This window comes from Hippoglossus stenolepis, chromosome 23, assembly GCF_022539355.2.
Source record: "Hippoglossus stenolepis isolate QCI-W04-F060 chromosome 23, HSTE1.2, whole genome shotgun sequence".
Taxonomy (NCBI): domain Eukaryota; kingdom Metazoa; phylum Chordata; class Actinopteri; order Pleuronectiformes; family Pleuronectidae; genus Hippoglossus; species Hippoglossus stenolepis.
This window is the reverse complement of record NC_061505.1, coordinates 9,002,733-9,070,819: the sequence shown is the minus strand read 5'-3', so window position 1 is coordinate 9,070,819 and position 68,087 is coordinate 9,002,733. Positions and strand designations below refer to the sequence as shown.

The window sequence follows — 68,087 nt, the reverse complement described above, 5'->3', positions numbered from 1 at the left end:
ACTTTCCAGACCCTTTCAAATTATCTACAATGCCATCTCTGAGTTTTCCTCAGAAGTGTGTGTCACTCATCCAGGTGCTTTTCTGCCCCCTTTTCACTGGAATTGAAACTGATTCTGGTGCAAACAGCTGTGAGTTAAGTCACATTATTATTCACATCATTGTATCGTACACGTCCCGTTTCAGTGGGTTGAAAACTAACGTCATTCAAAAAAAGGTGTTTTAACCAGGATTACTTTCTATTGACCAGCGTGACGACGATTGAAATCCTATTTTCCATCAAAAATCTGCATCCGATTTTCTTTTCTTTCTGGAAACGACATGTAAGGAGGAGCTTTTCACCAAGTTTTGCTCAGCATGGCAGTAAGTCATTTAGTTAATTTTTAAGTTTCAATAAATGATTGTAATTATGATTAACACTTCAGAGTTACGACCGATTTTCAACAACAAGAAAATTCAAAGTGCTTTACATAAAATATGAAAGGCATCATGACAAATTGTAAATGCAGCTTAAGACAACAGCTTATTTCTATTAGTTGAAATTTCCAATGAACAGCTACAAACTGTTACATTTCGTGAAATATTAGTTTTTTAAATCCTTACTCTCTATGTTTCCAAACTTGTATTAATTATCTTATTTATTCTTTAAACATTTGTGTTTTGGTGAACATTATCAATTTTTGTGGGGTTTCCGCGGACCTTAGTTCAAGGATGTGGAAAGTGTTACGGAAGAACCAATAACATTTTGGTGCGGATTGGGATCAGAGAACAGATTCAGGATTCTTTTTATTCTACATTGTGAGATGGATTTCTGTTAGACACACTTCCATTAATTTCCCAGGGAACAATTCATGGATCTTGATGAGAACGAATCCCGTACATTTAGGGAATCAATATTGATGAGTGTGTTAAATTTGGTGCAGCTTGATTTAATTTAAAAGGGACTAATGGGCCTTGAGCCTTGGGCCAAATTTGATTATTCAACCCTGTGTCATGTTAAAATATCTATTGTGAAAGAAGCAAGTTTCCTCATTGGGGTGTAATGAGGATTTTTTATGAATGCTTTCATTTTCATGCAGATCTCAATTGGTTATTTTCACTTTTGAAAGCTAGTTTCACTACGAATGGTTTGCACCACACCTGTAGTTGGTTCAGGTGAATTTCAAATATACAAAGTTTGTCATTACACTATGCAGTCTGAATGCATACACTGATAATCATAGCATATTCTGAACAGACTCATGTGAAGTTGAATCAACTCTAGTAGTCAAGAGGCTTCATTTATACTGATTCACCAAGATCTTTTTAAAATTTGTGAGTCAGTGTCAGTGTTGTCAGAGTCCGTGGGGATTTTCCCTCCACCAGCTCGCTTTTTACAACACTTTCTAACTCATGTGCCAGCACTTAATAAACTCCACATGGAGCACCGAGGGCGTCTCTCTCTCAGCCAGTCAGCTTTACTATCGGCCAGACTTTGCCCGGTGACTTCATCTGCTCGCTGTCACAGGGTGTGTGCTCGAGTTTGAATCAGCAAAAAACATCTCAGAGGAGGCCCCAAAAAAATCCTGCACAGTCACTCACTCGGCCCTGGTGTGTGGGGTTGTAGAAAAGGGCTCGTCTTAGGCTGCAGAGTGAGAGAACCGTTTCAAAATATCTCAGACGCAGGCGAGTCGTGGCAAAAACTGCCGTGTTTGGTTGTTTTTTGGTAGGGTGGAGGGAGGTGGGACCTGAGACCGTAGATGACTCACAGGAGGGTCAGTGTGGATGTGGAGAGTGAGTGCTGCACATGTGGCCGTGTGATTCAGCCTGGGAAGCGTCTGAGAGAGGAAATCAGCACAATAATCGTTGACTAGCCCTGATATGTCATTACGACCGTTTATATTACTGAATAGTCAGACACTGTGAAGCAACAGCAATTGGTCTCAACTTTTCTGAACAGCTATTTTAATACAAATAAGTAATTCAGTGTAAAAACAGCCGTCGTTACTTTTAAGTGATAGTGAATCAAAATGTCATGGCATTGAATTAAAAGTCTCCAGCAATAAAACACACCTTTGTTCAATACAGCAAACTTTATATGAATATATCTGCACTGACTTTGATTCCTCGCTGCTTCTATTCGTGCTGGACAATATCTTATCACCTGATATCCGTATTGCTCCTTAACAGAAGTAATAGCTTCTAAAAAGGTCAGTAAAGACAAAGCTTTGTCCCATTTTCATATAGAGAACAACTGTTGTTGTGTTTACAAGTGTCTTTTCCACTTTCCTTTGCCATCACCTAAAGGCAAATGGCCCCTTGTGTTGTGTTTACAGTAGTGTTAGATGAGTTGCTTGTATTTTGTCAATTCACTCACTTTATTGTTGTTATTTTAGACATGTAAGTATATTTTTTCAAAAGTTTCAAATGCATATTCAGTGTTACAATAACATTTCCGAAAAATGAAACTGTGTATCGTATAGGATTACTACACACAACTCCCAGGAGAACAAATTCAATAACGTTGACAGATTCAATTGGTGTTTTTGTTATAACTGCACTGTCATGAATATGTCATGTAACTGCACTTTCAATCTTCGTCCAAGCTGCTTTCTAGTTACATCTTCTTAGAAAGGCGTGTCTTCACCTATGTGGGCCTACCTGTTTGAATGAAAACTGGGCCAAACTCCGTCACATCGATTATAACCCCTTGTTTTCTGTTTACAAAGCGGTTACCATGATAAACAAATGCTTACTGTACGTAATGGAAATGCTCACCCTGTCAGGTCCTGTTATTGTCTTTTTACTTCAGCGTGTTTGCTCTGAGGGAGTTAACAGGTGTGGCCTCTGTCGACACCTTAGGAAGTGAGTCATCAATGCCGAATGTGCCTAAATCAAGTTTGGGATTGTCAAATTGTTTTAAGAGAAAAAGAAATATGCCTTGTTCATCAGCTTAGATTTATACTATTGATATCTGGGTCGGCTGAAAACAGTCTGATCAGTGAACGTTTCCCTAGAAACTGAAAGGAACTACAAAAACCACCAGTAATGCAGTTGATTTTTATATAAATACTGTGCAGGAAAGAATATGTTTAGTTTACATTTAAAAATAGAAGGACAAATAAAGGTGGATAGTGTGAGGGCAGCCTGTTGCATTCAGGTCCTGCAAGTAAAAGTACCCACACAACAATGTAGAAACACTAAATGACCTTCATTACAGAAGTTTTAGCAGCAAAAGTAAAGTAAAAGTATTCATTCTGTGTGAAAAAGACCATTATGAGTGATCTATTATTACATATGGCATTATAACACATGTTAGTAGCATTTTACTGTTGGATTTCATTCAAATGAAACAATATGAGTAGTTTAAACACGATCACAAGCCAAGATGAATATTTATTAATGAATTTCTTTTATCAAAACTGTAAATTTGAAAAGTAGCTGCCCACTAAAAAATAAATGGAGTACAAAGTGTAATATTTCTCCCTGAAATGTGATGAAATGAAAGTATAAATTTGTGTAAAAATGGAAACATTCAAGTGCAGCCGAAGTACCTCAAAACTTCTGACTGAGTAGTTGCTCACTGTGGTGGAAGGACACGTGTTGTTTCTTTGGGCCGGTGACTCTTCACCATCATGAATCAGTGCAGCAGCTGTAATTCAGTGATGGTATCTATACCAGGCAGAAAGTGGCAGCCTGGTGGATCTGGTCGTGGTTAAGGGTCATAAAGAATCCTCTCATTCAGAGATGTTTCCGCAGCCCAGCACTTTCTGGTCTAGACGACATTTTGAATCATTCTGTGTGATTCATAAATGAACCGGATCCTGTAGTCATGGTTTATTCTGCGTGTGGATCAGCAAGTCAGATTTCTAATACACTGGCACTTTACATTTGACATGTTTTTGTGGACATCACTGACTAAGTTTGGACAAAAGTGTTTTTTCGGCATTTGAAGCAATAAAAACATACAAAAAAACAACTAGGAAAATGGCTGATTTCCTGGACTTGACGATACTTAAAAAACATATTTCTGTGGGTAAATAGACAATTCCTTTATATATAATTTAATTCTTGTGGTTTTTCTATAATATTTATAGGATATTATTTTCACTTTTATTTAAAATTATGTATAAATAACTATATTAAATGTGTACAATTACACTATATACAATATATATAATATAGTTTAATATTTATATTAAACTATATATTATATTATTATATATTATACTATATTATATTAACATGTTTGTGCGTAATATCATAATATAGATATATATTGACATTGTTATTTGCATGCGTATACAATTATAATAAATGGAGAATTTTTAATAAAATAATACTTTTATTTTGTAACCATTTCAAAAGTTGTATATAAATAATATCGTTCAATTATGCATTGTACATTTTAACATAAAAATTATGAAATAAAAATTCTAAATAATCATTTATGAGTTCTGTTTAATTGTTACGTAATAGTAGGATATAGGGGATGTGCCTCTTCCTCCTCCTGTTGAATTTACGTCAATATTCCTCGTCAGCGCCCAAAGGTGCAGGAAGCCGCGGCCCGGCTGCTGCCCAGCTGCTGCCCAGCCGAACCCCAGGACACACCTACTGCACATGCAATGTGTGACACCGGCCGAGCAGAAGTGGGCGGTGGAAGGGGAAACTTATCTCCTCCACACTCGGTCAGCCTGCTTTCATTTGTGCTGACGCCCGACGCCAGGACGCACGGAGCCAGGACGCACGGAGCCAGGACGCACGGACCCAGGACAGGACGTGAGAGAGGGAGAGAGCTGGATGTGTCACACACCTCAACAGGTAACGTGATGATAAAGCTACAGGGTGACGGCAGACAGCAGGCAGTTACAGTTGTCTCTTTTATAAACGCTCACTACATTTATTTAGTGTATTTTGTAAACTGCAGCCATTTTTGTTGGAACATATTAGCGTTTTTTTCTCTCTACTTTGCCAAATTGATGATGTGTTTACCAGACAACTACCCATTATTTATTATCATTTACTATTTTAAAATGTGATGATGCCGAGTTACACACAGAGCAGCTGAATTAACGCTTCCTCTCCACGTGATTTCAGCATGAAGAGCCATTTGGTGATCGTGAACCCTCCTGGATGAAGGTCCTCTCTGCCAAAATACATTTAGTGGGTCATGAAATCCATCTAAACAGTATTTGAACATGGGTCTAGGAAGGAAGGCAAGATGTTGGCATAGCTGATGAGTTGAAATCCCTGCTATGCCATCAAATTGTCATCTTTCTCTCCCCGTTGCTGCAAAAAAAGGATAATTTTCTCAAGTGCTGAATGGAAAACAGGCCTTACTTGTTTACACTGAGAAACACTGCAAACAGTTCATTGTTCATTGTGCTGCTTTGTGTTTCATATCATTTTATCTTACATATTATCTCCTATTCTGTCAATATAAACTTAAAGAGTACAGGGACAGGGTTTATGCCTGCATTAAAAACAATGAGCTGCAGTCCACAGGGTTACAATGAGACTGATTACTGAATTAATATCTTTTATTGCATTTTAGAGGAAGAATATTATAAAGATATATTACTTCTATCTAATGATTCCTATTCTAGAAAATTGTATAATTTAACAACATATGTTGCTATAGTTTTTTTTCAGATGTGTCACCTTTTTTATTCCTGATGCAATGCAAAACACTCAATGTAAATGTTGAATGCGATCACAGCAGTACTGCTATTTACAATCTTCTTATTAACTTCAGCTAAAGCAATCTTATTTCAATGCATGAATACCAAATGTTTTTATTTGCATAATGATAACAAAACAGGTCAAAATGACAAATCATATTTTTTCGCTTTTCGCGGAAGGATAGAAACATGTTTAAAATACTCTATGGAGAACCCTTTATATCAGTGGTGGAAAGTAAGGAGCCTAAAATATTACTCAAGTACTAAACTTCGGGACAATTTTGAGGCACTGTGTTTCCACTTTGTGCCACTTTATACTCCACTACATGTCAGAGAAAATTTTACTACACTACATCAATCTGTTATCAGGAGTTACTAGTTTTTTTTATTTAACACAAAAACGTTTCAAACTCTAACTCTGAGAGCAGCTTTTCGCATAATGCTTTGACTTTCAAGGTAAGTATTTTGGTGTTAGTATGTACTTTCAGTTAAGTACTTTAGAACTGGTACCTGTAACATAGTGCGTTTACTTTGCTGATTTACCTTTGCCCCTTTAGGTGTGTTCTTGTTGGTCTGAATGCTGTTAACCCTGTATGTAATGTAGCCTTGCTATTAATAAATATGATTCAAGAGCTGAAATGAAAGATCTGTTTTGTGAAATATTTCCCAATGACTTTAATACTGTAACATTATTGAGTATTTCTAATTAAATTTAATTGTGTGTAAGTACATTTTAACATCAATTTATTCATAAAACTTATTGATTTATGATTTATTTATAGACGTCTGTTCCTCTTCCAAAGTACTTCCAGTGTAGACTTTATTTATAGGACACTTTTCTGAACAATGTTACACAATGAACAACAAAAACCAGACAAATTATGACATGGGCAGAAAATAAAATAGATCAGATCAAATTAAAACAGAAATTGGTTTGTTAGTCTGTCAGTTAGTTTTCAGCAATGTAATAAAAGTATTACATGTCATATTGTTTAAAATGCAATGTATTAAAAAAGATAAATGTTCTATAAAACTGACGTTCATGTCAGAAATAAAATGATGACGATGAAGTTATTTTCCCCAAACTCTGCTGATCTGTCCTCCAACTGGACTATTTTGATCAAAACAAGTTCACCTGGATGTCCGCAGCTTTCGTGACACTGGAATTGAAACTACTGATCGTCTGTTTTTCAATTGCGTGAACTCTGTAGCATTCTGGGAAAACTTATAAGACTGGCTGTGAACGAAAATCCAAAACCCCTGTTCCCCTCTCAAGGGAAAACATTGTGTTTGGTATTAACTTAAGGGGCATCAAGACTGACCTGACCATGAACAAGCTGAAACATTTGTCATCCACACATCTAAATGGAGGAAAATGAAACCCATGTTCTGTGGTGAGAAGGGATGGACAATCACCTCTAATGGAGGGGACACATCGGAAGTCTCTTCTCAGAGCTCGTGAAGACTTAAAGATATACGAGGACCTCTAGTGGAACTTAAAGAGAACTTATTACTATGATTTTTATAATGTAATTTGTATTTTATTTATTCATTCATTCATTTGTTATTATTTAAATAATTATTCATTTATGTAATATCATTTGTGCATAATGTGCTTTGTTAGTTGTTATTATTTGTCAGGATTTCAAGTTTTCAATAAAAAAATAAAAAAGGTCACCGGATATTGAATATTGAAATCGACCGGCTCGACGCGCTTGAACACAGGGTCGGTCACATGACCTGCTTGCGTGGTCACGTGACAGCGCGACGCAGCGGCTGCTACTTCCGGACTGATTCCGCCGCTGCGGACTGTCGCTCAGCTCTCAGCACAGAAACACGAGGCGGGGAAGGTGAACGGTAAGAAACACGAACGTGATCTGAAGCTGTCTCGTCGTCACCACACGGCCCCGTTGTGGAGACATTAGCATAGCATAGCATCGCTGAGCTAGCGGCCTCTTCCCACAGTGAACAGCACGAGACTGACAGAGCACAGGCTGCATGTGTTGACACGGCTGTGAACCTGTGACCTCTGCTGTGACCTGTGACCTCTGACCTCTGTGCTTCTGCTGTCTGCTGCAGGCTTCATACACACAATCTGAAACATGCCAGGAACGTGCAACACTATGTATGACTTTATATACATGTAAGAAAAAGCTGTTATTATGTGCAGGGTAATGCAACAATTAAAGGTCCAGTGTGTGTAAAAGTGATCTATTGGCAGAAATTGAATATAACATAATCCTAGTGATGTTTTCACTAGTGTGTAATCACCTAAATTGTAAGAAGTGTGGTTGTCTTTACTCTAGAACGGGCCCTTTTATATTTAAATACTTTACATTTACATCGGGTGTGGGCCACCATGTTTCTTTACAGTAGCCCAGAATGGACAAACTAAACACCTTTTTGAGTTTTTATGACAACTGAAGGCTACCACAGGTTCTCTGTCATGTTTGGAGCTGAGGGGTATTCAGCTGCAATATGAAAACTCACCACTAGGTTCTACACACTGATCCTTCAACATGTATCAGCAAACGTGTCTTCACTAGTGGTGGGAATCGCAGGGTAACTCACGATATATGACGATACAGGGCCAACGATAATGATCATATCACGATACAGCGATTCTGCGATGATTGATACATCATGATGTCTGTCTAACTGAAGAAGTAGTGCAGGATTTGTGTATTTGTTCACTGCAATTTGGTGTCCGATTCACAGAGTTAGGCACCAACTGAGATGAAACAAACAAAAACTGCTTCAAGTCTTATCTTACTTCTTCTTTAGTCTGAACCAAACACACATGTCCACATGTGCCGTCATTCCAATGGAAAATGGCCATAAACTTGCAATTGGCAGGGAATTCTGTTTAGAGCGCCAGACTTTTTGAAATTGCAATATCAATGCTTGACTCCAGCATATTGATTATCTAGTCAAAATGACGATATATCGCAGTACTGATATTTTCATCTTTACACAAAATTAACCCAAACCATTAAGTATGAATTCCATACACCTGCTAACGGTAACATGACGCTCTGTCTGTTTGGCAGAGATGAACAGCGAAAACTTCACCCTGAGTGAGAAGATCGTGTCGGCCTCCTACATTCGACAGGGGTCTCAGGCGCGACGCGGCCACGAGCAGCTCATCAGACACTTGCTGGAGCAGGTAAAGCCAACTGCTGACGTCAGGTGTCGTCACGATCGCGACACAAACACGTTGTCATTTCACTTTGTGCGTGTTGCAGGGCAAGTGTCCGGAGGAGGGATGGAGCGAGAGCACCGTAGAGCTCTTCCTGAACGAGCTGGCTGTGATGGACAGCAACAACTTCCTCGGCAACTGTGGAGTGGGGGAGAGGGAAGGCCGGGTGGCGTCCAGCCTTGTGGCGAGACGACATTACAGGTACAAGTTTGATATCATCTTGGTTAGATTTGAATAGAGCGTCGTAGTTGTAGTTCATGGCTGAAAACGGCTCTGCTGAAATCTCCAGAAAAAACTAGTAAATGGACATTAGGTTTTTGAGTGATTATATTTGGCATAGGAAAGTCTTTCAGATTCACCCCAGACGTTACAGTTGCTGGCTGATATAAACACTGTTCAGAAGTTTGTATTCAGATTTGCACACTTCACAAAGTTTAGGAAGTTGTTTAACGGGTCCTGTTGTGACATTCAGCTGTTTCATGTAGGTTGATCCATGGCATCGGTCGGTCGGGTGACATCGCCGCTATTCAGCCCAAAGCGGCAGGATCCAGTCTGCTGAACAAGCTGACCAACTCAGTTGTGTTGGACATCTTAAAGCTCACAGGTGTGTAAACCTGATCAGTTAAACAAGGGGTGTTATCCTGTGCCAGAACAATTGATATTTTTGCGAACGAATACTAGATTTTTTGAGTATTAGGGCCAGTTAAAGATGAGAATAAAGTCATAATGTTTATGAGAATAACTTTTTAATTTGAGGCTAGTTTTCATTTTAGAGGGGGTGTGTCAGATCAGCCTGTCTCCTGTAGGAGTTCACAGACTACTCGAATATTCAAAAACGTCTTGTCGACGCTGTGCTTCGGTGTAGACAAGTCTTGTTAAACGGTGCAGTAATACAGCAGTGGCAGTGGCAATGCGTCTACAGCTGATATGCAGCAGGGGGTGCTGCTGTTGTTGTTGAAAAGTAGTTGACTAATCATATGTGTAGTCACATTGTGGCTGCCTCGCGTAGCCTGCGTCCGTTTGGTGCGTCGCTTGTGCACGTCGATGCAGTACGCACATACACACATTTTTGTCTCGTTATATTATGACTTTTTAACCAATGAAATGTCTAAGAAACTAACCAATTGGGTATGTGGAGCATATATATATTTATTTTATTTTATTCTTTATTTTCTCATTATATGATGACTTTTTAACCAATGAAATGTCTAAGAAAAATTAGTTTTGGGTAGCAGAGGGAAAGATAAATATTGTAGTTGCAGAAATTTGAGGGGTTCAAAACAGACAAAAACATTTGAAGACAGATTGCGTCACAGCGGTGCAACTAGGCTGTCCCATTTTGAAGGTTCCTCCAAATGCCCCCGTTTTTTATAGAGGTAACGGCTCCGGCAAGTGACGAGACGTCTGATGCTTGAGCGTCAACCTTCAACTCAGCCGAACAGCTAACGACGCACGTGTTAAAAAACCAAAGCACATTCAAACTCCCTCGTCCTGTCCAACTTCTGCTCTGTTGCTAAGCAACAACAGTAAGAGCAGGACAAGCTGGTGACGCTGGAAATCCTGGAAATCCTCTGTAGTCCAGACTGTCTCATTTCGGTTCGGCCTTTGCGGTCTGCCGCGTCCTCCAAAGAATGCAGCCCCTGAATTGAGACACAACAGTTGGGACCCTCTTGGCCTTCTAAATGCCTACCTCATTCAAACGTCACATCTCCATGTTGTAAAATAGAATTAGCATTAAACATTCCCTCGATATAATCACAGTTATTTTTTTCAGAGAAGCCATAATACTGATGATTTCCCAGGCTGACTGTTAGTACTTGTGTGGAAAACAACAGTAAGCCTTGTGTTTCTTGATAACAGGTGTGCGCAGTGTGGCAAGCTGCTTTGTCGTCCCCTTGGCAACAGGTATGAGCTTGACCCTGTGCTTCCTGACCCTTCGTCATCGGAGGCCCAAGGCTCGCTACATCCTTTGGCCTCGCATCGACCAGAAGTCCTGTTTCAAAGCCATGATCACAGCAGGTGATAACACGACTTTAATGGCCAGCGTCATGTCAGCTGTACGTCCTGTTCACACACTTCAGTGTTGTTATATACATGGAGGCAGGTAGAGCCTCAGTAGTGCTGGAGAATTTCATTCATAATGTTTGCTTCTCAAGTGGAGCCATGTAAAGTGTCTTTGCTGGATAGTATGAATTATGTGGTGACACATTTCTTTGTCAGCATTGTTAAATCCTCACAGAAGCACTCTGGGCTTTTCGCTGCCTCCTGCTCATATGCGACTGTTCCGTCAGGTTTTGAACCGGTGGTGGTGGAGAACGTTCTTGAGGGCGACGAGTTGCGCACCGACTTGGAAGCAGTTGAGCGGAAGGTCGAGGAGCTTGGCGCCGACAACATCCTGTGTGTCCATTCGACAACGTCCTGCTTCGCCCCGCGAGTCCCTGACAGGTGATACAAGCTCTCATTTATACTCTTACTCCCTTTGCAAATAAGCGGCATGAAACAGCCAATAATTAGGAAGGACATTTTTGACGTGCCATGGGAAAAACAAAGATGGAATCAACATCAAGCAACACTTAATATCTGGGTACAATATTGATGACTAGAGGAGATCTTGGTGAGTTTCACTGATTCATATGTACCACATCCGCTTCAGGACATATTTCACAATGTCCGTCAGACAGTTTGACGGCACCAAGATCATAGTTTTTTCTTGAGTATTTAATTTGACAGAAGACTCGTTGATTTGTGAACAGTCCTAGCTGTGCACATTTTGTTCATTGATTTTCTACAACTGGAGTTGTGTTGCCTGTTGATTGATCCTAACTTCAGGTCAGTTACACATTCTTTTCAAGACAAAAATAACTGTGAGCAATGATAAAGGCACAATAAAGACAAATATATGAAATAAATCGACACAAATAAACTTTGTATCAACCTGGATAGAGGAGGAAGTTCCTACTTACTGCTTCAACATGGGACATTGTCATCAAAATGCATTCTGATTGGTTAGCTGTGTACATGTCGGAAGTGAAACCTTGGCAAATTGGATCTTGATTGGGAAAAAATAAAAGCCACAAAATCGTTTAAAAGATATTGTTAACATGCGACTTTGTGTATGTGTGACCAGGCTCTAAAGGCTGGAGACTGGAGTGTCAATGGAATGAAATGAAGCAGGAGATCATCAGCCACTTTCACAACCTCCAAAGACTCAAAATATGAAAGATTTTATTTTCACAGATGTCATTTCTTTTCAAGTAAAGACAATGTCAGCTCTTCATGTCCGTGTTGTGTTGTGTTGCAGGCTGGAGGAGCTGGCCACTATATGTGCCAAATACGACATCCCCCACATAGTTAACAATGCGTATGGCGTACAGTCGTCCAAATGCATGCACCTTATACAACAGGTAGGTACCACCTCATCCCCAGTGCATCTCTCATTTGTGTGGTTGAAGTAGTGCTTGTAGAGCAGTTTAAAGTGGAGCCCACAACTGAATACAAAAATGTTGTGTACATGTCTCTGTCATTTCTCCTTCAATATAAGAGCCACAGGGACATGATGAAAGCGACTTAAACAAGAACACATTATTCTTATTTAAATAGCACATATTGTTATGTTTGTCACCCCCATTCTTACAACTACCGACTATTCTAAAAAATAGTTTGTCATCATATTTTCTTTGCTCACTGGTTAGTGAAATGTTTCACGTCTTGTCTTTCATCAGGGGGCTCGTGTTGGGAGAATCGACGCCTTTGTCCAGAGCTTGGACAAGAACTTCATGGTACCAGTAGGTGGCGCCATAATAGCAGGTTTCGATGAGTCCTTTGTACAGGAGATTAGTCAGATGTACCCAGGTGAGTGGCTGTGTTTTAATGCCCATACATCTTTTGCATCTGCTTGTTTTTAAAGATTTGTATCCCTTATTTCCTGTTGTGTTTCTTCAATATATGAAATGCGCATCTTTTGTTTTCCTCTTTATGACACAATTTTGTATTTTGAACCAATAAAATATGATAAATTTGGGGGTGTGAAGACAGTCATGATATATCAATTATTAGTAATCGATCATTTATTCCTTTTGTGAAGATTGTGATTGCTGTGTATTTTTAATCAGCACAGTTAACAGTCTCTAATGGCTTGCAGGCCCGGGCTGCAACAATTGCACTAAAAGGATGTTTATACCCTATCTTCAAGGAATATAAACATCTTTTTCTACCGAATACTTTTATACATATACCAGCTTTCCAAAACTTAAAATGGTGGTGTTTCATTTTTTCTTTTGACACATCTAATAATTCCAAAAATCTCTGTCCGTCTGTCTGTGGCTCACATATCAAGAGGCGTTCATATTATCAGCTTCACCCTTGGGTGTTGTGTATTGTTCAGGGCCCAAGGAAGTGCAATGTTACATTTGGTACGATTTGGACCCACGATATACTATATTAATACATTTTTAATAAACAGACGACCAGTGCTCTCTAGCAGCAGCATCTAGGAGTCATCAGTGTAAGTGACACGGTGGCGAGGCTTCAGGGTTCTGCAGATTGCGTCCTTACTTGCCGTGCCTCAATTCCTGCAGATCACTTTCAGTTTCACAAAGAAAGCTGCAACCAGCATCACCACAGGCCAAGCAAACAGCCCAGTCCAAAGAGGCAGGTTTAGAATGTGCACTGCACTATTTAAGATACAGATTGCCATAGTCTTTATTTTCGTCGTTGTAAACAACAGAATATCTGTCTGTTGTGCCTCACAATGTTGCTTCTTGTCCTTCTGTGTCCAGGTCGAGCTTCAGCCTCGCCCTCCCTTGACGTCCTCATCACCTTACTGACTCTGGGAGCCAGCGGCTACAAGAAACTCCTGTCAGAAAGAAAGGTGAGAGCACGCACGCGTCACTTAATCAGGCCAAATATAGTTTGACTTGTGTGTGGGATCTGGATGCCCTCAGATGGTAGGAGTGGAACAGTGTCCTGTGGATTAAAAACACTGCCGCAATGTCAACTGTGCATTAGAGTTCTTCTGAATATCCGTCTCTGTGTGCTGTGTCAACATCTTTCCCCTGAAGAACAGCTTACATAAGTCGTATTGAATTGCAGTGGATCACATGTTGTGTGTGTGTGTGTGTGTTTGTGCGTGTGCGTGTGCGCGCGCGTGCGTGCGGCTTTGCTTTACCTGCAATCTGCCTGAGGACGAAACTTTCAGCTCGAACACGCAGCGAGCTTTGTCGAGGGAAGGGTCTGCTTTAGCGAGATAAAATTGATCCAGAAAGTTTCTGAAAACATCCCCTGGTGGCTCCCTGCTTTAAAGCAGAGTTGCTCACAATGCAGCAATTCCCCTCTTTAAACAGGAGGCACTGCACCATTCTCACACCTCCAAACGGCTGGACTGAAAATGTACTGTAAAACCTTTCTGGACTATATCTGTTTCTCTTGATGCACAGACCTCAGGGAAGACTCAGAAATAAGAGACTCTTCTGTCAGAAGCAGGGGAAAGAGATTTGTTTTTCTAAAATGAGTAGTAGACGCTACCTGAAGTGCCCATATCTAAATATGACACTCTCCCAGAATTTGCTATTTGCCATTAGCGTAAAAATTGACCCCGTAGCAGAAATATATATCGAGGAAATTCCTCCAGCCTCTCACATGACTCTACGACGCCATCAAGGCTTATCGATTCCCCTTGGTCCACATGATGCATAATTAATGCACCAGACCTGTTCTCCATGTTGTGTAGAGTGATTTCCTCACATCCTTCTCAGGGTCAGAAAGCTTTAAATTATTCAAACATTTCGAGATTTCATTTACAGCCTCAAGTAACCATTTTAGAAAATGTCTAGATGTTGAAAAGAACCAGCAGATGTTGTGTTTTTGTTTTTTTTTGTCATCACACACACACACACACTTATTGTCTGCAGAGTCGTAGCCAAGCACACACTCACCACCACCAGCGCCCCCTCCTCTTGGGACCATAAAGTCGTCCATTGTTAGTAGAGAACAAGGGACACTTGGAGACACTTGACATCGTTGAAAGGCTTGTTTTTGTCTAAATTCATGACAGAGAAAATATTTCTCCTCCCGATGCTTTCAAATTAGGAAAGCATGAGTCAGCGCACACACACCCGTTGTTGCAGATGAGCCGAACCGTTGACGTGCGACGCTTCACTGGGGAACAAACGCAACAAAAACACTGCGAGGTGTTGTTTGTGCCCGGTCTCATAACATCTGTGTTGAAAACTCCCACCATTCTTTTTTTCAGTCTTTCAAACCCACACACACACACAAACACACACTGCATTGATACTCTGAGCCAAACACACTTTGTCAGCGTAATTTAAAACGCGTGGATGCTAAAACCTTCGAATAAAAGCATGTGTTATCCTCTCCTGCCGCTCTAATTGATCCCAGAGGTGGACATTGGATGTGAGTGGAGATCGTGGCCAGAGATGGAGAGGTAGATGACAAACTGCTTGTGCTGAAGCTTTGGGGGGAGGGGGGGCACTCGGGCAGGCAGGACAGAGAGAGAGAAAGGGGGAGGAAGGGACACAGACTTGTGGGTAGATCTGCTTGATTAGCAAAAAACCAAGGCGTCTGCTGCTGCTGCTAAAATAAGGCTGTGGCAGTGTGGGAAAGAAGCATTGTGCTGCTATTTATAGTTCTTTTGTTTGGCCCTGGCCCGCTCTTGTTCTGTCACTTCATGTTTTCTCTGTGTCTGCACGGCCTGCAGGAGATTTATTTGCTCCTGGCTCAGGAGCTGAAGAGTCTGGCCTCTGCACACGGGGAGAGATTGCTTCACACCCCACATAACCCCATTTCACTGGGTAAGCTCAATGTTCCGGCCACAGACCAAAGCCTGTATCGTTTATCGATATTCTGTTCTATATTTCTGACCCTACATTTCTTAAACTAATGGAATAATTGTGTGTATGTGGCCTGTCTGTCCTTCAGCCATGTCTTTGGATGGTCTCCAGGCCGACAGCGACAAAGCAGTGACTCAGCTGGGCTCCATGTTGTTCACCCGGCAAGTGTCCGGAGCCAGGTATGAAAACTTGTCAAGGGCAATGCTACGATCATGGGAAACATGGGAGGGGAAGACAAGGGTGCAGAGGTTTGTGTGTGTGGGCGAGATAAGTGTTGGCAAACAAAAATTGGCAATCAGGCAGCGCAAACTACTTGAGATGATTAGACAGCCCATCTTATCAGGGCCGCCTCCTAATTGATTAGGATGTTTCCTTTGCAATGTTGTGTCCACAACAGGCACAAACTCTGCAGCTTTTTCTCCGGACTGTCAATTCTCCTGTTTTGCTTTCTTCCTCAGTCACTAACGGCTCCGTAAATACCAAGTTTTACTTTTGGGGTCTCTGTTTTTATGCCTCCACGCCGGCACCAGCCAATGGCCAGCCAGTGTCCAGAGGACAGTTGGGAATTTAGTCTCATGGACTCAGAGATTAACTGATTAGATTTAACTGGTCAAAGGTCAAAGGTCACAGTGACCTCATATGAGTACATTGACTTAAAGGTTCAGTGTGTAAGATTTAGGTGAAAGGGATCTATTGGCATAAATTTAATATATAATAATCTTAGTGATTTAGATGATTTCACTAGTGTGTTTCATCAAAATCTTTACAAATTGTTGTTTTATTTACCCTGGAATGGGCCCTTTATATTAAAATACTTTGTATTTACATCAGGAGCGGGTCCTCTCTACGGCGGCCACCATGTTTCTTTACAGTCGTCCAAACTGGACAAAAAACCCCACATTTTTGAGTTTTTATGACAACTGAAGGCTACCACAGGAGGGTGGGGTGAGGGGTATTCAGCTGCAATATGCAACTTCACCACTAGACGTCCCTACATTCTACACACTGAACCTTTAAACTGTACTTGGTGGCCGGGGCAACAGACAACCACAGGGCAATTATTTTAAATATCAGGAAGGGATGATTTATTAGGAGTTATTCTGTTGTGTCTGTTTCACATTCAGATTTGAATACATCATGGCTCAATTTCATTATAATAACAGCAAAGTAATAGCCTCCACGCTTCCCACGTACTCTCATCCTCTCTTCCAAATGAGCATTTTTCCAAGGTCAGAGCATCACAATCTACTTAAGTCTTTTGTCCTTGTATCTCAGTAGCATACTAAATGAGAGGCACCGACTTCCAGAGTCCATGCTTCAATGACGCATATTAATCTAGATATTTAATTTGAAGGAGTTTGTCATAACTCTTAAGTGAAATACGCTCGTGCGAATCGTGGACACCGTCAGAGGGAGCTGGCTTTTTCCACACCAGCTCTAAGTTGGTCTCTTATCCAGAAAAAACGATTAACACAGCTCTACATCTTCTGACAATGCATCCCTCTACCATTATAGTCTCTCCCGTGCACACAGTCCTAATAGCTGGCCAGTAATGGATTTCACATTAAAGTGAGTTTGAACTGTGCTGACAGTGGTGACACGCTGCCAGATTTCAGAGGCGTCGCTTTGAGTTTGATACATTTGGAGCTGCAGTTTAACAGTGTAAAAACTTCAAAGTTACTGTATGTTGGGAATGCAGCACCGCCTCAGCTCTTTCATCTCTGCTTGATGACATTGTCTCATTCTTGCTGTATGAAACTTTTACGTCTTTCCTTCCCTCCTGCTCATATCCAGGTTCATAATTTAAATTTGGTTTATTACTTGAAAATGTTTACATACTTTAATATTCAGAAAACGCATCACTTTCCTCAAACTGTCCATTGCTGCAGCTCCTCTTTTCAGCCTCAGTCTGAAACGCCTGGTTTTAACTCCTCCCTTTCCGATAAAGCCTAGTCTGATTGGCCAACTCGCCCAGCACTGTTGTGATTGGTCAACTGCTTGCAGCGCAAACGGGTAGAAACAATGGTGAAACGATAGGTTCTCTCAGGCTTTTTCCTTTGTTGTAATTTACTACTCTTTTGATAGCCTTTTATCTTAAATATTTTATCATATTGTATTTTATTCCTATATTTCTTTTTTTGTATTTATTGTTCAAAACTCTGGTTGTTTTAAGTTTGCTTTATGAATAAACTTGACTGGACTTAAGTGCGTAGTGTTCGTCGGGTTGTGATGAAGTCATTGGTTCCAGTTGTTTCAAATAATCATCGCTGTGCTACATCATCCTTGTTTTCATCCATGTTTCTAGGGTAATACCGCTGGGCAAGGAGCAGACCATAAGCGGCCACACTTTCCACGGCTTCATGTCGCACTCAGACGCGTACCCCTGCCCCTACCTCAACGCTGCCTCTGCTGTGGGCATCACCCGAGAAGATGTGACGCTGTGCATCAAACGGCTCGACAAGTGCCTGAAGACCCTGAGGAAAGAGTCCAATGTGGCCAAGAGCAGCTCCGTGGTGCCCCCATCCCGCTGCGACGACACACCGGGAGAATGACGCAACGAAAACGACAACATTTCCAGACGTACACAAAAGCCATTTTTAGACATGATGGAGAATTGGGTCCTGCCTTTCACACATGAACTACGCAGCAGGACATTCTCAGACGTGTCCACAACAGCAAAGGAATCTCCGGGGCGCTCAGGCGAGTTGTGGCGCAGCAGGCAGAGGCAGGATGTAACGTATAAATTCCGCTGCAGAGATCACATGTTTTTGTTTATCGCAGATCGACACCGGCGTCGGCGCTTATCACCAAAAGCTATTTTGACATCCTTGTCGGTGTCTCCTCCGTGTATGGCACTTCTTTTTCATCCTGAGATACTTTACGTCTGTCGCGTGTTAGAAACGTCTTCATCGCTCCAACTCACACACGGTGAATCCTGCGGTCGTTCTCCTGCTGCGATCTTACATCATCTCCGTGGGAGATTTTGCTTGGGGGGGCTGGCCGCAGGAAAGTCCGGACGCTCTCAGTCGGACATTTGTGTTCTCACGTGCAGCCCCTCCGTAAAATGTCCGCAGAGTTCAGTGCATGTCTGAAAGCATCTTGAGGGATTTCTGCTTAGTGTGAGCGTCTTGTGCCTGCGCTAACTCTGCGTGCGTGAGACACTGTAAGAAGGTCAAAGATATGAGCTCAGCAGCGATGACACTGTGCAGGTGTTGGTAAAAAAACAACACAAGCTGATGTCGCTGAATAGTTCCCTGTTCTGTGGAGGTGTACTAATTATCAGCTGTTGTAAGGACATGATCTGCATACATATGCATCTCAGAAGCAGAGTCATGCCACCGATCTAAAATTAGAACTAAACGTCCGCAAAGATGTCAAAACAACTCCAAAATTGTGTCAATCGTTTTAAAAAGACTTCTAATGTATTATGTACAAATTTCGTAAAAGATACCACAGTGCTGTATATTGAATCTAATATTCAATAAACTATTTTGAACTGTATCCCTCTGTTTACTTCATACTTTATCCACTCTTCTGTTCTGGGAATGCGTTTAGCTTTTCCACTCACTGACATCTAAAACCAAACAGCTTTAAACAGTAGTATGTTGCACTCTGTCTTCTGCTGTGTATTGTAATGCGATGCGAGCGCCGCTGAAACATTAACTCCATCTGAAGCCTGTATATTGGATTAGCTCATTTATTTTCAGGCTCGCAAGTAGCAGCTAATCAATGAAGTACAGCAAACATTGATCTCTCCTGTATGTAGAGTAGGACATGTGCACTGTTGTGCAAAGTATGTAACATTGACCATTTCAGACTCAGAGAAGTGGATTATTTGACCATGTTTTCTTGAACTAGTGATATGCATTACAGAAATCAAAAAAATCTAAGCATAGTCCCTGTGTCAGTCCTCGAATGCGAGGCTAAATGAAATGAAGTTGGAAAAAACAGGACTGAGCAACCTTTTGTACTTTTTTTTTTTTTATTATTGGTTCCGCTCTGTGCCGGCGACAACTAGTGGCCAGAGGCATTAGGTCTGGTACGTCCATCCATTCCATTTTTGTGAACACGGTATCTCAAGAACACCGTGAGGGAATTTCTTGAAATTTGGTACAAACGTTCACTCGGAGTCACTGATTCGATGTGGGAAGTCAAAGGTCAGAGTGGCCTCTTAAATCATTTTATTGGCATCTTGAACAGGATATTTAAAGTCTACCTCTAGGGAATTCCTGCAAATTTTGACCAGTTGTCACTTGGACTCAAAGATGATGTGATTTCAGTGGTAAAAGCTCAAAAACTGCACTGGTTGTTGGAGGCATACAACCTACGTTATACTGTTTAACAGCACAGGATCAATTTCAGTCAGAACCTCACCATGCAGGTGGAGTTGATTTCTATATTTTCACATTTCTTGCGTCCTCTGCCGATTTCCCCGGTACTCTCCACTCTCCGTCATTAGGACAGATTGGCCCCTCAGGCACCAAGCGTAGACTCCCACTAAAGCCTCTCTGACTGACTACGAATCTATATTGCTTTGTCCAAATTCTTCCCGTGCTCTCCCCCTCATCTGCTGCTGATCGTCAAGGTCGATTGCACTCTGAAAATCTTGGGACACGTCAAGCAGACCCCCACCGTGTGTTTTAGAGACGAAACACTCGATGTTTGGCTCAGAAGTAGAGGTACGGACCGCCACGGCTGCTGCATCCACGCTGTTCCCAGGTTGAGCAATGAACGCAGTGAGCAGACGTTGGTTTCTCACACGCATTCGCAATCGGGGGAAGGTGGGCTGGAATCAGATGAATACAGGGTGCTGTGTCAGCACACTTTCTCTGCTCCTACACTGGACTGAACCATTAACAGAATATAGTGGGAAAACACTGAGCGGTACAGTGCAGTGCCCTGAAAAGCAAAAGTGGCTTTCGCAAAACACAAAAGAGATTTTGTTTCCTTTTGAAGAGGCTCCTCATCCTCTGTATGTGCAACAGCTCAGACAACACGACGTGCCTTTTCTTTCCCCGCTCTTCTCTCTCCGTCCCCTGTTCCCACGTCTTTTGCTGATGCTGCAGAGACGCTGTGAGAATAGGTTGTCAGGGACAGTTTTAAACGACTCCTCTATTGATCAAGTCTGCTGCAGTGTGTAAATCAGAAAATGGCAACCTCACAGGAACTCGCACCGAGCAATACGTTGACTTTTTTTCATCCATTTTTTCAGTGTTTAAAAGGCTATAGATTCTCGCCGTGTCCGGTTTCCCTTATATGATTGTTCACCTGTGTCCCTTCCTCACCCAAAATAGGCTGCCTGTAAAAACACGTCACTCAGGTCTTGAGTAACCCTGGGATGCTGCTGCTCCTTCACTCCTGGCCCCCAGCAGCTGCCAGGTGGAAGTTCAGTAATGATGTAGAGCCAGAGTGGCACGAACATGACACCAGACGGACCACAGTTTACCTCCTTATCGTTTTAATTATGCTTAAATATCAGAGCCAGTACTAAATATCAGAGCCAGTACTATAATTGCAATTCTTCTAAAAGTTTGTTTTATTCATTTGAAGTCTTAAAGTTCTCTTGTAGCAATGTACATGTCAAATTAACAACAAATGGATGTATTTATAATAAATATATACGTTCTAAATGATACAAAATCTGCTGAAATTGAAACGAGAACCAGTTACTTTCTCTGGCCTTTGGCAAATCCAGAAATATTCTCGAGGTAAACAGATGATGTGAACAGTGTGATTTTTAAAAAGTGAGTCCCATGTTTCTTTTGTATGATACACTAAAGAGTACTGTAAAGGTTTAAAGTGAATGGAAATGTTTGACAAAGCTCTAAAACATCCTGGTGTACACACAGTTAAACGCAGGATTGGTTGCTGATGGAATAGTTGTGAGTTTGTGAAATTTGTTATTGTAGATTATTATGGTCTGTCTGTCTTGATATGTTTTTATTTTGAGTTTATCTTTCTTTTAAATTCTCTGTAAAGTCTTAACTTAGTGACTCTTTGGTTCTTTATTTCTTTCTTTTTCTTTCAGTTTTAGTGACTATTTCTTTTTTTGTCTTTCCTTGTTTGTTTCTTTAGTGACTCTTTCTTTCATTCATTCTTCCTCTGTTTCCTTTCCTCCTTCCTTTCTTCCGTCCTTTCTGCCTTCCTTCATTCCTTGTCGCACTGTCCAAGGATTTTTCACATAATTCTAAAAAGCCTCTTGTAGCAGTTTGCTAAATGCGGTGTCTCTGAACATATATACGCTATGCTTACAGTATGTATGGACTACATAGCACTGAGATAGGCTCTGTATGCAGTTTGAAAAGCGACAGAAATAATTTACCCAATCACATTAGAGGTGCTCCAAAATCCGATTTACCATATATTCACTTATTATTTTTATTTTACTCCTACTTATTAATTTGTGTCTTTGTTTTGCTTTGCACTTTCCACGTAGTTTTGTGGTTACAACTTCCATGGTTGCTGCTCTGTGCTTCCCCTCGGAAGGAGATGTGCTACCCACCTACTAATTCCACAAACATCTCATCAGTTCGGTAATTTAATTACATTTACATTCAAATTCGTATATATAAGCCGCACACATGAACAGGAACAAAGCAAATTCAGTTTCATTTTATGAAAAACACTGACTGTAAAATCGTCATTGCAGATAAACCAGGCAGGATGAACCTCACTCTGCACCACAGACCGTTTCTAAAAAAGCTCTGCACACAACGTCCAGCACATGAACAATAAAAAAGTGACAGTACATTGTGGAACTGTCTAAGGAGGACTCACTAATGACAAGGGATAAAGCTGAAGTAGACCCAGAGCATTGACACAGACCAATTGAGAAGAGGCACTGTTCGAGTATCAATAAAGCTTTGCTCGTTTGAAACGCTCAGAGGCACTGTCCATGGTGCTGCAGTTCTGCGCCCCTGGGAGCGTGTGGCTGGTGGAGGGCTCCACTGGTGTGTCCTGTGTAATAACACATCAACCAATGCATTATGCCCAGTTGAGTCTTTAATGGGATGTATTTGTTTGTGAATTATGTGTTGGGGGCAAAAAACATGTCCAGAAATAACACAAGCAGATTCCGGATTTGTCAAATAAAAAGAAAATGCCTGAGGTCCTTGTAAATTAATTTTTTGAAACATTACATTTGCGCAAGTATTGAAACTACATTAAATAAAAGATAACCTCCTTTTTTTTAAGTGCGATTTTAAACAACGCACAGGTTACCAGATGTCCAGCTTCCTCGTGTCGCTATTTTCCTCCATGGCGCATGGTTGTTTAACCAGCAGTTCCCCGGGCTGCAGCCGTGGTGGCGTGATAAATAATTAAAGTGGACGGAGGGGAGCGAGCTGCAGCTGATTTGCTGATGTCAGGGAGCCAGTGCAGCATTTTCATGGTGCAGGGTGGAAACGCGCGGTGCCACTGTACCACCACCACCATCATCATCATCATCTGCTGCTGCTGCTGCTGCTGCTGCCTCCACACATGCGAGCCCGCCAGGCAAGATGATGCCAGCTGTCAAGATGTGGGCTTTGCTCTCCGTGTCGCTGTGCTGCCTGTGTCAGCCGGCTCTTTTCAAGAAGGCTTTCCGATGCCCTTCAACATGCAGCTGCTCCAAGGAGTCGATCATGTGCGTCGGGTCCTCCTATGTCCCGAGGATCTCCCCCAACGAGATCAATTCTCTGTGAGTAGCCTCTCCACCATGTAATCGTTTATTTTTTATTTTACTAAATCATACATGCACGTATGAGATATTCAAGTGTTATCCCTGGTTTTGCACCATTTGACAAAATATGGGAGGCAATGCAGTCCTCGCTGCCTCCTGCGCCTCAGTTCATCACTTTTCAGCATCTCCTTACCTCTTCATGCTCTGCTTTTTTCCCCCCTTCAGGAGCATCGTGAATGGGACTTTCTCCGAGGTCAAAGAAGCGATGTTTGCTCACATGCCGTCTCTCCAGCTGCTGTAAGAACACCTTCCATTTCTCCCCCCTGAACTTGAAGCCATAGGGCTCCTGTGCAGATGCAGATTTCCAAACTCCTTTGGAATTTCCGAAGCTTAAATGCACCCCACTGCCCAGTGGAGCAGTGGTACATGGAATCTGACCGTGTAAAGCTGCATTGCATATGACCAAACCCATTGTTAACATAGCATAAATCAATTAAGGCGTATGTGTCCTGTGGCTGACTTTCTGCAGATGCATGCACAGTGATGCATCTGTTTAGTGCATGTTAAAGCTATTAGCAGGGAGCTGCCGTTGGACACCTGCAGATGAATAATGGAAGTGAAGTGTGGAGCCGTCGGTGCCGTCCCAGGCCATATTGTAGTCTACTTAAGCAGAGGCCATCAATCTGCAGTGTGACTCCACCAGAGATGGCTGTGATGTCAGCATAAACAAAGGCGTGGCAGATGTAGAGCACTTAACCAAACTGATGTGATTTACATCTTGTGGTGTATGTGTGTTTGAAGAGGGTCAGAAAACCTTGGTCATGTCATGTAGTCACTGTGTTTTTGCATGAAGTGTTTTTCCCTCTGCTCTGTTTTTCCGACATTAAGCATAAAACCATGCATAATGTCGGCTCCTGTTAATATGTGTGTTTTATTCTTCATTGCAGGCTTTTGAATTCCAACTCTCTAACAACTATAAGGGATGATGCGTTCTCGGGCCTCTCACATCTGGAGTACCTGTGAGTTCCTCTCTCGTTGCACGCTTTAATATAACACAACCAAACCATCTAACGGGAGTGTTGTTATGGGTATGATGAGGTTATGTGGTTGGATGTTGGTTTTTCAGATTGAATGAGAAAGTGTGGATCACACGCCCTCTGGTGGAATTTAGTTTCTTACCCTGGTAAAAAATAAAAATCTTCAATCATTTGGCAACAACCATTTTCTAGATAACAGATTACAAATCTATTGTTGGGATTCCAAACATAATTACAAGCAGAGACTAATGCATTTATTACAGTTCATCACACGGCTTTAAGTGTCATTTTACAGTTTTTCTTTTATTTAAAAAACAGATATAATGTTTTCATCACTAGAGTGTATGTGCACATCCTCACAAAAATATTTTACCTTCAATAACTGAGCCACTTCAACCTGTTAAAAGTGATGCACCCGAAGTTCCACTGCCTGTCAACAAATCCACGTACTTCCAGTGTTGCCGTACAGCAAATGAAGGCGTCAGTATCTGCACGACTGTTGCAGAAGTCATTGTTACTTCTTGTCTAAAACTAAAACAGTCCGTATCCAAATGATTCTTTGTGGGACTTGGATGCCACTGGAACAGAGAGGGGGACCCTGTTGACAGAAACTGAGGCTGAATGTGTTTGAAACAAAAATGCTTGATTTGAATTATCAGTTATACACAATGAGTAAATTGCAGTTGTGACATATTCTAGATTTATCACACAATTCACAGTATTTTCCCTTTTTTTTTTTTTATCTTCCACAGGTTCATCGAGAGTAATAAGATAGAGACCGCATCCAAATATGCCTTCAGGGGACTCAGGGACTTGACTCACTTGTATGTTTCAACGAATCTTAATTAATTAAGTCTAATATATATCTGCTTGAAGTAATTTTTAATGTAGAATAACTGTGACACTAGAAGTGATGCTAAATAGTACACTGATAACAATGTTGAACGTTTACAGAGATATTCAGAATGATTATTATTATTATTATTAATTATCTAGATTTGAATATTAATCTGAAATGTTGTCTTCACCCATTTGCTTGAAAAGTAATTATGATTGTCTCATGTTGTATATCTTTGAATTATTGATTTTATTATTGATTTATTGATGCTCTTTCTAGGTCTTTGTCAAACAATAAAATTAACTCCTTGCCCAGGGACATCTTCATTGACCTGGAATCACTAATAGAGCTGTAAGTATGTCACATAGCACCGAATAATGTCCCCTGTTGTCGTACGAATCTATCCTGCGAACAATATATATCTTCTTCCCCCTAACTTTATTCTTCCACGGCACTTCTGGCTTGGCTACGTTGTTTCTCGGCTATGACGCTCAGTTTTCCCCTTCCACAGGGACCTGCGGGGCAACGCCTTCGAGTGTGACTGCCGTGCCAAGTGGCTGATGACGTGGCTGAAGAACACCAACGCCACGGTGTCCGATGTCGTGTGTGCCGGACCGGAGGAAATGAAGGACAAGCGCCTCAATGACATGGCCAGCCTGCACAACGAGTGCATCTCAACGGGTGAGAAACACTGGAGCCAGCTGGCATCAATATCAACCATCTTACCCCAGTCTGACATAGTAAACAGTAGGCCGTCTACAGAAAAGACAAATGTGTTGATTGTTGTGTTTATCCTTTTAAAGTGACCAATTTTTAGAATTTGTTTCTTTGTGCACATTTGAATTCAGGAATCTTCTTGTCTTTGTTACAGATTTTGTCCTCCATCAATCTGTGACGTCTGAATCTCTGTCTGTTGACACATTCAGTTATAAGAATGATGTCTACGTGACTATTGCTGCTCCCAGCATCGAGAGCTGCATGGTTTTGCAATGGGACCACATAGAGATGAATTTCAGGACCTATGATAACATCACAGGTATGACAAAGATAACAACAGTACCCTGGTGGACTTTTACGCTAATGCCATCAGCTTATTCGTTTCCTTATCCTGCCTTTCAGGTCAGTCCATTGTGGGTTGCAAGTCGGTTGTCATCGAAGACCAGGTGTTTGTCATCGTGGCTCAGCTCTTTGGAGGTTCCCACATCTACAGGTTTGATGAGGACCAAAGCAGGTTCAGCAAGTTCCAGGACATTGAGGTGTCCAAGATCTCTAAGCCCAATGACATTGAGGCCTTCCAGATAGGCTCTGACTGGTTCTTTGTGATCGCTGACAGCTCCAAAGCGGGCCTGTCCACCCTCTACAAATGGAACAATAAGGGCTTTTATTCATACCAGTCGCTGCATGAGTGGTACCGCGACACGGATGCAGAGTTCTTGGACTTGGATGGGAAGGCCCACCTTATTTTGGCAAGCCGCTCGCAGGTGCCTGTGATCTACCAGTGGAGCCGGAGCAACCAGAAGTTTGTCCTGCAGGGCGAGATCCCCAACATGGAGGATGTAGTAGCTGTGAAGCACTTTCGGATCAAGGGGGAACTCTACCTGGCTATGACACGCTACATTGGAGACTCCAAAGTTCTACGCTGGGGTGCCAAACAGTTTGCAGAGATCCAGGCTTTGCCCTCACGAGGCTCCATGATTCTGCAGCCGTTCTCTTTCAAAGAAAGCATCTACCTGGCCCTGGGAAGTGACTACACCTTCTCACAGATCTACCTGTGGGATGATGACAAGAAACTCTTTGACCGCTTCAAGGAGGTGTACATCCAGGCGCCGCGCTCCTTCACTGTGGTTCCCACTGACCGCAGGGACTTCATCTTTGCCTCTAGCTTTAAGGGAAACACACAGATCTATGAGCACATCATCATTGACTTGAGCTTGTGAAGGGGCTGTGCCTTATTGCCCCTCCCGCAATCTAACGTCTTCCACGACAAAGATATATTTGTGGAGGGACAAGAGGGTTTTCTGAGCTGGGTCAAGTAGTGTTTGGAATTTGTTGAGTTCCTAAAGGTGTCTCTACTATTTCTCAATGGCTTGTCCTTGTGGTCTCTCAGACTTTCAGAGATCTGAGTTTTTAAGAGGAGAAGAGGGGTTGGTAAATGTAAAAAGCAGCTCCCCCTGAAAATCCAGCTGACATTCCTGAGGGTAGAAAATTGATCCATTTGGATGTATAGATTTGTGTTTACTATCCCCTTTGTTAACGGTTTTATACCCATACAGAAATAACCAGAACCTCAGAGAAATATCATGTTACAAATATTGATTTATTCCCATTTGCGACATTTGAGGATGGAACCGGTTTGGTTGCCACCTACCTCATGTTCCGGTGGTAATGTACAGGATGTTGCCTTCTGGGTTTCATGGACCCACAGTGCCTCCCGCTGGCCGTGATAAAGTATCACACCCCTTTGCTTTTTTCACACAGGGAATGTAATGAAAGCACAAACCTTTAATTATCATCGCTGAGGTCACAGTTTTTAGAGTGTAGTTTAGTGGAAAAGGTTACTGGGTGCTAGAGATGATATCGCATACAGTAAGAAGTAAGAAAAATAAGTGTTTTTTGGGGGTGAATTATTCAGGACTGGATATAGTTTAATGCCTTCTTAGATAAATGTATATGAATAGAAAATCCCCAGTTAGATACAATTTTAGCTCAGAGGTACTTAAAGTGGCAAAGTAGACATGAGGTGTGTTTAGGTGATGTCAGGGAAATTCCACCTACTTACAAGTTTGTAAAAATAGCACCAGTTGTTGGACTGCTAACTTTGTAACCTTTTTTTTAGGCTATCACAAAGAAAAGGCTCCACATAGCTGAAGTCAGTGGACTCAAACAAATAAATACATTCATCCGAGGACAAATATGTGTCTGAAAAATAAAGAAAACTAAATCTATGTATATATATATCCACTTGAGTTGGGATACTTTTTCTGTCCGTCTTTCTGTTCTTTGAAAATGTTGACTCACAAGCAACAAAATGTACATAAAACAAGGACAGCAATGCCACTACCTGTCTGTCAGCCAGAAATCCCAAGAGATCTTTGCACTTACTTTAAAGAAAACTAAATGAAATGTTACCGCAGCTTGCAAGAGCATGACACTCAAAAAAGGGTGTTTGCCAAATTCTTTTAAGATGAACCTAACAAAATCAGAATTCAAAAAGTACTTCTCCTTATTAAGTGAATGGTATTGCAATTAAAAAAAAAACATAAGGGAATATGAAGGCTTTACAACATGCAGATTCTTTTCTATTATTTAGTTTTAAACGTATTGAATGTTATTCTCAAAATATACTGGAAGTTTAATTAGTTGTGTATGAAAATAAATGTGTAAATATATGATTGTGAGGTGTGTTCTATCGCGCATTGATCATTTGGATGATGAAACTATTGACACAAGATACTTTGTTAATCTCTCTCATTTTGCTAATTTTCTCCCCATAATGTTCAAGTGAAAACTCAAAATATATGGAAGCTTAAAGTTACAGAAATGGCAAAAGAATAGTCATCAGCACTTGCAGGGAAGTATATAACACTTTTAATCAGCTAATACGCAGCAACGGAAAGAAACAGATGTGTTTTAGGGCAAAGGTTTCTTTCAACTTTCTCTGAGGTGGTAGAAAGAGTTTGACGGTGTATCAATGGTGTGTGATAGACAAAGCTCTGTATGAAAGTGTGTGTGTGAAGCATTTTGAGTGGTTGATAAGACTGGAAAAGCATATATACTGTAAACACAGCTCATTTAATCCATTTACCCCAATAGACCAGTGGGAAAACATAACCTATTTGGGATAAGGTAGGGCAACCTGTCAGGCTACACACAGGCCTCAACAGCTATCGATTAAGGTAGGGCAACCTGTCAGGCTACATACAGGCCTCAACAGCTACCGATTAAAGGTCCAGTGTGTAAGATTTAGGTGAAAGGGATCTAATGAGAGCAATTTGATATAAAATAATCCTAGTGATGTTTTCACGAGTGTGTTTTTTCTAAATTATACAAATTGTTGTATTTGATCCTAGAATGGGCCCTTTATATTGAAATACTTTATATTTACATCGGGGGGGTCCTCTCTTTGGAGGCAGCCATGTTTCTTGTAGTAGCCCAGACTGGACAAACTAAACACCCTTTGAGTTTTTATGAAAACTGAAGGTTACCACAGGTTGTCTTTCATGTTTGGAAGCGGAGGATGAGGTGAGGGGTATTCAGCTGCAACATGACACTTCACCACTTTATGTCACTAGATTCTACACACTGCAACCTGTGTGTAACCTGAAATACAGAACTGAGGGCAGTGAAGCTTGCTGCTTGTTAAACTCATGACTGGGTCTGCACTCAAATAAGCTTATCAGCATTTTCATCATTCCTTCATTCAGACTTCAGTAACAGGAAACTCAGAGATCAAGTTGTGGAGTGACTTCAACGAAAACCAACACAGTGAAACTATAAAAGTGTGGGCGGGATCGCCCAGTCCCATAATCAAGACTGTACATAAAAAAGTAATTCGAAACTCTCGGCTTCATGACGGCAGTTCACAAACCAATGGGTGACGTCCAGGTAGGTTGTCACTTGGACTGTTTCTATAAATGGGAGGAGCAGGAATGAGACACAGAAAGAGAGACAGGAATACAGGAAACGAACAGTATGTTAAGTTTCGATACTTCTTTCTACAGGAGACACTTCACTTCATCACTGTAAGTAAACTTCCCTTCCATTCCTCTGCTGGTAGATCAACTGCATTTCCTTCAATATAAATTGGATTATAAACTAAACACCAGGACTCGGTATGATAACGTGTATCTTCCAAATAGAACAAATGTGCGGAGCCGAGGGTACGGTTTGTTAAACCGTACCCTCGGTTTAATAATCTGTGCCCTCGGTTTAGCTAATGAAGTCCTCAACTGCGACTCCAGACTGAGTTTATACATGTGCCCGATCACACTGTTTGTTTGTGAGTATGTGTGTAGGTGTGTGTGTGTGAGAGAGAGAGAAAGAGAGAGAGAGGAAAAGAGCGAGCGGCTTATAAATGCGCAGCTCTGAATATAGATTTAACACGTTAATAAAAGAATCGATCATTATGTGATGATCAGTGTTGATAATGGGCGACAAACAAATCAACTTTCAAACTGTAACTGTTTTCAAATTCAGTTTTTTCTCTATTCTCTTCTTCTTATCTTCTTCCGACAATGATTCACTGACGGAAAAACCCGTCAATGATCTGAATGTCTTTCATTTATCATCTAGAGCAGCAGGGCTCCATCTGATCGGCCAAATATATTGTACATGCAGAGCGTGAATGTGTGACGCATGGATCATCATTATCTCGATAACGTGAGCTCACACATCGTTAAAACAACAATTAAAACATTATCATAGACGATATATATCACACACCCCTAGGTTTCAGGTAAAAACATAGACATAACCCTAACCCATAATCATACTACATATGCTTACATGCGTCAAGTGGTTTGTAAACTGAGGGAACGGCTTGCATCCATGTATCCATGTAGCCACTTTCTGATGTAATTGTTCTCAGTTTTGAACTAGAATGGCTCTCAATAGAACGTGTACCTATGCCAAGGCCAAACTGTCTGCTTAAATTCAGTCAAACTGCACCGAGTTGCACACGGTCCTTGATATCAGTCCCCTAACTAGACCGGATTTTTGTTTTCATCAAGATCCTGGGAAATTGGTGAAAATGTCAAAAATGTCAAAAATGTTAAAGAAATCTGTGCCTAAATTTAATTGTTTTTTTCTTGACCTGTCACATCCTTCCACCAAATATCGTGGAAAACCGCGAAGTAGTTTGTGCATAATCCTGCTGACCAACTAACCCAGCAACCAAATCATAACCTCCTTGGGGGAGGTAATCCATCTTAATACAGTGGTGGGAAATGGAAACTTAATTTAAGTGTCCAAAAGCACTGAAAATGATGCAGATGGACATTGGTACAGTAGTGTTCATTCCACTTTGTTGTGGATTCAATTTGAAATACTCACGTAGCCACTGTGCTAAAATATCCCGAGTAGCCTTTTGGCTGCTCAACTCATAAGTTTACAAAGGCATCACATGTATTAATAATGATGATATTTGTCTGCCCACAGGTAATCTGAAGCAGAGAAATGGATTGTCTACTAGAGATTGAACTGAAAATCCCGTCAACACATCCTGTAATACAGTGTGTAATTCAAAACGACCTCAAGAGTCTAAAAAAATTACTGAGGGACAATGACATTAATGGACGGTTCCCCTGCAATGAGTTGGGTGATTTTATAACCCCACTGATTGCTGCTGTTGTATATCAAAAGAGTGATATTGGCATTTACCTTCTAAAGGAGAATGGCGATCCAAATGCTTTTTCCAAAAAGATCTTGACACCTTTGCATTACGTTGGATGGCACAATGCACCGGCAATTTTTGCAAGGATGTTACTTGATGCGGGCGCTGATCCAAACGGATGTTTGGATCAGCGATTCACACCTCTGCAAATAGCCGGCATTTATGACAGTAATGATGTCATGAAAGAGCTCCTCTCTGCTGGTGCACCGGTAGACTTGATACATGCGACTAAACCTGAAGATGAATCTTTCAATCATAAAATAGCTCAGTCAATTTTTAGGTTAGCTTCCAGTGGAGATGAACGATCCTCCAAATTAAAGGATTTTGTGGAACTGAAAATTGCTGTGCTACAAGGACAAAAACCAGAAGAAGTGTTTAGAACTTTTGACAGTCGTATGCTATGGGTTGATCCTCAGACTCATCTGACCATGATTGAAATACTCTTTACTGTTACTGGAGAAGATGAAGACAAATACCGCAGAGAAAGCGTCAAATGGCTGAAAGAAACTGGAAATTTGAACTCCTTCATTACAGGGGCCATGAGTCGCCTTCCAAAAATTCATCAGCAACATGTATATTGTTCAATAAAGAGTTTACATGCAGTCTTTTGCACAATGGAGCAGATCCCAGTTGAGCAAGCACTGGTTATCATCCCACAACTATTGGAAAGACTTGGCTGCAAAGAGAGACCTGATATTAAGCTGTTAGAAGCTGTTCAGTCAACACTATATGTGAAAACAGAGAAAACACAAGTCACAAATGGCTGGCATCCCAGTTTTATTGAGATGTTGTGTGGGACAGTTGCTCCTTTTGTCAACGATCAATACTCCTCTGACATCCGAGTCTACACATATGGCATAGTTGGAAACTTGTTGTCTGTTGAACATGCCGTTAGCATCTTTACATCAGCAGGGATAACGTCAGTGCCAGAGGACAAACTGGAATCTGCAGATGTGAAAATGAATGACCAGCTGAAAGAAGTGCTCAGACGACTGAAAGATCATTTGAGCAAACTCAACGGGGAGTGTGAAGGGGCAAGGAAAAAGACCCAAGACCCAAATGATGAAGTTTGCAGTGCTTCAACTGATCCAGCAGTTCCAGCTGAAGCATCGGGAACACACAACTGGCTACCAATTAGCGAGAGGTGGAGGGAAAAATTAGAGAGGCTTGTACGCTACTTAAATACTGATGAAAGTAAAGTCACCAGAATTGGGAGCATTGCTTACATCAATGATGTTGACTTTCGCATAGCGAAAGGGAGCGATGGTACTGAAGTCTTCTTGGGGCTGAGAGGAAGTGATGGCCATGAAATTGCAATTAAGAGAATGTCTAAAACCAACTATCAAGTGCTGAAGAATGAGGAAGTACTTCTGCGACATCCAAAACTGTACGATAGCTGGGTTGTGAAATATGTTGACTTTGCAGAAGATGAGAACTTTGGATATCTTTGTCTTCAACTTTGTGAAAAAACCCTGGAAGAATATATCAGAAACAATGATGGCAGTCTGTGTCCAAAGGAACTTGTCTATGACGTCCTTTACAGTTTAAAGTCACTTCATTGTCAAGAGCCACAAATTCTCCACCGAGATCTCAAACCACAAAATGTTTTAATCGGTGAGTAAAGGAGACAAATAAATAGAACAATGTAATTCACTACAGCTGTTTTCAAACATGAACTCTGGACAATGTCAGGACAACTGAGTCCTGACACTCTACAGACTTTGCCTTTCACATACAGACAGGAGATTATTCGGGTCTGACATGTCAGGTCAGACAACAGGAAAATGTCTGAAGCAGTCAGGTGATGGGTGGCATCAGGGTAGAGCATCAGGAAGTAGTAAATTCAACTGCGTAAAATGCTTGCTTTTATTTAGAGACTCCGGCGTCGACCCTCACGGTCAAAAGCTAATTGGATCTTGTCTTTCTTCTTCGGGACCTTCTATGTCTATGCCACCATCCATCACTTGTTAAAAACATCATCAACGTGTCTACGCAGCATAACAAAACAAAATTTACTAAATATTTGAATTTATGTGGTACAACAGATTTATTTTCACTGCATCAATCTACTCCATTTATCTCACAGATGTGACCGGAAGGGCAAGATTAGCTGATTTTGGCATAAGCAGACGTTTGCCCAAAGACCAAACTACTTGTCACACACGCAGTGCAGGAACAGAAGGCTGGATGGCCACAGAGACTTTAAAAGAAGATGAAGACATACCATACAAACCGAGCACAGATATACAGGTTAGTATTTGTGTTGCATGTATTCTCTTTATGATTAAGTGAAACAAAATATTTTGTTGATGAAACTGCGTTGCTGACTTTTCAGGTGGCAGGAATGCTGATTTATTTCATCCTCTCCGGTGGACACCATCCTTTTGGTGGTGAACGCTATAAGCTTATGTCAAACATTCAAGAGGGGAAGTATAAGTTGGACCACATTCAAGATGTGGTGGCAAAGGATCTCATCGAGAGGATGATCGATAAAGAACCACAGAACAGACCCAGAGTGGAAGAGTGCTTGAGTCATCCCTACTTCTGGACCAGCACAAAGTAAAATCTCTTTCGTCATAGCCAGTTATCTCAGATTCATTCAGATGCTGCAGCTTTATGTTTGAGAGAAGCATAGTGTTGACTTAAAGGTTTACATACAGTGGCTGTTTTCAGACACTGTGGCTCTTCCAGCTTAATGTTAACATGGTGATTCCAAGCAGGTAAAATGTTTACCATGGCCACCATCTTAGTTTGAGATATTAGCATGTCAATATTTTCTAATAATAAGGAAATTGAATACAAACTATCTTCTGAAAATGATGTGAATGTCTTTGACCGACATGTTTGGCCATAGGCTAAATAAGAGTATTGGAAAAATTATATATTTGACTTGACAGCACTGTAGGAGTTCAAGGATATTTATTGGGATACACCATTTAATGTATGTACTAAGTGACATGGCTGTTCATCACATAGTCTTTTAGATCAATTCAGTCTCCACCAACACAGTGGACGAGCCCACCGATATTGCCATCTGTGGAGCCATGCAGCCAATAAGGCCATTAAAAAATATCAGTGAAGTGGTTCACCTGGAGAAGCTGCTGTGGACTTTTGTTGTTACTTTTTCTTCATTTGCTCCAATTTCTCCGTCAATCTCCACGAATATCTGTACTACCATTTTTAATCAATGTCATGTAATGAAAAGGTTTATGTATTTTGTAAAGCATGCCGCCTAAATGTGCAAGCTTCTTTTTTTTTTCAGCAAAGTACAATACTTGAGCCATGTTGGAAACATGAAGGAGGTGGCAAGCCGACAAAATGTTAACCAGGAGTTGATTTCGATGCTGGATGAATGTGCTGAGGGTGTTTTCTACAATCAGTGGAAAACTGAGGTGATTGCAACTTAAAAATTCATCTTTGGAAACCCCACTTTGTTCTAACAAAGTCACTTTGTCACCTTGTATAACTGTGAATATGAATTGTTTGCCACTGTAGTTTTCACCCGACTTGGTGCAGAGGATGGATGACAAGAAGAAACCATACCCACAAAACATACTGGGATTACTCCGCTTCATGCGAAACCTCCAGGTGCACTAGTAAGTTAAAAGGATGAATAAACTCAAAACATTTTTAACAAGTTTTCCGTCCCGTCCCTGAGCACCACAACTCCATTCACCTCCACTTTTAAGGGGAATTTACAAAGGAGTAAAATATGTTCATGAGATTGTGATTTTGACAAATAAGTATTTGGAAACATTTTAGGATTTCAAGCGTCCAAACAAGTATTTATTTGGTGATACATTTAAGTTAATGGAAAAATGTTTTTATTGACTGCATTTATTGCAATATTTTTTTCATTTAGCAGACGCTTTTATCCAAAGTGACTTACAATAAGTGCATTCAACCATGAGGGAACAAACCCAGAACAACAAGAATCAAGAAAGTAACATTTCTTCAAGGAAGCCAAACTACAATTATTACAAGTATTAGTTGAACTAACTTTAACATTGCACGTAGTTGTTGACTATATGTCTGCACATATATCGGTTCGTTGCCACGGTTATATGAATTATTACGAGAAATAATGATCCCAAAATATCTTTGTATCTCTTTTTATTTTAGTTACTGGATAATTTTGTGTACAGGCCCATCAGCCCCCTCAATATGCCAGACTTTTGTCATATTCCCTGGGAAGTTTGTGAAAATGTTCAAAAAACACAATGTTATAGAAAGGGGAGAAAAGTTAATGGATCCACCCCTTTATCTAGATCTGCACCAACATTAAATGGGCTCTCTATTCACCCATGTCCCATCCTTCCACCAAATCTCAAGGAAAGCTGTTCAGTAGATTTTGTGTAATCCTGCTGACAAACACACAAACCAACCAACAAACAAGCAAATGGCCAGGGGCAAAATCATAAGCTCCTTGGCAGAGGTAACCAGTTGGCATCATGCAACTGATGATAAGGCAGTGCTAATAGACAGTGATACTTTTTAAGAGGCCACAAGCCAAAGGTTCAGAAGTTACTGGTCTACTGTACATTCAGGATTTTATTTGTAATATTATTCCACTTCTCTGTTTGCAGTGCCGATGATGCAGCCAGCGTTGACCTGATATCACTGTTTCCCCATCTCTTTGGATGCGTTTATAAATGCGCCATAAGGAAAGGGTGGAATTTAGAGAATCCCCTGAAGGAAATGTTCAAACCAGAAGAGACAGTAGGTGCCAACAGACATGAAGTGGAACCCAAAAACTATGAAGAGCACGTCGGCCTTGCAGTTCAAGAATCTGAACACACTTTTACTGAGCCAACTGCAAATGCCAAAAGCAGCATCAGCCGTATCTAGTCCAGTAGAACTACCGTTGACAGACTCTGCATTGATGATGAAACTACACCATTCATAGAGACTATTTGAACAGGCAGTTTAAATGAACGTTAATCACTGCCTCCTATATTTGTTAATAGATTTGTATTAACAGTTAATACAACAATCCTGTGCTGGGTACCTAGGTCCCGGGCTTTGTATTAAAAATCCAAAATTAGCATGGTGCTGTTTTCCTCAGATTCAGAAGTCCAAGGCTGGTCGTCAAAATATTCCTCTTTCACTATATTATGACGATTCAGTATTTAATAATGTATAATACAGGACAATATATTGATTTGATATTATTATGCAAACTATTTTTTTATTACTGTAGTTTGAGAGTATTGATAATATTTCACTAAAGAATGCAGACTCCTTGAATTGCATTCTTACACATTGAGTTATATACATCATGTTTAAATCAATAGGATGAGTTAAGTAAAGTAAATGATTTCAAGGGACTTTCTTTTCACTTTAGTATTTTGTCTGTGATTTTGATGAAGTTTTTACACTTGACCTTGAGAATTAAAAGGAACGATTCTATTTTTTCTGGCCACAGTAGATACTTATTTTACAAAGTTGAGGATTATACCGAAGTAATATGATCAGAACAATCAACAATGCATTTTCATAGAGTACTAAATCTATATTTCTTGAAAAAAACCTTGAAAAATATACATAAGAAATTTTGTTTTGAGTCATTTCAGCTTCTTGAGATGTTGTATTGTTCTTAAAATGTTGTTTTTCATTTTTAATATTATACTAAAAAATAAACTTGATCTATCCAAACATGTAAAAATATGATTGTGAGAAATGTTTTATCTTGTTTTGATGTGTTCATGTGATGCTACTGCCCACCCTGCGTGTACCCTTGTATGAGAGCTTGTGTGGGTGCGAAGGGGAACTCGGCTCCTGAAGAGAATAACAAAGGACATTTAGGCTAAAAAAATGTTGTAAATTATGTCGTTTCGAGTCGAATTTGAATGTTGGTTTAGGGAAACAGCTGTTTGCATTTATCTATCCTATTGGTGTAGACCTTTTTACAAACAAACATGACATATTTAGTGCAGAATTGCATGGGACTGTTGGGCCTTTTGCAGAAGTATGTGCTTCACCATGTGCCATTCGGACTGCACTGTATTTTATATTCATTCAGACTTTCAGAGATCTGAGTTTTTAAGAGGAGAAGAGGGGTTTGTAAATGTAAAAAGCAGCTCCCCCTGAAAATCCAGCTGACATTCCTGAGGGTAGAAAATTGATCCATTTGGATGTATAGATTTGTGTTTACTATCCCCTTTGTTCACGGTTTTATACCAATACAGAAAGAACCAGAACCTCAGAGAAATATAATATCACAAATATTGATTTATTCCCATTTTGGACATTTGAGGATTGAACAGGTTTGGTTGCCACCTACCTCATGTTCCGGTGGTAATGGACAGGATGTTGCCTTCTGGGTTTCATGGACCCACAGTGCCTCCTGCTGGCTGTGATAAAGTATCACACCCCTTTGCTTTTTTCACACAGGGAATGTAATGAAAGCACAAACCTTTAATTATCATAGCTGATGTCACAGTTTTTTGAGATTGAGTTTAGTGGAAAATATTACTGGTGCTAGAGATGATATCGTATACAGTAAGAAAAATAAGTGGTTTTTGATGGTGAATTATTGAGGACTGGATATAGTTTAATGCTTTCTTAGACAAATGTATATGAATAGAAAATCCCCAATTAGATACAATTTTAGCTCAGAGGTACTTAAAGTGGCAAAGTAGACATGAGGTGTGTTTAGGTGATGTCAGGGAAATTCCACCTACTCACAAGTTTGTAAAAATAGCACCAGTTGTTGGACTGCTAACTTTGTCACCTTTTTTTTCGGCTATCACTAAGAAAAGGCTCCACATTGCTGAAGTCAGTGGACTCAAACAAATAAATACATTGTGTGTGTCCGGAAATGCCAAATTCTTTTGTGATGAACCTCACGAAATCAGAAGTCAAAAAGTACTTCTTATAAAGTGAATGGTATTGCAATTTAAAAAAATAAAAACATAAGGGAATATGCAGGCTTTACAACATGCAGATTCTTTTTTTATCATTTCGTTTTAAACATATTGAATGTTATTCTCAAAATATACTGGAAGTTTAATCAGTTGTGTATGAAAAAAAAAGTGTAAATATTTGATTGTGAGGTGTGTTCTATCAGGCATTGATCATTAGGATAATGACACAATATTGACACGAGATACTTTGTTAATCTCTCATTTTGCTAATTTTCTCCCCATAATGTTCAAGTGAAAACTCAAAATATATGGAAGCTTAAAGTTACAGAAATGGCAAAATAATAGTCATCAGCACTTGCAGGGAAGTATATAACACTTTAAATCAGCTAATACGCAGCAACGGAAAGAAACAGATGTGTTTTAGGGCAAAGGTTTCTTTCAACTTTCTCTGAGGTGGTAGAGAGAGTTCGACGGTGTATCAATGGTGTGTGATAGACAAAGCTCTGTATGAAAGTGTGTGTGAAGCATTTTGAGTGGTTGATAAGACTGGAAAAGCATATATACTGAAAACACAGCTCATTTAATCCATTTACCCCAATAGACCAGTGGGAAAACATAACCTATTTGGGATAAGGTAGGGCAACCTGTCAGGCTACATACAGGCCTCAACAGCTATCGATTAAGGTAGGGCAACCTGTCAGGCTACATACAGGCCTCAACAGCTACCGATTAAAGGTCCAGTGTGTAAGATTTAGGTGAAAGGGATCTAATGACAGCAATTTGATATAAAATAATCCTAGTGATGTTTTCATCACTAGGTGGATGTTTCTTCTAAATTATACAAATTGTTGTATTTGATCCTAGAATGGGCCCTTTATATTGAAATACTTTATATTTACATCGGGGGTCCTCTCTTTGGAGGCCACCATGTTTCTTGTAGTAGCCCAGACTGGACAAACTAAACACCCTTTGAGTTTTTATGAAAACTGAAGGTTACCACAGGTTGTCTTTCATGTTTGGAAGCGGCGGATGAGGTGAGGGGTATTCAGCTGCAACATGACACTTCACCACTTTATGTCACTAGATTCTACACACTGCAACCTGTGTGTAACCTGAAATACAGAACTGAGGGCAGAAAAGTTTGCTGCTTGTTAAACTCATGACTGGGTCTGCACTCAAATAATCGTATCAGCATTTTCATCATTCCTTCATTCAGACTTCAGTGACAGGAAACTCAGAGATCAAGGTGTGGAGTGACTTCAACGAAAACCATCAAAGTGAAACTATAAAAGTGTGGGCGGGATCTCCCAGTCCCATAATAAAGACTGTTGCATAGACTGTACATAAACAACTAATTCGAAACTCTCGGCTTCATGACGGCAGTTCACAAACCAATGGGTGACGTTGTCACTTGTATTGTTTGGGAGGAGCAAGAAAGAGAGACAGAAATACAGGAAACGAACAGTATGTTAAGTTTCGATTCTTCTTTCTACAGGAGACACTTCACTTCGTCACTGTAAGTAAACTTCCCTTCCATTCCTCTGCTGGTAGATCAACTGCATTTCCTTCAATACAAGTCAGATTATAAACTAAACACCAGGACTCGGTATTATAACGTGTATCTTCCAAATAGAACAAATGTACGGAGCCCCTGGTAAGGTGAAGAATGAAAGCGTTCCTCAGTTTAATAATCTGTGGCCTCGGTTTAATAATCTGTGGCCTCGGTTTAGCTAAGGAAGTCCTCAACTGCAGTACCCAGACTGAGTTTATACATGTGCCCGATCACACTGTTTGTTTGTGAATATGTTTGTAGGTGTGTGTGTGAGAGAGAGAGAGAAAGAGAGAGAGAGAGAGAGAGAGAGAGCGAGCGGCTCATGAGTGCGCAGCTCTGAATTTAACTCATTAATAAAAGAATCGATCATTATGTGATGATCAGTGTTGATAATGGGCGACAAACAAATCAACTTTCAAACTGTAACTGTTTTCAAATTCAGTTTTTCCTCTATTCTCTTCTTATTATCTTCTGACAATGATTCACTGATTCAATGATCTGAATATCTTTCATTTATCATCTAGAGCAGCGATTCCCCAACTTTTTAGGCCACGCACCCCCTTCTACATCCCGACCGGTTTCACGCACCCCCAATCCCACACACCTTAATAAAAAAAAGAAGCGCAACAGATCCTATTTATAGACGCATTAAATGCATCAACTTTAATCATGAACACATGATCTGAACACACCTATGGTTTCAGCGTCAGGTCTATTTTTTCCTCTCGCCGCGAGTGTATCGCGACAGGAAACACCCTGCAAAATGATTTTAAACGATATAAATGACATATTATATCGAATACAAATGATCAAATATGCATCCCATACTTTGGATTCCCCTGCTGTTGTCCTGGAGTTTCAATTTCGCCGATATTTCCCCTCACATTATTAAATTTCCCCATCTGCCTATCCACTACAAGCAGACAAGCAGACAGACAGAGAGAGAAAGAGAGGGGTGCGGCTATGAAGACCATCATCATTTACCCCCGAACCCCTACATTGAACGGAGCAAACAACAACCAGCGGAGAAAGCAGAATCGCGGGCTGACCGGCGCGGAGAAATGCGCGTCCGGTGTGAACAGCCAGGCGGCTGCACACTTGAGAATGGCGCGGCGCAAGAGAGAGAGGGAGAGGGAAAGAGGGAGGGGGAGGGGGAGGGGCAGAAAGAGCACCATTACATTTTTCCTCTCGCGCACCCCCTAGAGGCAGCTCGCGCACCCCTGCACCACACTTTGGGAATCCCTGATCTAGAGCAGCAGGGCTACATCTGATCGGCCAAATATATTGTACATGCAGAGCGTGAATGCGTGGCGCATGGATCATCATTATCTCGATAACGTGAGCTTGCACATCGTTAAAACAACAATGAAGACATTATCGTAGACGATATATATCACCCACCCCTAGGTTTCAGGTAAAAACATAGACTGTATATAAAGATGAACAACAAAACATATTGATTTATGTAGTATCATAATCATACTACATATGGTTACATGCGTCAAGTGGTTTGTTAAACTGAGGGAACGGCTTGCATCCATGTATCCATGTAGCCACTTTCTGATGTAATTGTTCTCAGTTTTGAACTAGAATGGCTCTCAATAGAACGTGTACCTATGCCAAGGCCAAACTGTCTGCTTAAATTCAGTCAAACTGCACCGAGTTGCACACAGTCCTTGATATCAGTCCCCTAACTAGACCGGAACATTTTTTTTCATCAAGGTCCTGGGAAATTGGTGAAAATGTCAAAAAAATTCTGTCTTGCAATGTAAAAGAAATCTGTGCCTAAATTTTATTGTTTTTTTCTTGACCTGTCACATCCTTCCACCAAATTTCGTGGAAAACCGCGAAGTAGTTTGTGCATAATCCTGCTGACCAACTAACCCAGCAACCAAATCATAACCTCCTTGGGGGAGGTAATCCATCTTAATACAGTGGTGAGAAATGGAAACTTAATTTAAGTGTCCAAAAGCACTGAAAATGATGCAGATGGACATTGGTACAGTAGTGTTCATTCCACTTTGTTGTGGATTCAATTTGAAATACTCACGTAGCCACTGTGCTAAAATATCCCGAGTAGCCTTTTGGCTGCTCAACTCATAAGTTTACAAAGGCATCACATGTATTAATAATGATGATATTTGTCTGCCCACAGGTAATCTGAAGCAGAGAAATGGATGGTCTACTAGAGATTAAACTGAAAATCCCTCCAACGTCAACACATCCTGTAATACAGTGTGTAATTCAAGACGACCTCAAGAGTCTCAAAAAATTACTGAGGGACAATAACATTAATGAACTGTTCCCCTGCACTGAGTTGGGTGATTTTATAACCCCACTGATTGCTGCTGTTGTATATCAAAAGAGGGATATTGTCATTTACCTTCTAAAGGAGAATGGCAATCCAAATGTTTTTTCCCAAAAGTTCTTGACACCTTTGCATCACGTTGGATGGCACAATGCACCGGCAATTTATGCAAAGATGTTACTTGATGCAGGCGCTGATCCAAACGGACAGTTTCCACAGCCATTCACACCTCTGCAAATAGCCGGCATTTTTGACAGTAATGATGTCATGAAAGAGCTCCTCTCTGCTGGTGCACCGGTAAACTTGATACCTCCGACTAAACCTGAAGATCATTCTTTCAATCATAAAATCGCTCAGACAATTTTTAGGTTGGCTTCCAGTGGAGATGAACGATCCTCCAAATTAAGGGATTTTGTGGAAATGAAAATTGCTGTGCTACACAGACAAAAACCAGAAGAAGTGTTTAGAACTTTTGACAGTCGTATGCTATTGGTTGATCCTCAGAGTCATCTGACCATGATTGAAATTCTCTTTACTGTTCCTGGGGAAAATGAAGACAAATACCGCAGAGAAAGCGTCAAATGGCTGAAAGAAACTGAGCATTTGAACTCTTTCATTACAGGAGCAGTGAGTCGCCTTCCAAAAATTCATCAGCAACATGTACATTGTTCGATAAAGAGTTTACATGCAGTCTTTTGCACAATGGAGCAGATCCCAGTTGAGCAAGCACTGGCTATCATCCCACAACTATTGGAAAGACTTGGCTACAAAGACAGACCTAATATTGAGCTGTTAGAGGCTGTTCAGTCAACACTATATGTGATAACACAGAAAACACAAGTCACAAATGGCTGGCATCCCAGTTTTATTGAGAAGTTGTGCAGGACAGTTGCTCCCTTTGTAAACGATCAATACTCCTCTGACATCCGAGTCTACACATACGGAATAGCTGGAAACTTGCTGTCTGTTGAACATGCCGTTAGCATCTTTACATCAGCGGGGATAACGTCAGTGCCAGAGGACATACTGGCATCTGCAGATATGAAAATGAATGACAAGCTGAAAGAAGTGCTCAGACGACTGAAAGATCATTTGAGCAAACTAAACGGGGAGTGTGAAGGGGCAAGGACAAAGAAGAAGAAAAAGAAAAAGAAGAAGCCAGAAAAGACCCAAGACCCAAATGATGAAGTTTGCATTGCTTCAACTGATCCAGCAGTTCCAGCTGAAGCATCGGGAACACACAACTGGCTACCAATTAGCAAGAGGTGGAGGGAAAAATTAGAGAGGCTTGTACACTGCTTAAAGACGGATGAAAGTAAAGTCACCAGAATTGGGAGCATTGCTTACATCAATGATGTTGACTTTCGCATAGCGAATGGGAGCGATGGTACTGAAGTCTTCTTGGGGCTGAGAGGAAGTGATGGCCATGAAATTGCAATTAAGAGAATGTCTAAAACCAACTATCAAGTGCTGAAGAATGAGGAAGTACTTCTGCGACATCCAAAGCTGTACAATAGCTGTGTTGTGAAATATGTTGACTTTGCAGAAGATGAGAACTTTGGATATCTTTGTCTTCAACTTTGTGAATACACCCTGGAAGAATATATCAGAAACAATGATGGCAGTCTGCGTCCAGAGGAACTTGTCTATGATGTGCTTGACAGTTTAAGGGCACTTCATTGTCAAGAGCCACAAATTCTCCACCGAGATCTCAAACCACAAAATGTTTTGATTGGTAAGTAAAGAAAAAAATATATAGAACAATGTAATTCACTAAAGCTGTTTTCAAACATGAACTCTGGACAATGTCAGGACAACTGAGTCCTGACACTCTACAGACTTTGCCTTTCACATACAGACAGGAGATTACTCGGGTCAGACATGTTAGGTCAGACAACAGGAAAATGTCCGAAGCAGTCAGGTGATGGGTGGCATCAGGGTAGAGCATCAGGAAGTAGAACATAATGTATAAATTCAACTGCGTAAAATGCGTGGTTTTATTTAGAGACTCCGGCGTCGACCCTCACGGTCAAAAGCTAATTGGATCTTGTCTTTCCCAGTTGACATCTTCTTCGGGACCTTCTATGTCTATGCCACCATCCATCACTTGTTAAAAACATCATCAACGTGCCTACGCAGCATAACAATACTGAATTTACAAAATATTTGAATTTATGTGGTACAACAGATTTATTTTCACTGCATCAATCTACTCCATTTATCTCACAGATGTGACCGGAAGAGCTAGATTAGCTGATTTTGGCATAAGCAGACGTTTGCCCAAAGACCAAACTACTTATCACACACGCAGTGCAGGAACAGAAGGCTGGATGGCCACCGAGACTTTAAAAGAAGATGGTGACATACGATACAAATGGAGCACAGATATACAGGTTAGTATTTGTGTTGCATGTATTCACTTGATGATGAAGTGAAAACAAAATATTTTGTTGATTAAACTGCGTTGCTGACTTTTCAGGTGGCAGGAATGCTGATTTATTTCATCCTCTCCGGTGGACACCATCCTTTTGGTGGTGAACGCTATAAGCTTATGTCAAACATTAAAAAGGGGAAGTATAAGTTGGACCACATTCAAGATGTGGTGGCAAAGGATCTCATCGAGAAGATGATCGATAAAGAACCACAGAACAGACCCAGAGTGGAAGAGTGCTTGAGTCATCCCTTCTTCTGGACCAGCACAAAGTAAAATCTCTTTCTTCATAGCCAGTTATCTCAGATTCATTCAGATGCTGCAGCTTTATGTTTTAGAGCTAGCATAGTGTTGACTTAAAGGTTTACATACAGTGGCTGTTTTCAGACACTGTGGCTCTTCCAGCTTTATGTTAACATGGTGATTCCAAGTAGGTAAAATGTTTACCATGGCCACCATCTTAGTTTAAGATATTAGCATGTCAATATTTTCTAATAATAAGGAAATTGAATACAAACTATCTTCTGAAAATGATGTGAATGTCTTTGACCGACATGTTTGGCCATAGGCTAAATAAGAGTATTGGAAAAATTATATATTTGACTTGACAGCACTGTAGGAGTTAAAGGATATTTATTTGGATACACCATTTAATGTATGTACTAAGTGACATGGCTGTTCATCACATAGTCTTTTAGATCAATTCAGTCTCCACCAACATGGTGGACGAGCCCACCGATATTGCCATCTGTGGAGCCATGCAGCCAGTAAGGCCATTAAAAAATATCAGTGAAGTGGTTCACCTGGAGAAGCTGCTGTGGAGTTTTGTTGTTACTTTTTCTTCATTTGCTCCAATTTCTCCGTCAATCTCCACGAATATCTACACTACCATTTTTAATCAATGTTATGCAATGAAAATATTTATGCTTTGTAGTATTTTGTAAAGCATGCTGCCTAAATGTGCAATCTTCTTTTTTTTCTCAGGAAAGTACAATACTTGAGCCAGGTTGGAAACAAGAAGGAGGTGGCAAGCCGACAAAATGTTAACCAGGAGTTGATTTCCATGCTGGATGAATGTGCTGAGGGTGTTTTCTACAATCAGTGGAGAACTAAGGTGATTGCAACTTAAAAATTCATCTTTTGAAACCACACCACATTGTTCTAACAAAGTCACTTTGTCACCTTGTATAACTGTGAATATGAATTGTTTGCCGCTGTAGTTTTCACCCGACTTGGTGCAGAGGGTGGATGACAAGAAGAAACCATACCCAGAAAACATACTGGGATTACTCCGCTTCATGCGAACCCTCCAGGTGCACTAGTAAGTTAAAAGGATGAATAAACTCAAAACAGTGATATTGAGATTTTTAACAAGTTTTCAGTCCCCTCCCTGAGCACCACAACTCCATTCACCTCCACTTTTAAGGTGAATTTACAAAGGAGTCAAATATGTTTTTTATTGACTGCATTTATTCAGTAATTCTTTCTCCACTGTTTTATTTATTTATTGGTATTAGTTAAAATAACTTTAACTTTAACATTGCACGTAGTTGTTGACTATATGTCTGCACATATATCGGTTCGTTGCCACTGTTATATGAATTATTACGAGAAATAATTATCCCAAAATATCTTCGTATCTCTTTTTTTTTTAGTTACTGGATAATTTTGTGTACAGGCCCATCAGCCCCCTCAATATGCCAGATTTTTGTCATATTCCCTGAGAACTTTGTGAAATTGTGCAAAAAACACAATGTTATAGAAAGGGGAGAAAAGTTAATGGATCCACCCCTTTATCTAGATCTGCACCAACATTGAATGGGCTCTCTATTCACCCATGTCCCATCCGTCCGCCAAGTCTCAATGAAATCTGTTCAGTAGATTTTGTGTAATCCTGCTGACAAACACACAAACCAACCAACAAACAAGCAAATGGCCAGGGGCAAAATCATGAGCTCCTTGGCAGAGGTAACCAGTTGGCATCATGCAACTGATGATAAGGCAGTGCTAATAGTGATACTGTTTAAGAGGCCACAAGCCAAAGGTTTAGAAGTTACTGGTCTACTGTACATTCAGGATTTTCTTGGTAATATTATTCCACTTCTCTGTTTGCAGTGCCGATGATGCAGCCAGCGTTGATCTGATATCACTGTTTCCCCATCTCTTTGGATGCGTTTATAAATTCACCATCAGGCAAGGGTGGAATTCAGAGAATCCCCTGAAGGAAATGTTCAAACCAGAAAAGACAGTAGGCGCCAACAGACATGAAGTGGAACCCAAAAACTATGAAGAGCATGTCGGCCTTGCAGTTCAAGAATCTGAACACACTTTTACTGAGCCAACTAGCGGTATCTAGTCCAGTAGAACAAACCTGGACAGACTTTGAATGGATGATGAAACTGCACCATTAATAGAGACTATTTGAACAGGCAGTTTGAATACAAATTAATATTTTTAGGCTGCAATTTAAGATGACTGATTAAACCACTCAAACGAAAAATATATATAAGAAAATTAGTTTAGAGTCATTTTAGCTTGTTGAGATTTTGTATTGTTCTTAAAACGTTTCTCTTTTTTAATATTATACTCAAAAATACTTGATCTATCCAAACATGTAAAAATATGATTGTAAGAAATGTTTTATCTTGTTTTGTTGTGTTCATGTGATGCTACTGCCCACCCTGCGCGTACCCTTGTGCGAGAGCTTGTGTGGGTGCAAACGTGAACGCGGCTCCAGAGTCGTTTTGAGTCGAATTTGAATGTCTGTTTAGGGAAACAGCAGATTATATATATATATATATATATATATTCAATTGTTTTCGACCTTTTTACAAACAAACATTACATATTTAGTGCAGACGTTAATGGGACTGTTGGACCTTTTGCAGAAATATGTGCTCGACCATGTGCCATTCCGATTCACTGTATTTTAAAATCATTTTGTTCAGATTTTACACATTGTGTCAATTTCAGCAGATTTTGCTGATATAGAAAGATCTGTGGAATTGAATTGGCTCTAAGTGCAATAAAAGTGAGAAATCAACAATCACCAATAAATAATAATTGAGCGTGTTTTTCCTCAGCGTGATCTTTTATCTTTATCTATTTAGTAGTATAGGCTCACATCGTGTTCAATGATGCACAACCTGTTCTTGTTTCATGGTTGCTCTAAAGCGTTAGCAGTTGTTCCTCTGTGTGTTATTCCTCTGAGCTGAAGAAGAAAGAAGATGTAGCCTCACTGAGTAGTGATTTGTTGTATCTGCACTCTCTCTATGCTCCAACAAAAAGTTGGTTGTTACTGTTGTAAGTATATGCATCATTTCACAAGTCAACGCTAGCTTCGCCATAGAAGCATGATTGATGAATTGAAAGAAGAAAGTGAACTTAAATTAGGCCAACCCACAATAAGTTAAAGCAGATCAGTATAGCTTTTATTCTGACTGCCTGTAGTGATATTTCTTTCAGAGGTGAATCAGATAGGTAGGTTTAGATTATATTCTCTCAGCCTCATCAGGTGTGTTTGTACATACCTTAATCCATTGCACTTTTCAAGACAGACTTTAAATTACCTGCTGAAGAATCACTGTCATAGTTAGTAGCTGCTTTCTCTACCATAATCAACCTGGTGTTTGTACATACTTCTATCATTTAATATTCAAAGAATTCATTATATATCTTTTTTTTTATGCCACAAATCATTATTTTCCGTTTCTCTTTCTTACTTTATGAACAAACATTTTGTATTTCTACATCACTTTTACACACATGGGTCAATATGACCCATACAGTATGTATTCACCACAGAACACCTGCCATACATTTCACACAGCTGCTTTTGCACATCTGATATGCATCATAAGTCTTATTTTACAATCCATTACTAGTGAGAAAGAGAAATATGTACAATAGTAACTAGCTGTTAGCCAGCTAGCTTCTTTTCTGGCTAGCTAATTTAACAGTCCCCCAACTATTGAAAAGACTTGGCTGCAAAGAGAAACCTGATATTAAGCTGTTAGAAGCTGTTCAGTCAACACTATATGCGATAACACAGAAAACACAAATCACAAATGACTGGCATCCCAGTTTCATTGATAAGTTTTGCGGGACAGTTGCTCCGTTTGTCAACGATCAATACTCCTCTGACATCCAAGTCTACACATATGGCATAGTTGGAAACTTGCTGTCTGTTGAACTTGCTGTTAGCATCTTTACATCAGCAGGGATAATGTCAGTGCCAGAGGACATACTGGAATCTGCAGATATGACAATGAATGACAAGCTGAAAGAAGTGCTCAGACGACTGAAAGATCATTTGAGCAAACTCAACGGGTAGTGTGAAGGGGCAAGGAAAAAGAAAAAGCCAGAAAAGGCCCCAAGACCCAAATGATGAAGTTTGCGGTGCTTCAAATGACCCAACAACAGTTCCTGCTGAATCATCTGGAACACAAAACTGGCTTATTTTTTGAATAATTTTAGATTCTTGAGATGTTGAAGATTTTGTTTTTTATATTATACTAAAAAATAAACTTGATCTATCCAAGTGAGAAATGTTTTGTCTTATTTATTCATTCATTCTTTAAACCTTAATTTAAACTTGGGAATATATTGAGGTTGAGCCCTCATTTATGATATATAAAGAACATAAACAAAACATTCTGAGACAACAAGAAAACGCAAATAAGAAACGTTCAAATTTGCCAATAGCAAAAGCAACAGCCTTAGGTATAAATACAGTACATGTAATTCAACTTAGAGCAAATTAATCAATTACAAAAAACGAATCAATTAAGAGCAACAAAAAGTGAGATTAGTTTAGTTGCTTCTTAGATTGTTTGCACAGTATAGTGACACATATCTTATCTAATTTTGTATTTTATTAATATTCTTGGTTTATTCTCCTATGATATTTGCTCACAGCTTGGTGGACATGTTCGCTGTGTGCTTTTATTTTGGAAGTCACGTTTTCATCATTGCCATAACTCCTCTTCAGAAGTTCTCCAGAGCTTTATTAACTAATAATATGGGCCAAACAGTGTTTCATATTAAAAATCGACTGTAGAATCACACAGGAATTGTTGGTTTTATTCGACAACTTTTTGATATCATGTTGTACCGGAAGTGCCTTTTCCTCGCCTCCTGACGCGTGGGCTTGACGGGAGAGTGACGTCACAGGGTAAACAAACGGAGGCGGCTCGGACTGAGGCAGAGAGACGGCGCGGAGCTGTGGGCTGTCGGGCTGTCGGGCGTCATGTCTGGGACGATGCGGTCTTCCCGGAGGAGTGAGAGCGACTGGCAGGGGCTGGTCAGCGAGGTGAGTGAGGGGCGAGGACCGCGAACAGGCGCTGCAGAGGCGGGCTGCCTCTTCGAGACGCTCCCCTGCTCCATATGGAACGAGCCTGCGAGTGTTACAGGCCGATGGCATCCTCCTCGCCGGGTGCACCAGATGTTACCCACCTGTGGGAGCTCATGTCCTTGTTTACATCGCTACAGTCATTTCATTTAAACCCGCTGAATGATATCTTACCGTCACAATTTGACAACATGGATTATGTGTAGTTAAAGCCACAGTGTGTCCGAGCAACAGCGCCCTCTGCAGCCACACGTGGGGAAGAATTCTGTTGGGCTCCATTTCCCGAGCGATTAAAGGGATAGTTCACAGAAAAATGAAAATGCACTCATTATCTACTCACCACTATGCCGATGGAGGGGTGGGTGAAGTGTTTGAGTCCACAAAACACTTTAGGAGTCTCAGGGGTAAACAGCGTTGCAGCCAAATCAGTACAATTGAAGAAAAAGGTGATAAATTTGTAGAAAAACAACAGAAAAAACATAAAATTCCTCCATACTGCCCGTGTGGTGTCATCCAAGTGTCCGCAAGGCCCGACATTCATATCTGACTCGATACGAGGTCATTTACACCGTGTTTTAAGCCTAAATGTCCTCTGATATATCATTCAGGGACTGTCGGAAATGCTAACGTCCACTAGCTTAGCCACTTCAGGTGGACTTTTAGGCTTAAAACACGGTGTAAATGACCTTGTTTCGAGTCGAATTCTGCTCTAACACTGTTCACCCCTGAGACTCATTAAGTGTTTTGTGGACTCAAACACGTTACCCACTCCTCCATCGGCATAGTGGTGAGTAGATAATGAGTGAATTTTCATTTCTGGGTGAACTATCCCTTTAAAGGATATAACAGTCACTGCCCACATACTTCCATGCACCTATACATTGGCATGGTTGTTAAGCAATACATCCACTAGAAGGCAGCACAGAGTCTAGAGTTTCAGGATTGCAAAAAACCTACTGAATGGATTTCCATAAAACTTGTGGGAAGGATGGGATATGGGCCAAGAAAGCATCTATCTTGGAATATCTGATTTATTTATTAATCCTTTCACCAACTTTCATATAAATCTGTTCAGGAGTTTTTGTGTGATCCAAACGACCAATCAACCATTTAACCAACCAACAAGATAACAAAAGAGCTGAAAAGGGTGAAAACATAACCTCCTTGGTAAAGGTAGGGAATAGCTTGGTTGAGCCACAAACCACTCTACAACCTTTACTACACACTCTACCACAGTATACTCACCTCTGTGACAGCAGCTGCTGTTTGATTTGGTTATGAGCTGGTCTGACAGCTATCAAGGTTTACTCTGTTCCCTCTGCTGAGTCTTATCTACACTTTAAACACTTGGCTGCCGTATGTGTGTTTTTCAACCTCTGGGGAACTGGTCTGGGTTGTATCATTTTTACAGTCAGGTAATCTGGCCATTTCCATCTCTGCAGGAAATTCGACAGCCAACAGAAAGCTGGATGATACAGTAGTCGTCATGATTGAGGAATGTTATATGGAGACTTATGTCAGAAATCAACACGTACAGTGAGACCATGACCATGTGATTAACTTTGTCCATTATAATGCAACTAATAATACCACTGCTCTGTGTTCTGTCCTCGCATTTGTGGTAGTTCCTGGTGTGTAGGCGTAAGATGGAGAGTAAGAAAGAGGCCCTGCTCATTCTGTCTAAAGAGCTGGATACCTGTCAGCAGGAAAGAGACCAGTACAAGCTGATGGCCAACCAGCTGAGGGAGCGTCACCAGGGACTCAAGAAGAAGTACAGGGAACTCATTGTGAGTGGGTCTTATTTGTCCACGTGCACTCTAATGTCTCCACTGCACTGCTTCTTCATGGACTATGATGAAACTTTTCAACACATGCATAAAAAAACATTTGCTAGTTGTATCTGATGATTGAGAATGTTGTAATTACTGTATTTATCCCTCGACGGCAGCGACAGCCTGTGGCGAGAAGCATTATGTTCTCTGGTTTCGTTTCATGAAAACAATATTTCTAGAACACCATGAAGTCATTTCTTAAATTTTAGTACATACTGTGTGTTAAGTTGCATCAAGGTCGCTGTGACCTGTGAACTAGTTAGAATGTGGAGGTCAAAGGTCAATGTCAGAGGGACTTAAACAACACATTTAGTCATCTCGTGAACACGACATCTCGGAAAGGCCCTGAGGGAATTTGTTCACTTTGACTCAGAGATAAACTGATACGATTTTATTGGGCAAAGGTCAAGGTAGCGCTGACCTTGCAAATCTCTTCTTTTGCATCGTGAACGTGTGATCTTAACAACACCTCGAGAGAATCCTCAAATGTCGCACATATCTTCTCTTACACTCATGGATTAAAGTTGTGTGATCAAAGGTCAAGGTCACAGTGGCCTCACCAAAGATGTTTATAAGCCTCTTCAACATAATATCTCAATTCTGCCTTTTGGGAATTTTTGTGGTCAAAGGTCACAGTGATGAGTCTGAAACTAGACTGAAACTACAATGACTGGCTGAGGCATGTGATCTTCTAGTCTATCTAATATTCTAGTTTATTCTTTTGATCTTTTCAGGATGGTGATCCCTCTTTGCCGCCAGAGAAACGCAATCAAGTAAGTTGATGATTTCATGAACTTTCTCACTTGCACTAATGCTATTGATACCAGTGTGTGGAATTTAGTGACATGCAGCTGAATACCCCTCCCCTTCCAAACATGAGGGAGAACCTGCGGTAGCCTTCAGGTGCCATAAAGACTAAAATGGTGTTTAGTTTGTCCAGTTTGGACGACTGTAAAAAACATGGTGGCCTCCGTAGAGAGGACCCGCTCCGGATCCGAATAGAAATCCGGATGTTGCAGAATTAAATGTAGTGTACATTTTCAAAGTAAATAGGGCTACAAACTTGTAACTACCACTAATGTGCTGCTGTGGATGTGGAGTGGATTCAGGGAAACAGCAGTTTATATAATTATCTTCAATTGAAGACATATGTGCTCGACCATGTGCCATTCCATCTACCAATTTGTTTAATAAAACACTGTATTTTAAATTCATTTTTTTCAGATTTTACACTTTCATTGTGTACATTTTAGCTGATTTTGCTGATATTATGTAATAAAAGTGAGAAATCAGCAATCACCAAGAAATAATAATTGAGCGTGTTTTTCTCAGCGTGATCTTTTATCTTTATCTATTTAGTAGTATAGGCTCACATTGTGTTCAATGATGCACAACCTGTTCTTGTTTCACAGTTGCTCTTGAGCGTTAGCAGTTGTTCCTCTGTGTGTTATTCCTCTGAGCTGAAGAAGAAAGAAGATGTAGCCTCACTGAACAGGGATTTGTTGTATCTGCACTCTCTATGATGGATCAGTAGCCCTGTCACCAGCTGTCTTTTGACCATGTAGATCTCTGTTCCTCTCCGTGTGTCCATGCTTAACTCGTCCTCCCAGGTGAACCTGGCTCAGCTGCTGCGAGACTCGAGGGAACGAGCGAAACAGCTCGGCGAGGAGGTGAAGGAGCTGACTCAGAGGCTCACCGAGGCCCAGGGGGATAACAAGGTGAGGTGACCAGGAGCACCGCACACACTAACATGTGCACTTTAAATACCACTCATTTAACCTGGGCCCTCACATAGTGCTTGTGTAGATGTTGAGAGAAGCAGTAAATTAAGCATGTTTCTTCTACAGCTCCTGAGGATGACGATTACTCGACAGAGGCTGGGGGACGAGGAGGTGGGGGCGCGCCACTTTGCTGCCCATGAACGTGAGGATCTGGTTCTCCAGCTAGAGAGAGCTGGGTTACAGGTTCATACATTTTTCTCATTTTCTTCTCAAGGAAATTATCATCTAAAACCAAGAAAAAACCCTCCAGGGAATCCGTTCAAATTTCTTTACAAATGTTCACTGGTACTCACGGAGTAACTGAGAATTTGATGGACAAAGCTCACTGTAACCTTACGAAAGACGTTTTTTGGTTTCATGAACGCAACATCTCAGGCACTTGAGGGAGTTTCTTCGAATCTGGTACAAGAAAGTCTGGAAACGTGTGTAGAATAAAACTGCACTGGTTTGCGTACACATAAAACTGCAGGGCTGTAATTATAGTTAACTCTCCAGACTTTTCACATACACAAAAACCTTTGTAATGTTGTCAGCTTTCCAACTAGAATAAAAGAAGCAAGATGGAGAGGGTGATTTTGGGGTTCTTAGTTAGGTTCCTGAATTAAATTCTTGTGGCTCCATAGTTCCTGGAACTATTTTGTGCTGATGATACTGAGAGAAATCCACCATAGATTTCAAACTAGAGCAGCTTCATTTGTTCAAAATACAGTTCATTCACATTCTGCATTGTGCATCAGGGACATACTTTCAACCCACGACTACTATCATCTTCTTCAACTACACACACAGTGCAGTACATCCTGCCGTTATGAGGTTCAGCTTCTTATCTTTTTTTCAGGCTGTGGTGCTGTTGCCTCCCCTTTAAACCTGCTGTTGAGGTGTTTTGAGCAAGGCACATTGTTTCTATGTACTTCACTGAAAACATTTGGAGCTCCTAAGTTGCTGAATGCTTGAAAACAGTGAATGCACGCTCAGCAAACTCTACTCAAGTCAACAAAGCTTCGAATTTCCCTTAAAACCTCCCAGCGGCTTCTCTCACGAGCACTTTTCACCCGCTCTTCCGTTTTTCTAGATGGAGGAGATGGAGCACCTCACAAAGGCTCTGACGGACGAGCTGCAGGACGTGAAGGCGGAGCGCAGTGTGTTCAGGGAGAAGGCCGATCGAATCAATGTGGAGCTCAACCACATCTTGGGCAACCACGAGGCACGCATCATTGATGTGGACGCCCTCTGCATGGAGAACAAGTGAGTGGGACACGAAGGTATCGAGATGTCGAGAAGACGGGGCCACTGTCATTAGTCACACTCATCCAAGGCTGATCCACTTGTAGTTCTTCATATCACCAGCTTCTAGAGAAACCGTGTGTTTCCTACGAGCTGCATGAAACTCTAACTATAGATTAACATAACAGAATTTACAGCTGCTTTCTTTGATTCTCTACATTTTTGGATTGAATGTCTTGATATTTTATTCACACTCACCAATCAATTTATTAGAAATCCATACCATTACATTTTTGTGCAGCTCCGGATCAGGAGGCAGATCCAGTAATTTTTTTTTTTACGTCTTTAACATTGCAAGACATATTTTTTTTTTTGCATTTTCATTGATTTCTCATGATAATACAGGGATCTTGATTAAAAACAATCAGACATGATCAGTGATCAGATATTTATGAATGTGCGAAATTTGGTGCAGACCAAAATAAAAATCGGGATCAAGTGAATTTAAATGTGGTTTCATTGTGTGGACTGTTGGGCCTTGCTGGAGGAATTCGCTCTACTGCATGCCTTTCTAGTCAGTATTAGTCGTGTAATCCTTTTTGAGACCAGTAACACTGTGCAACTGATCTTATTTCAGCAATTTCCCATGTTTAATACTCAGAACATTCATGATTCTCTGAGCTTCAGCTTAAAGCAATTAGTATCTGTGTCTGCATGTAGTCGATCACCCCTTCAATAATCTTACGTGAATTTAATCACTGTTGCTGCAGGTATTTGCATGATCGTTTCAGCCAACTGCAAGAGGAGGTGAATCTGCTCAAATCCAACATCATGAAGTACAAGGTACAGATGGCGCGTCGCTTTTAACATGTTTAGGTGATGCTGTTTATTAGGCTTATAAATCCTGACAGAACTCACGGGATTTCACTAAATTTGTATTCTTATGCTTGTGCACTAAAAGTAAAGGAGGAGACTTTGATTTAAAGTGTTCATCAAACGTGACAGGGCCCGCTTTATTCTTTTGTCTGCCCCTCCCCACAGACTGCTCTTGAGAGGAGGAAGTACTCCAGCACATATGGGAAATCAAACAGCAGTCCCCTCACTGGAGTTCTCTCAGCCAAACAAGGTGAAAACACAAACTGCTCAGCTCACTTTGAATTCTCTTTAAACTCAGGCATAGATAGATGCTGGCGCAGCTGATCGGGCAACTGAGTGAAATGTTTTCCGTCACCTCCGTTTCCGAGCACGTCAGTCAGTTTTTGATCAGATAAACTCTGCGGCCGATTCTTCCTATTTTTCTCACCGTAAATCATTCCGTTATTTAATGAATCCTTTTTTTTTTTTTCTTTTTGCTGATCCTTCGAGCCAACCGGACACCAGCTGGGTTACTAATTGTATTCTGAGTGGTAGAGAGCGCCACTGGCAGGGAAATGAGTCTGCCATGATGACTGACAGTTGCAGGCAGAAGCAGCACAGTGGGCCCTGGAGTTAAAGTTAGGAGTGTCACCTAGTTGACAGCTGTTTCTAACTTTCTATCTCTGTCTTGCTCTTGTCATGCTGTTCTCCCCGTCTCTTGCGATATTACCCCGTTCTCACTTTTATAAAATGTTTTGGGTCTTTTGAAAGTTTTATCAGTGCATCATTATTATATCAGGCTGTTGGTTAGTACCCTCAGTATGAGAGGGTGTTCTTTGCACACATCTGCTTTCCAATGAAAAAACCCTTTCTCCTTCATTTGTATCCGTTTCTCCTCCTACTCCCCTTCCACCTCTCGTTCTTTTCTCTACTTCAACCTTATTTTTCACCTCCACACTCGCTTATCTCTCCTACTTAGTCCAGGAGATGCTCCTGGAAGAGCACGGCTGCAGCCTGCCAGCCACACCTCAGTCCATCTCTGACCTCAAGTCCCTGGCCACAGCTCTGCTGGAGACCATCCATGAGAAGAATCTGGTCATCCAGCACCAGAGGCACACCAACAGGTACTGAGCACAGGCTGTTTGTAAAGACGGACGACGTGACGGCTCCCAAAAGTGAAGCCAAATCATTTTGATCGCCCCCCTGGTGGCTGGCAGCAGTACAGGTCATACACTTTGCCTGCTCCATATTGGTGGATGGCACGTGGACCAAACTAAAAAGTCATAGTACATTAAATACATTTTTCTCAACAATAGTGTCTGTTATTTTACGTAGTTCTTATCACACTGATGATTGTTCCAAGTGTTCATTTGTCCAGTAAGTTTAGTTTAAACTAGTTATTTGATGCTGTATAAATGGGGTGAAACGTCATGATTGACAGCTGAGACTGACGTCCAAATGACGTCAAAAGCAGAAAATGATGGCACCAATCTCTGGGGTACTTTAGCTTCATTATTGTAGAATGAAATGTGTGTCGTCCATCTTTATTAATAGTCTATCCCCTCATTCCTGTTCTTCTGCCGACTACAAAAAGCACTTTTAAAATCAACAACCTCACAGCATAACGATTGTTTGACTTCCTGTACTAAAAGTCCTCCTCCGCCTCCAAGACAAACACTACACGGTGCGACACAGGCACACACTGTTCATCACCCCTAGTAACCTGACCCTTTCTGCATTGTTCTGCAGGATCCTTGGGAACAGAGTTGCAGATCTGGAGAAGAAGCTGAAGACCTTGGAGGTTTCAGGACTGTGGAGCCTTCCAGGTGGGTCTCAAACAAAAAACAATATAACAGTCAGACCACAAACGATCTTTCCATCGTTCACTAGAACACAGAGATCAATCCAGCTATAAAACAATTACAGAGTAATAACAGTGATTGGACTGTTGTTCAGGGCGTTAGAGTTTTCAGCACATTCCCTCTTAAGAGAGAGTTTGTGTTAAATATAATCATGTCAATCACCTTACAATTTTACACATTTTTGTAACTCAGCTGGTAAACGCTATGTTTTTTGTTTTTTTATTATAAAACTTAGACAAAGTCAGTAAATTAAATTACCACAACACTTATAATGAAATGACTATTTACTATTGCATACATATTTGTAATGAAGATTTTTTTGTATGAGTTAATACATCAGTCTCAATCTCTGTATATAACCAGTCTGTAATCCTACCACACCATTAGCAAACATGACCGTGTGTGTGCGTGCAGCTAACTCACTTAATAATTAATAACATGTCACTCTTGAATCCCTGGTATTATCTCTTATGTCTTAATGAATATAGAATTGAACTCTTTTCTCTGATTGTTCTACCTTGTACAGTGATTGAAATTTGTTTAACATTTTCTCCCATTAATGAGGTTTAATGCTCATAACAACGTGTCTTTCTCTCCTCTCTCGCTGCATCTCAGGCTTGACCTACCGTGTATCTTTGGGAATTGGGAGTATGTATTCCTTCTGCCCCACTTAGCCCATCCATGCCCTCCGCTATGTCATGCCAGGACAAATCTGGGCAGACGCCCAGAAAGCGTGTCACCTCATGCCCACCGTTTTCAGTGTGTCGACTCCATTGACCACCCGCTCATGTGTCCACTCATGATAGTATTGACTAAGCCAGGCTACCTGAATATCACACACTGATCCTTTTTTGGTCCAGTGGATCTGTCTTAAATTTTACCCCAGGGGAAAAAAAGTTTGGGTCTTGGAATGTTTAAAGGGCAGGAGAGCTCTGATCCATTTTTTTAATGTTTTCAGATTATAAATGGCCAGAATTAGAATTTTAAATCATGTTACAAAAAGACTAAAATATTGACATATGTTGCAGAGTGGCCAGAGAAGAGAGAACTTTTGATTAACAGAAAAATGTCTTACTCGTCTTGGCATTTTAGTCAAACCATTATAATGTTTTTTCAGATATGAGGATGTTCCCCCGCCATTCAAAATTAAACTAAAAGATGATCATTGCACGGTTTACCTCTCAACTAGAGTCTGCCTCGAACATAGCTCCCTCTTTTCCCCACTGGAGGGAGGTGTTGTGTCGCGTATGAGCCAGCCCTGAGAGGTGGTGGGGCTGCGGCTGGATGGAGGTGCCCTGTCATGAGACCGTCATTCTCACTGCCATAAAGCTGACAAGCATCCATTACTGAAAATGATTGCCCACATTACAAACACATTTAGGGGAATGTGCCGTTATTAGCGAATTTGTAGGCGAGGGCCCAGAGTGCCTGACGACCACGCTGTCCACCACAGTTAGGGAGACGGAGATGTAGAGAGAGATGTGTGCGTCTGTGGCCTTGATGTGATATGAAGTTGGGCTGATGGATATTAAAGGCAAACAGGATAGGATGGAGCGGCACGGCCGCCTATACCTGAGGCCCGGAGAACACGAGAGGGTGACTGCATTGTCTCCGGATGAGAGGGAGCGAAAAACAGTAACAATCACATTGATGCAGTGAGTCAGATAAAGTTGTGATTGATAGATCCACTCCTGAGTCCACCCCTCCCCCAGTATGGAATGATTGCAAGACGATATGTAACACAGCAAGTGAAAAGGCTGCCCGAGTGCATCAGCTATTGAAAAGACAGGTGGATACAGAATGCACCGGTGTCGCTCTGTTTTTGAGCAGTGACAGACCTTTTTCCCCCCAGTTTCATCTTTTTGTCTCCATGTTTGTTGTGTTTATGATCTGGTACGTTAGGGTGCCACGTCAAGCAGAAAGTTCTGTTATCTTTGCAGGATGGGTGCATACAAATTTATAGCATGCTGCGTGTGAGAGAGAGCGTTGAGGAGATGGTGAGATGACTGGACAGGAAGCTGCCAGTAAGGGTTAAAGCAGGCCACCGGGGCCTCCTGCCGCGAGCCTCCACGAGACGCTCCACTGTGCTCAGTCGGGGCCTGGGCTCCTGATATCTGACAAACAACACCACCTTATTATTGGCTATGAAAGTCAGTCCTCAGAAAGCCCCCCTCTCAAAGCCACACCACAGACCAGCTACCTCGGCCTAATGGAGGAGATGCTTGCTTCTAGAGAACGGCTGACTCTTTTGTCTTTCGCCGGCTGGAGAGAAAGGATGCATTCTTTTCTTCTTGTGAGCAAGGTTGGAGCTAGGTGGAAATATATGATGAAATCACAGACATGTCAGTGGGATACAATCGTTTGTTTCAGGTATCTGGTCATAAACCACAGTTCTGGAAAAAGTGGAAGTTTTGTTCGAGGAGGGCATGGATGCTTGTACCGAATTTCATCCCGATCCGTCCAATAATTGTTGAGATATTCACATTCACAAATATTTGCCATGGTGATGATGCAAGAGGAAACATTAGGATACATCCTCTGGAGGCCGTGAATGTCTGTACAAAAAAGTTTCATGGCAATCCATTAAATCCATCAAAGTGGTGAACTAACATTGTCATCCCCAGGGCCATGCGCCTACAAAAAATAAACCTTTGAAATGATAGGATAAGATAAGATAAGATCTACCTTTTATTGATCCTCCATAGAGGAAATCCACAAACGACACACAGGCACAAGGAGGAAGCAGCGCAAGGGGCAAATGCATCAAGAATAAAAATAGAAATCCTATATACAATAAAAGTAGAAATAATAACACATGTACACGTCTCTTTACTAAATGTGCAATATAAAGATATGGAGCAAGGTTGTGTAATTTTTTTATAATATACAATATGTGCAGCAGTTCTTTTTTGAGATCATCCTCTCTGTTAAAGAAGTAAAGGAACTATTTGTTAGACGACAGAAAACTTCTCTCTCCTATTTGCAGAAGCCTCAGCATCCGAGTAGCCCCCATCCCACCCTCTCTCTCTCTCTCTCTCTCTCTCTCTCTCTCTCTCTCTCTCTCCCCAAACATTGAGCATTCATAACAGTATGGACTGCATTCATAACAATATGGTCTCCGTTCACCATTCATGATTCTCACGCCTCGCGTCACCCAGTCATCCATTTTCTCATTCTTTCTGTTTGTTTTCGTGTCCCCACACTTGAATGGGCCTGGTTTCTTGTCTATTCACGGAGATTCTCTGAGACAAAGGCTGATGGGCAGACTTATAGGCATGTAGTTAGTGTGTGTGTGTGTGTGTGTGTGTGTGTGTGTGTGTGTGTGTGTGTGTGTGTGTGTGTGTGTGTGTGTGTGTGTGTGTGTGTGTGTGTGTGTGTGTGTGTGTGTGTGTGTGTGTGTGTGTGTGGTGTCGCGTTTATAGTACACAGGCTCCTATGATTAGCATATGGTGTCAGCCTAAGAGGCATGCAGCCTTCACTAATGAAGACAGATGACAGGGAGCTGAACCCACTTCTCTGTAAAAGCACTGCAGTGCATACATGCTTGTATGTTTTGTATGCTGCATCCATCCATTCCTAACTTGCCTAAACCTTTGACAACTTTTCACATCACTTTGTCTTTTTGTTGTCCTTTGCAAAGTGACAGTAACAGCGACTGTGTGTTGTGCTCTCACAGGGACACGACACAGCATCATGCTGAACGACAACCTTCAACCAGAGCTTCATCCGACACGTGCCACACCTCAGCCAATCGTGCAGCCGCCCAAAGGTGAGCGAGTAATTGTGTGTGTGCAGGCTCCTCCACCCGTCGATGAGAGCCCTCGCTGTAATTAGCCACGATGTGCTAAACGCTCCTCGCTTCCTTCCATGTTTAACCCAAGTCCTTTGCATTCCCTCCTCCACCCCACTCGGCTTCTCATTGGTGCAAGCTGCCCAAATGCCATGGCATTTTGGAAATGTGAAGCAAATTCTCGCCCGCTGACATTCAGAAACTTCTGCCATCTTCTCTTTGAAAGGGGATGGGGGGGCCATAAATATGGATGCTAGTTCCAGTCATGTTGCTTTCTTCCTGCATGTTTTTGCATGTGTGTGTGTTTGTGTGTGTGTGTAGTGGGGTACTCTATGTGCAGTCTTTAACCTTTTTGCCTCCACATCGACAAATATGGGTCAGTAATCCCCAAAGTGAGAGCATATTTTGGCAGAAAGAAGCAGAACTAAGCTGTTGCTATTGCTGAGACGCGGGGCGTCACACTTGTCTTGCGTCCCGTTGTCTGGGGCACTGCTGCTATATTTAGCCTGTTGCCATGGAAGCACTTCAGTCACATAAGTAATTGAAATAACTTTCTACATTGACACAGTGGCACGGATCCAAAAGAGAAAAGTTTTTCTTCATTTTCTTTTTCATTCTGTCACAAATTAATTTTCTTAAAAAAAACAACAACCTGAATGATAAAAGGACAGACAGCCTTTGCCCTGAGAATCAACAGACAGATACATCCTTATAAACAAAAATAATAGAGCAAAGGAATAATACGAGTTCCTAAATATTCTTTGCATTAGTCTAAGACTCATTCTCTATATCTCCAAAGTCTAATTATGTCACTCTTCTCTGTCAACTGTTACAAGGGCAAAAATATAAAATGCATGTCCTTCAAATTCCATTGTAAACTCTATCAAAACATTTAGTTTTTTTCTCCATTCAGGAAATTAATCCCAATCATTTCCATAGTCAGTTCATTGTTTTAACAACCAATTTTATAATTTATAACATAAAAATTCCTAATATTTGCTGGTTCCCGCTTCTTAAATGTAATTTACTGTTACTATTCAATATTCTTGTAAAATAAATACATTTGGGGTTTTCTAAAATCGGGAAGTTGAGATATCAGGGAAATTGAGAGGTGCATTGTCCATTATTTTCTGATAATCAATTTATTGTAGCGGCCCTGTTCCGGTGTCCTGTAGAGTTCCTCTGCCTGACCAATCAAAAGATTGCATGTAACGGAGTCACTATGCAGGCTGCTGACTGGTTGGAGTAGGGAGGAAGTGAATTCTCTCAGTCATTTCCCCTAGCGCTGTTGCTTCCGTTTTTCGGGGCTGTGTCTCCTTTCAGAGTGAGAGTTACGGTGCAGCTGATATATTGTCCATAAACGCCAATAAAGTGAGCGATAAACTACACCCAATCTCCTCCTTTATGCACCGGAGCTACAATAGTGGCGCCCATAATTGTGGTATCATTTGTTGGTGTTGTTTTGCACACATTGCTGTGCAGCATAGGGCAGAAGTGCTTGTTTTCTGATGACCACAGATCAAATGAGCAATTAAGATGACCGGTTGTCTCATCTTCCTTCCCTCAGCTGTGTCAGGCAACAGAAGTTCGGATGAATCATTGTGGGAATGCCACACCGCTGGCAGCGACCTTGGCACAGATGGCGTCAGCGGGGACGACACACCTGCACTGCTCAACAGTCTGGAGCAACTAGCGGGGGTGGAAATGAATGGGATCGACAGGAGAGGAGGGGGAGAGAGGGCGGCGCTGATGGAAGACGGGGAAGAGGGGCGCAGTCCGGTGGAAGAGGCGGGGCACGAGGTAGAAGGAATTGAAGATGAGGAACTTGAGTCTACGGTGGAGGAGGGAGAAGAGGCGGCCTTGGCGCTGGATGTGCCGCCCACTGAATCAGACCGCCCATGCCTTCCGATGAAACAAGCCTCTGTCGATAACTCAGACGTGGCTCATCGGTGCTGTGAAACTCAGGAGTCTAATAATGTCCCTGAACACGTAAAGGCCTCCATATCAGCTCCCGAGGACCAGGCCACAGAGGTGTCGAGTACAGTGGAGTGGGACATTCACTGTGGCTCGGCGCAGGGTGACGCCAGTCACAGCGACAACTTGGCATGATCCTAGAAACACCCGAGACGTTGTTTTACATCCACGTCGTTCTTATCGATGATGGCGTTTATCATCCCTCGTTGCATTCTCACAGCGTTGCCCCTGCTCACCGGCTCCCTGTTCCACCCGACAGCCCTTTTTTTATTTCTTTTTTTTTTTAAGTCAATAAAACACAGAGAAAACACTTTCACTTCTCAGCCTGCGTCGACAGAGCCGGAGGTGCAGTTGTATCCAGACAGGCTTGTTACTGCGCAGGAACAGACAATCTTGAAATCAATGGAGTTGCAAACTTCATGCCCTACAGGAAGAGTGGAGCTCGGAAAATAACAAACATGGCAGCCTCAGCTCTCGGGTCTCCATATTCCCTCCTTCTCCCCCCCTGTGATTAGATAATCCCAATTGTTTGCTTTCCTCCTCTTCCTAGGGGATGCAAATCAACTTTCCGTTCCATCGTTGCTCTCATGGGGGGGGTTCCAAATTATCTCACCAAAACTTTTGCCTGAATGTCTTGTAGATATGTGTGAATTAATAATGTTAACGTAAGAGATTCTACTGATGTCTATTCATCTGTATGGGCGAATCTTACCAATCATTGTCTGTATTTCCCCCTCATTTAGAAGTTAATATTCGGATGAGACTACATGTGCCTTATACAGAATGTGGAAATATTAACTGATATTTATTTAATAAAAAATTTATAAAAAAATCTGCAGTATTGCTGTTTGGTATTTTTCAGATATCAGATTTTTGATCTGATTCTTTTGCACCTCCCACCCCAATGTTTCTTTGTTTCTTCCTCTCCCTCCTCCTCTCCGTAGGGTCCTGAGGGGGTCTGTCGTGCCTGGGTGCACAACTGAGACTCAAGAATCCTTTTAACCCCTCACACATCATTCCCGTGATCACATCTCGTTGGTGGTGTGGTCTTTGCTCGTGAAAATAAACCCAGATTTTTGGAGTACGACAGGCAGTGGCCAATGAAGGTGCAATCACCGGTCCAGTGATAGTGAAAGTGTGAGCGATATGTGTGTCAGCTGAAAATGTGTCTGATCAAAACTTCACCTTTCCGAGCTCGTGATATTTGTCTGAGTTATCATGTGACTTGTTTGATGTCAATGTTCCGAGCCAGAAAATGAGAACAAATCCGCAGGAAAGCACTGAGTGATTTGTGCTCACACGGTTGGTCTCTCATCAATTCTAAATGCAACGGCCTCAGTCGCTTTGATTGTTTTAAGCGATTAGACCCGCTTTATTTGAGTCTCTTCCTTTCAGCCTCGGTAGAGCAGTGTTCCGGCAAATCTAGAGTGAGTTGTCACAAATCCTAACTCTTTTTTTCTTGAATTCACAAGTTTTGGATCATACAAAGACGGTTTAAAACTTAAATTGCTAACGTGCACGTGGTAAGCATGGTACTTTGGTCGCGTAACTAAAAAGCTAAGTCGCAGACACCAAAAGTTTTCCAGGTCTGTGAAATGGATTCGCAGTCAAAGTCCATTGCCCACAGCGTATCGAGAACAAGTGGCGAGGCCGACTCCTCCCGCTCGCAGGTGACAGCTGGCCCCTCCAGGCGAACGCAGCGTCAAAGCCAGAATCCACGAACTGCTTATTCTGCAAAAGACCACTTGCTATTTTTAATCTCTGACACAAAATCAAGGCAAGGAAAGAGAAAGAATTTCAAGCTAGAGAGCCGTGGTGTGCCCCCAGTGTCGGCGACGTGCCAGGCAGCTGATTTGGCAAGCTGCAGCGGGCCTATTTGTTTTTTTCAATGAGTTTGTTAAATTTATTAGCCAGATGGAGTCCAAGTTAATGAAATTGCGCCATTATACCGTTGGAGTCCTCATAAAGTCGTTGTCCAGTTTATGATTTTTGTTTCTCCATGCGTATGAATGGCTTAAAGAAGTAAGTGAGCTTTGCTGAGATGAGGTGAGATGTCATCCTGTATGCGTGATACAGGATAGAGGTGATTTGGGGAATTGAAGTTGACAATATCTTTTGACCATCCTGCCAATACCCTGTATATTAAGATGGACGACCTGATGGCTTCCAAAAGTGAAGCCAATTCATCTTGATAACCCCCTGGTGGCAGGCTGCAGTATAGTTTTCACTCCATTTGTTGTTGGTTCGTATGTTTGTTTGTAAGCAAGATTACACAAAGATTGGAAGGAGGAAGTAATATGGATCAGGAAAGAACCCATTCATTTTAGGTGCAGATCCAGGATTTTTTTATTAATCACTTTTCTTAAACATTGTTAGTGAGTGAGTGCTTATTGACTTTTTCTCTTTTTACCCAGGTTTATTCGGGGGACTAATTTCTCTAAGTATGTGAAATTTGGTGCAGCTTGATTGAATTTAGGGAGATTATTGGGCCTTGGTGGAGATACACGCTCTAACTAGTGCCATTCTAGTTTTAGGTTGTTTTTGTTACACTGATGTATGTTCAATTGTAAGTGTGGTTTTCGCTACTTATTTGATGCTATAAAAACCGGGTAACATGTTCTGATTGACAGCTGAGACTGATTCACGTCTGAGCGTGTGTATGACATCTTTGACGGCTTAATTTCTGGATAGTGTGAGTAATTGGAGATGCGTCGTCTATCTTTATTTACAGTCAATGAACCTGCCTTTAGTTCCTTAACCATTAGCCTTCACTTTAATCGTTTCCTTAACTCTCTGCTGCTTGGATGTGGATTGGATGGATCCAATAGTTTATAGTTTATATCTGTGTGTATCCAATAAGTAAGAAGAAACTGCAGCACATGTCCAGTCCACTCGTGTGGACTTGTTAAACAAGGCATTTAAAGAAAAGGAAAACAAGATAAGCCTCAGGTGCCAGTAGTAAAGACAAAATGTCTGGAAGTTTATTGGCGATTAACTTTTATCTACCTGAATTAACCCCACATAACCACACAAACAACCACCACAGGTATACGATATATGAGCTGTTACTCGCTAAAGATTCATCAGAGACCCTCTGACGGCTTCCCGTTAGGATCTGACTGGCCAGTATCTGGCCTTGTCACACAGCTGAAAGATTCAGGCTCCCTCTCCAGACCCCTAGAGAGAGGAAGGAAAAAGAGGGATTGCTGAGAGCTGTTGTAGCCAATCATCGCCACTACAGATAAAAATGAGGCTACGGCACCAGCAGCTAGCCCATGCCAGAAACTAATCTTGAACCTTTTTTTCTGTGACAGTGACATTCCCCCAATGGAAGGCAAGTAAAAAAAATGTGCATTGCAAAGTGCTCCGATTGGCCCCCGTGCTGCTCGAATCGCTCAGGTGTGTGTCTCTATTTGTACTTGAAAGGGAGATCAAAGTGGGGATCATCCGTATGTGTGTGCGAGCCTGTCCTGAGATTTTTGCAGCTTTGTACGTAGCTGCTTCCCTTTCATGTTGTACAAGTTGAGATGGCTTGTACCGAATCATATACAGGCTTTTTTCCTCCGCAGACATTTCGACATGTCATTGAGAGAGAAGCAGAGGTGTTCCTGATGACGTCCCAGTAATTAATTTCAGTATTTAAACTGTACGTCAGCTTTTCCTGCTGGGACATGTCTGCCGTGAAAAAGGCCCATGCTGCTCATCTTATCGCAGTATCAGCTTGCTTTGTTCTGATCCCCCACTCCACCCCACCATATTATCCCACCCTGAAGTAGAGAGAGAGACCAGCAGGGTCACAGCAAATGCTCACCAACTCTAATAAGTGTGACCAGGGAGCCAGAGGGCTTGTGGATGTAGGAGGGTTTGACACCCCATCATCTCTGGGCCCTCCGAAGGTTTGAGGAATGGGGGTAGACAGGGGCGTTCGGAGCCAGCGGTTTCCAGGCCAACCACTCAGTAGGGTTAATTACTCTACCAACGAGATGCCCTTTCCAGTGATGGTCAATGCCCTTGTGATCCACGCTTCATTCACTCACCTTGCTATTTTTTTTTCTACCCTTACCTGAGTTTTTTCATGTGGTGCCTCAAAGACACTCCAGTTCGCCGAGCCCTGCAGGGTTGCTCCCCAGGTGATGCGATTTGAGAAGTGTAACTTTCTGCTCCGCTGCTGACAAGGCTCTTATTATCTGAGATAATAGGGGACAGGAAAAAAGTAAAACGGGCAAAATATGTCAGTCATCTTTTTCCCGCTTGTTTCATGTGGCGTTAATAACACTAATGCATCACAGATGCGATTTGCATAACGGCATCATTTGCTTGGTTTGCACTTAAATCTAGATTCGGTACCTGCAATTACTGTGTTAATTTTCATATCACTTCGACTGACAAATATGAATATGGTCACGTGCAGATTGGTAAATTGAGCTCTTCTCTTTGCATAGGCTACAGCATATACTGTAGTCATAAGGTACCCAGTGATGTTGTCCACCCACATTGGTTTGGCATTTCTTGTGAGAATTAGGTTGTTTATTTAATTTTTGTCCTATCTGATCTTACACAATTCAGATGAGAAAAATTGATATACCACTCTAATTTCTGTACATAGACTGTATATAAAGATGGACGAC

The 68,087-nt window shown here is 41.3% G+C and overlaps 4 protein-coding genes across 11 annotated transcripts; all 4 read left to right on the top strand.

Annotated features, from left to right (window-relative positions):
• The first annotated feature begins 7,382 nt into the window (after positions 1-7,382).
• On the top strand, positions 7,383-19,209 carry sepsecs (Sep (O-phosphoserine) tRNA:Sec (selenocysteine) tRNA synthase). Its single transcript, XM_035148876.2, has 12 exons — positions 7,383-7,515; positions 8,709-8,824; positions 8,904-9,058; positions 9,343-9,461; positions 10,718-10,876; positions 11,149-11,302; positions 12,159-12,261; positions 12,580-12,709; positions 13,636-13,727; positions 15,576-15,669; positions 15,797-15,887; positions 18,014-19,209. Exons 2-12 carry the CDS (start codon positions 8,711-8,713, stop codon positions 18,258-18,260), a joined length of 1,458 nt encoding a protein of 485 aa, XP_035004767.2. The 5' UTR covers positions 7,383-7,515; positions 8,709-8,710; the 3' UTR covers positions 18,261-19,209.
• A 3,814-nt stretch (positions 19,210-23,023) lies between these two features.
• On the top strand, positions 23,024-28,632 carry lgi2a (leucine-rich repeat LGI family, member 2a). The gene is made up of 8 exons (XM_035148875.2): positions 23,024-23,386; positions 23,594-23,665; positions 24,316-24,387; positions 25,158-25,229; positions 25,523-25,594; positions 25,755-25,924; positions 26,115-26,279; positions 26,363-28,632. The coding sequence occupies exons 1-8, from the start codon at positions 23,208-23,210 to the stop codon at positions 27,178-27,180; spliced, it is 1,620 nt and encodes a 539-aa protein (XP_035004766.1). The 5' UTR covers positions 23,024-23,207; the 3' UTR covers positions 27,181-28,632.
• Positions 28,633-29,885: 1,253 nt separating this feature from the next.
• On the top strand, positions 29,886-47,863 carry LOC118102580 (sensor for unfolded proteins in the ER ire1). 7 transcript variants are annotated; one of them, XM_035148869.2, is made up of 7 exons: positions 29,886-29,985; positions 42,208-42,287; positions 44,590-44,753; positions 44,840-45,063; positions 45,776-45,905; positions 46,012-46,112; positions 46,907-47,863. In XM_035148869.2, exons 3-7 carry the CDS (start codon positions 44,691-44,693, stop codon positions 47,145-47,147), a joined length of 759 nt encoding a protein of 252 aa, XP_035004760.2. In that variant the 5' UTR covers positions 29,886-29,985; positions 42,208-42,287; positions 44,590-44,690; the 3' UTR covers positions 47,148-47,863. The 7 variants fall into 7 exon arrangements, with proteins under 7 accessions (XP_035004760.2, XP_035004758.2, XP_047194809.1 ...); XM_035148867.2 differs by having other exon boundaries at positions 42,208-44,095; XM_047338853.1 differs by lacking the exons at positions 42,208-42,287; positions 44,590-44,753; positions 44,840-45,063; ... (1 more) ...; positions 46,012-46,112; positions 46,907-47,863 and adding exons at positions 31,400-31,473; positions 33,721-33,884; positions 33,970-34,193; ... (1 more) ...; positions 35,130-35,230; positions 36,221-37,312 and having other exon boundaries at positions 29,888-29,985.
• A 2,087-nt stretch (positions 47,864-49,950) lies between these two features.
• ccdc149a (coiled-coil domain containing 149a) lies at positions 49,951-64,291 on the top strand. 2 transcript variants are annotated; one of them, XM_035149660.2, is made up of 13 exons: positions 49,951-50,102; positions 51,767-51,928; positions 52,708-52,746; positions 53,584-53,691; positions 53,821-53,937; positions 54,827-54,999; positions 55,749-55,821; positions 56,020-56,104; positions 56,813-56,957; positions 57,583-57,659; positions 58,311-58,343; positions 61,372-61,464; positions 63,053-64,291. In XM_035149660.2, the coding sequence occupies exons 1-13, from the start codon at positions 50,040-50,042 to the stop codon at positions 63,592-63,594; spliced, it is 1,710 nt and encodes a 569-aa protein (XP_035005551.1). In that variant the 5' UTR covers positions 49,951-50,039; the 3' UTR covers positions 63,595-64,291. The 2 variants fall into 2 exon arrangements, with proteins under 2 accessions (XP_035005551.1, XP_035005552.1); XM_035149661.2 differs by lacking the exon at positions 58,311-58,343.
• The last annotated feature ends 3,796 nt before the right edge of the window (positions 64,292-68,087 follow it).

Excerpts from the sequence above, each read along its gene's own strand:
- sepsecs (XM_035148876.2), top strand. The coding sequence starts at position 8,711 with ATGAACAGCGAAAACTTCACCCTGAGTGAGAAGATCGTGTCGGCCTCC. Across the intron at positions 12,710-13,635 it reads GATTAGTCAGATGTACCCAG|GTCGAGCTTCAGCCTCGCCC; the intron begins GTGAGTGGCTGT and ends TTCTGTGTCCAG. Across the intron at positions 13,728-15,575 it reads AACTCCTGTCAGAAAGAAAG|GAGATTTATTTGCTCCTGGC; the intron begins GTGAGAGCACGC and ends CACGGCCTGCAG.
- lgi2a (XM_035148875.2), top strand. The coding sequence starts at position 23,208 with ATGATGCCAGCTGTCAAGATGTGGGCTTTGCTCTCCGTGTCGCTGTGC. Across the intron at positions 23,387-23,593 it reads CCCAACGAGATCAATTCTCT|GAGCATCGTGAATGGGACTT; the intron begins GTGAGTAGCCTC and ends TCCCCCCTTCAG. Across the intron at positions 24,388-25,157 it reads CTCTCACATCTGGAGTACCT|GTTCATCGAGAGTAATAAGA; the intron begins GTGAGTTCCTCT and ends TATCTTCCACAG.
- LOC118102580 (XM_035148867.2), top strand. The coding sequence starts at position 42,226 with ATGGATGGTCTACTAGAGATTAAACTGAAAATCCCTCCAACGTCAACA. Across the intron at positions 44,096-44,589 it reads ACCACAAAATGTTTTGATTG|ATGTGACCGGAAGAGCTAGA; the intron begins GTAAGTAAAGAA and ends TTTATCTCACAG. Across the intron at positions 45,906-46,011 it reads ACAATCAGTGGAGAACTAAG|TTTTCACCCGACTTGGTGCA; the intron begins GTGATTGCAACT and ends TTGCCGCTGTAG.
- ccdc149a (XM_035149660.2), top strand. The coding sequence starts at position 50,040 with ATGTCTGGGACGATGCGGTCTTCCCGGAGGAGTGAGAGCGACTGGCAG. Across the intron at positions 56,958-57,582 it reads CACCAGAGGCACACCAACAG|GATCCTTGGGAACAGAGTTG; the intron begins GTACTGAGCACA and ends ATTGTTCTGCAG. Across the intron at positions 58,344-61,371 it reads TGTATCTTTGGGAATTGGGA|GGACACGACACAGCATCATG; the intron begins GTATGTATTCCT and ends GTGCTCTCACAG.